The 70,861-nt window shown below is 35.1% G+C and overlaps 5 protein-coding genes and 1 non-coding gene across 17 annotated transcripts; 3 read left to right on the top strand and 3 right to left on the bottom strand.

Moving 5' to 3' along the window:
- Positions 1–10,174: 10,174 nt before the first annotated feature.
- On the top strand, positions 10,175–12,680 carry DELTA-TIP (delta tonoplast integral protein). The gene is made up of 3 exons (XM_028220182.2): positions 10,175–10,477; positions 11,131–11,381; positions 12,115–12,680. The coding sequence occupies exons 1-3, from the start codon at positions 10,351–10,353 to the stop codon at positions 12,481–12,483; spliced, it is 747 nt and encodes a 248-aa protein (XP_028075983.2). The 5' UTR covers positions 10,175–10,350; the 3' UTR covers positions 12,484–12,680.
- Positions 12,681–24,275: 11,595 nt separating this feature from the next.
- Positions 24,276–26,097, bottom strand: LOC114296996 (photosynthetic NDH subunit of subcomplex B 3, chloroplastic). Of its 2 annotated transcripts, XM_028241328.2 has the most exons (6): positions 25,691–26,097; positions 25,453–25,563; positions 25,126–25,182; positions 24,859–24,921; positions 24,635–24,697; positions 24,276–24,465 (listed from the first exon to the last, which is right to left on the bottom strand). In XM_028241328.2, the coding sequence occupies exons 1-6, from the start codon at positions 25,898–25,900 to the stop codon at positions 24,385–24,387; spliced, it is 585 nt and encodes a 194-aa protein (XP_028097129.2). In that variant the 5' UTR covers positions 25,901–26,097; the 3' UTR covers positions 24,276–24,384. The 2 variants fall into 2 exon arrangements, with proteins under 2 accessions (XP_028097129.2, XP_082763928.1); XM_082907802.1 differs by lacking the exon at positions 24,635–24,697.
- Positions 26,098–26,181: 84 nt separating this feature from the next.
- On the bottom strand, positions 26,182–26,255 carry TRNAN-GUU (transfer RNA asparagine (anticodon GUU)). Its single transcript has one exon. It is a non-coding gene; the product is annotated as a tRNA-Asn (tRNA).
- A 6,745-nt stretch (positions 26,256–33,000) lies between these two features.
- LOC114296990 (tRNase Z TRZ3, mitochondrial-like) lies at positions 33,001–50,693 on the top strand. Its single transcript, XM_082907801.1, has 14 exons — positions 33,001–33,418; positions 38,810–38,899; positions 39,566–39,610; positions 39,746–39,800; positions 39,987–40,030; positions 40,155–40,450; positions 43,521–43,692; positions 43,759–44,027; positions 44,127–44,274; positions 44,362–44,412; positions 47,867–48,252; positions 48,713–49,043; positions 49,337–49,649; positions 50,327–50,693. Exons 1-14 carry the CDS (start codon positions 33,017–33,019, stop codon positions 50,644–50,646), a joined length of 2,922 nt encoding a protein of 973 aa, XP_082763927.1. The 5' UTR covers positions 33,001–33,016; the 3' UTR covers positions 50,647–50,693.
- Positions 50,694–51,673: 980 nt separating this feature from the next.
- Positions 51,674–59,726, top strand: LOC114296994 (protein MODIFIED TRANSPORT TO THE VACUOLE 1). 4 transcript variants are annotated; one of them, XR_003641376.2, is made up of 7 exons: positions 51,674–52,201; positions 52,779–53,528; positions 53,853–54,008; positions 56,993–57,964; positions 59,060–59,174; positions 59,300–59,374; positions 59,562–59,726. XR_003641376.2 is itself a non-coding variant. In XM_028241326.2 (5 exons), exons 1-5 carry the CDS (start codon positions 51,995–51,997, stop codon positions 59,099–59,101), a joined length of 2,127 nt encoding a protein of 708 aa, XP_028097127.2. In that variant the 5' UTR covers positions 51,674–51,994; the 3' UTR covers positions 59,102–59,478. The 4 variants fall into 4 exon arrangements, 1 of the variants encoding a protein (XP_028097127.2); XR_003641374.2 differs by having other exon boundaries at positions 59,060–59,374; XR_003641375.2 differs by lacking the exon at positions 59,562–59,726 and having other exon boundaries at positions 59,300–59,478.
- A 245-nt stretch (positions 59,727–59,971) lies between these two features.
- Positions 59,972–67,016, bottom strand: LOC114296993 (uncharacterized). Of its 8 annotated transcripts, XM_082907798.1 has the most exons (10): positions 64,236–64,371; positions 63,760–63,915; positions 63,606–63,678; positions 63,303–63,526; positions 63,154–63,210; positions 62,888–63,044; positions 62,352–62,474; positions 62,100–62,270; positions 60,576–60,635; positions 59,972–60,482 (listed from the first exon to the last, which is right to left on the bottom strand). In XM_082907798.1, exons 2-10 carry the CDS (start codon positions 63,801–63,803, stop codon positions 60,459–60,461), a joined length of 933 nt encoding a protein of 310 aa, XP_082763924.1. In that variant the 5' UTR covers positions 63,804–63,915; positions 64,236–64,371; the 3' UTR covers positions 59,972–60,458. The 8 variants fall into 8 exon arrangements, 5 of the variants coding, with proteins under 5 accessions (XP_082763924.1, XP_082763926.1, XP_028097126.2 ...); XM_082907800.1 differs by lacking the exon at positions 63,154–63,210; XM_028241325.2 differs by lacking the exon at positions 64,236–64,371 and having other exon boundaries at positions 63,760–63,938.
- Positions 67,017–70,861: the final 3,845 nt, after the last annotated feature.

Raw genomic sequence — 70,861 nt, 5'->3', positions numbered from 1 at the left:
TTGGAAATTAGTGAATTTGCCACCAGGTTGTAAACCTATTAGATACAAGTGGATTTTCAAAAGAAAAATGAAAGCGGATGAATCAATTGACAAATACAAGGCAAGACTTGTGGTCAAAGGATTTAGACAAAAAGAAGGTCTTGATTACTTTGACACATACTCGCTGATTACTAGAATGACATCCATTAGAATGCTAATTGTCATTGCATCTTTGTACAACCTAGAAATTCATCAAATGGATATGAAAATTGCTTTCTTAAATGGTGAATTAAATGAAGAAATTTACATGGAACAACCATAAGGATTTTCTATTCCGGGAAAAGAAAAGAAAGTGTGTAAATTGGTTAAATCATTATATGGTTTAAAACAAGCGCCAAAGCAATGGCATGAAAAATTTGACAAGGCAATAATGTCAAATGATTTTAAAATTAATGAATGTGACAAATATGTTTATATTAAAAACACAAGCAAGGGTTATGTTATAGTATGTTTTTATGTGAATGATATGCTCATCATAGGTAGTAATAATGACATGATTAAAATTACCAATAAAATGTTGAATAAACATTTTGACATGAAGGACATGGGCATTGCTGATGTAATTCTTGATATGAAAATTACCAAAACATTAGAAGGATATGCTTTGTCACAATCTCATTACATTGAGAAAACACTTAACAAATTCAGCAAAGATGATGATCATCTTGCTAGAATACATGTGGATGTTAATTTGTTTCTTTCTAAGAATGTACAGGAAAGTATTTCTCAATAAGAGTATGCCCAAATTATAAGAAGCTTAATGTACTAGATGGACTGTACTCGCCCAGATATAGCCTATGCAGTAAGTAAATTAAGTAGATATACGAGTAATTTAGGAGTAGAACACTGGAAAGCTACTATAAGGGTTCTTAGATATCTCCGATTTACTCGTAACATTGGGCTAAATTATACTAGATATCCATTAGTACTTGAAGGGTATTTTGATGCAAACTGGATATCGGATACTAGAGACTCAAAATCCACCAGTGGGTATGTCTTTACTCTTGGTAGGGCAGTTGTATCTTGGAAATCTTCCAAACAAACTTGCATTGCTAGGTCTACTATGGAATCAGAATTCATAGCTTTAGATAAAGCCGGGGAAGAAGCAGAATTGATTCGTCACTTCCTTAAAGATATTCCAATGTAGCCAAAACCGGTGTCTTCTATATGCATACATTGTGATAGTCAATCAACAATAGGTAGAGCATAAAGTCATATGTATAATGGTAAGTCACGGCACATTCGTCGTCGACATAACACCGTGAGACAACTACTCTCTAATGGAATTATTTTCATTGAATATGTGAAGTATAAAGACAACATAGCGGATCCACTAACCAAAGGGTTAGCAAGAGAGTTAGTTGATGATTCATCGAGAAAAATGGGACTTAAGCCTATTAAATAAGAGTTACCACAACATTAACCCAACCAAGTTGACTGGAAATCCCAAGATCTAAGTTCAAAGGGACAACCGAGTTGTGTATGACTCATAAGGATCACTGGGGAGTTAAACTCCTATCCATTTCTATGATGAAATAGTGATATCTGTAGCGTTTTAGATTAAGTAATACTTTTAATGATTCTTATATCTAGGTATACTTAGTGGAGTATGGCAGGATACTTTTCATAAGAATCATCTATATGAGTATGAATTGGGCCAATTATATGAGATTTGTGAAGGGTTACAATTCTCTAAAGCACTCATGAAAGACCAAGTTGTTCAGGGCTAAAATGAACACAATAGTGAGAACTAAACTGTGTCTGGTAATATACTGTGTGAGTTCTATTGTCTTGGTTTACACAAATGGCTGAACAGTTCTAGACATCATGTTCACTGGTTGGCTAGTAAATTTGATAGTGTCTCATAAGGGAAGGTTCAAAACCAAAAGCTACTTATCCTTTCAAGAATATTCTCAATTTCAATACTCTCCGCAATTAGATCATATAATTGCATTTTCTCTCCATCAAATTCCATTCATGAGGGAGATTGTTGGAAAATTTGATTTTTTTATAGGCTTATTTTGGGGCCAACTTTGAGCCCGAATTTGAGTGGTCCCAAACGTCTTTTGGAGTGGATCCAAAGAGGTGACTTGTTCCTTGCCGCATGGCAAGTCACATGGTGAAAACAGTTCGTCAAAATCATTTATGAGTGAATAGGAAGTTGACGTTGTTTTTGGGTTCGTGGAATGGATAAATAAGGAATAAGATATGGGTTTCCTTGTAAGGCTTGTCCCATATTGGAAACTTAAGAGAACTTATGTATATAAGTTCTAGATGGTAACACTTTGGTTTGGCCCCAAGGGGCATCTATGGACAAATCGAACTGTCACGACCCAAACCCGCCCCTATGGGTTTAGCACCGTAACCGGCCAGTAATCCGTGGATTACCAAAGGCCTCTGAACAGATTAACAAATAATAAGGGGCTAAGGAAGCAATAATACAAAATAGACAAGGTCCAATGAGCTGTGATAACGTACATGGGACATAACATTTCAAACTTATAAATATATATATAAACATGCCAGTCCAGATACACAGTATTTACAAAATATTTACAGAAGTGAACTTCCCAAGATCTGACTGTATAGTGCTTACACAAAGACTAGCATGAAATACAAAAACAGCCTTGGCGTTAGACTCGATCGGAACCTCCTCGAGAGGCACAGCAGTTGGCTGACAAAAACGAAACAGAAGGCCGTCAACTCTGGCCCTGGTCACATGCCAGCTTACCTACATATATAATATAAACTGTGAGCGAAAGCCCAGTGAATAATATCAGAGTAAAGGGGTTATATGAATGATGTCCAGCACAAGTTAGAATCCATCACTTAAATCAGAGCATAATCAAACTTCAAAACAAAAACAGATTCATATACATTATCATATTCAGATTTTGCATAAGATCATACGTGGTACACCCATTAGCTATCAAATCAGATTGGTCCAGAGACCCACATATATAGTTGGTACCAACGACCATAAAGGTCCATATCTTGCGTACAAGTAGCCATGGTATTGTTACCTCCAAGCAAAGGTCACGTGCAGATTGGCCGCGGTATTGTTACCTCCGGGCGAGGGCCACATGCAGATTGGCCACGGTATTGTTACCCTCGGGCGAGGGCCACGTGAACTAAGGGTGCCACAATTACTTTTCAGAAAATTGGACATTCATTCATAATTCGTAAGATAGTATTTCAGAAAACAGATTATACCATACCAGTCAAAAAATACTTAGGTTAAACATAACTTTACAGAGTTATTACTCACAGTGGGCTTGGAGACAGACAGACAGAGCAGATCGATCAGACAGGACGTGGCACGTGACGTACACGACACATAACAGATACACACTTGAAACACACGTTCTAATTGTACAAAACTTATTTCATTGGCTCTTAGTGTGTTTCTAATTTCTTACCCTCACTATAGAGTCTAAAACATGGCCTAGGAATGCCTAAGATAGAATGAGGATGCAAAGATGCGCTTTAAATCACTTTTCAAAATTTTGCTGAAACAGGGGCCCCGCTCGAGCGTGGTCTTCTACGCTCGAGCGGACATGCAGACAAAAGGAATCCGCTCGAGCGTGGATTACTTCGCTCGAGCGGACTGCAAGCTACAGTAAAAGTACTAGATGCAAGAAATTCATACTCGATGGGCGCTCGATACCCGCTCGAGCGTGAGACACAAGTCCTCGCTCGAGTGTGCATTGCCCCGCTCGAGCGAATTATAAACACAGGCAAAGTACTGGATACACGAAATTCCCGCTCGAGCGTCATTTTACCCGCTCGAGCGTAATGCATGAACCCAGTATGTACGCTCGAGCATGGAGTTCCCCGCTCGAGCGTGAGTCCAAAATCTAGAATTTTCAGATTTGAACCTTAAGCTCAAAGCTCAACTACAATGCATCAAATTCGATCCTTTTGGGCTAATTTTCTGGAAAACACTAGTAAACTCATAATATGACATGTTTCAAAGATCAATTTGCAAAATCAAAGCCCAAAGGTAGTTCAATTGAAGACAATTTTCAAATAGACTTCAAGAACATGAAGAGCAATGCAAATTCAACACATGCATGGGTTCATCGAAACTCCAAAGTTCTAAAACAAGATCAAATGCAAGATTTAACTTCAAAACATGGTGAGTTCATGGACTATAACAAAAATGTGGACATGTATGCAAGAATTCTTATGAAAACAACCTCAAACTTCATGATATACACATGCAGGCAAGAATTCCTACTCAACTCAACATTTAGAACCAAAACTTGACTCTAAACTCTAATTCACCGTGAACCATGCAAGAAGTAACTCAAAATCACAATGGAGAAGATGAATTCTCTACCTTATGTCTTGAATTATAGGTGAGGAAGCTCAATTTTGCAAATCTTCTACCAATTCCTCAAGTCTCTAAGCCAAATCTCAATGGAAGGTAAGTTTTCTCTTCTCTCACTCTTTCCTACGTTTTTGGTCACAAAAATGGCTGAGGAAATGTTATGAAGTGTATGCAATTGAGTTCCAAACAATGGTACCTAAGTGGCCCACTAATGGCAATGTCGTAAATAATTGAACTAATGTAATTTAACGTTATTTCATCTAATTCGATCGCTCCGAACCGAATTTTAATTAAACCTACCATAAAATTCTATAAATCCTAACTAGCACATAAATCAAGTCGATTTCTGATTCGGACGCCGATAAGGCTTTCAATTCGCAATTTAAAGTCAAAGACATGAACAGATCATTTTATCGCAAACAGATAGAAACACATAGATAATGCAGTACACATGCAAATAAATCCCAAATTCTTTCTAAATTACTAGTAAGCATAATAAATCATGAATTAGTATTAATCGGAGGTCAGGGTCATTACACGAACATTGGCTCAAACTATCACACACGCGCGCGCATCGCCGCCGGTCGTACCCGGCGCGGATGTGGATTGTGGGTCGGATTGGGTCAGTTCTAACATTGATTTTTTTGGTAAATTTACTTGAATTTTTTCAAATTCTTGCAAGAAATTATTTGAATTTCAAAATGAAATTAATTCAAATTTTTTATCCAAAAATTGTGCCAACATATTAATTTGTCACCGGACAGATTCAATTCTTTTCATAACAAATTTAAAACTACTAGCAATCTCCAACAGATAGAAACTGCCTAGCAGTTATGTGTTCAAACAGTAATTGTACCTGTTCATTCAAATTCAGATCTGTTCATTTCTTTTGTACCTATTCGGATAGCCATTTTTTTACCTATAAATGCTAGAAGTTTTTCAACATTTGATCAATTCGAAATATTCTTGTCTTCCTACCATTTTGCTCTTTGCATTATCTACTCTTCATATTATTTTTAGGAGAAATATTTGAGAGTATAAGAACACATGTTATGTTCGTCGTACAAATTGTTTGAAGTGCTATTACAATTTGTGAAGATCATTGTATCTTAGGAGATAGATGCCTTTTACCCGTAAGCACCGAAGCGGGGCGAATATGTCTTAAGGACAGAGTGTCACACACTTGACTTGATCTTTTAAATTTTAATTCGGTTCAGTAAATAAGTTTTGTAAGTAATTAATTTTCATTTGTTTGATTTGTTTCAATTTATTTATTGTATATAGAAGATTATTCCAACAGTTAGAGGTGGAGAACCATTACAGGTGTAAAACTGATTTATTAGCTGCTCTAAACTCACTCTAAAGAATACTTGAGATCCAACGTTATTTTTAAGTTATTTTGGTAAATAAATAAATAAATAAAAATTGCCAGGCCTGACCCAAGCTTAGGCCCAAATTTTCCTTGGAATTGAGCTTAGACCTAGGTCGAGGTTTCGGGTGAGTGGCCTGGCCTGACCCAATTTTTAGTAGGAATCCGTAAGGCCCAAAGGTGAGCTTAGTTGAGCCAAAATTACACCCTAGCAACCACTACATTCTTTCTCTTTGCTTTTTGCTGTGGGCCCTTCTGTTGTGAGATTGCAAGTGGTGCCATTTTGTGCTATAAATGATGTGATAATTTTGTTCTTAATTTCAAATGAATTCAATAGTTTGCATTTTTAAAGACTGAGTAATTATCTAGTCTTTTAAAAATTATATAATGATAGTGTCCTCATCCAATAATAATGAGTTATGTATTTACATGATCTAAGAAAATTGAAACAGTACCAGAAATCAAAACAAATTATTGGTCGAAGACATTTTTCAAAGGAGAAGGATTTTCTTCGGTCCAAAATCTAGACAAGACGGATTGTTTCAGTCTGTGGGGCCCATCATGAGATCCATTTTGATGATATAAATCGTTCTTTTTATTGGGTATTTTGTATATTTATTCACAAAAAAATTAAATCGATCCAATAATTGTAATTTATTCAATTTGTCATGTTTTTCATTAAAAAAATAGACGATAATTATATTTTTAAAAAATGAATCATACATTTTTTTTATGACAAAAATAATAAATTGAATGAGTTGTAATTATCAAATAGATCTTCTTTTTTTTTTTTTTAATGAAATACTCAAAATGTCCCAAAAAAAAAAATCATATTATAAAAACGAGTCCTGCAGTGAATGCCTTGGGCAAAAATAACTCCCTCCAAGGGAATCCGCCTCCTCTTTTAATTAGTCGAGAAAAAATAAAAAAAAAATTTCTTAGGTGTCAGCAGGCGAGTGGATCTATGTATGGGGCAACATCCATGCCACAAAGTCACGTAGCTCTGTTTGTCATAAATCCACTTTTTAAATTTGGGTTGGGTGCACTTTTGAAATTAGGGTTGACTTAGTGATAAACAATAGCCAACGGGCGAATAGTGGGTTGCAATATCAGTTCTCTTTGGTGGATCCCAGCCCATACCATTCAACACTCAAAAGTTGGCCTGTGTCCCCCCCATTAATTTTGCCCAAAATTTAAAGTCTAATTTTGGGTCTTAAATTATGGATAAAATTACGGTAATATTATAGATTCAGATATAAAAATTTAGGTGTCGTTTAGTAACACTTACGTTTTCAATTTTCTATTTATATTTATAAAAATTTTAAAAACTCAAATAAAAACTTGTTTGGTAAATTTTTGATTTATAAATCAGTGGTCTCAGTTTATAAATTTTGCCAAAAAAAGTAAACTCAAAAAATGTGTTTCCGTTTTGAGTTTTCAGTTTTTTTTTTTTTTTACTACCCAATACTAACCACCACCCATCACCATTTTCCACCACCGTCTTCCGCCACCACCACCTGCCACTACCACTCACCACCCACTTGCCATCCACCCGCCACCACCCGCCACTACCATCCACCGCCCGCCACCACCACTCACCAGCCACCATCCACCACCCACCACCACCACCCACCTACCACACACCCGCCACTGCAACCACCCACCACCACCACCACCACCACTACCACACCCACCACCCGCCATTCGCCACCACCACTACCACCTACCACCCGCCCACCACCACTACCTACCCCCCGCCACCACCCCCCCCATCCGCCACCCACCTGCCACCACCCGCCACCAACCGCCGCCACCCACTTTCTACCACCCACTACCCGCCACCGTCACCCACTCATCCGCCACCACCCGCTACCCACCAACCACCGTCACCACTTTCCACCACCGTCTTCCGCCGTCACTTGCCACCACTTGTCATTTCTCGCTCTTTTTTATATTTTTAAAATTTTTTAAACATTTTGTCAATTACCAAATGCGTTTGTAGTTTATGTTTTTCTAAAAATAAACAAAAACCAGTTTATAAAATTTTTATAAATATAAACTAAAAACGTAAACGTTACCAAACAGACCCATATAAATTATCTAAAATTTTATATCAATGGCTCAGATTCATTTCATATGTAGATTGCACATTTTATCAATTCAATTTCCACCACGCATACCCATTTCTAAGTAAATTTTGGGTCCCCAAGCTTTTTTGATAAAATTATGAGACTTTAATGAGTCTTAATTTTTTTTTCACTCCCTAATATTAGTCGCTTGTAAATAGATGTGTAAAATGGTATGAAAAGGTATGAAAAGTTATTAAGTAGTCTTAGAATATTAAGTGATATTAATAACATGATACTCTTAATTTAGAGGTGGCTCAATTTTCTTTGAATAATATATAGGATATAAATATAAAATTAATGTGATATGAATCATATTTGGAGTCAATTTTATCCACATTTTAATTATAGGTAAAATTTTGAGTATGTAGCTAAACAATTTGTATACCGCTTTTGGTGTCAAAACCAGCACTTTTTTTTCTTTTTTTTCTTTTTTTTTTTAATAGTAAAATTTTAGATATATAGTTGAATCTGATCTACTTATTTCATTTTTTAATAACTTTTTGATTAATTTTTTCGAACTCTCTAACATTGGTGAAACTTAAAACCTCAGACACCCTGTGTCTCTTTTATGCATTTAGCAAAGCCATAAACCATTTAAATAAACATAACAAAAACACTCCCACACAAACAATTTGAATAAAAATAGACTGATAAAGAAACAAATACAAAAACCCATATGCTTTAATGGGTAAAATTTTAAAATAATTCATCCAACAAGACAAAAAGGTCTAAAGATTCCTCACTATCCATCCCTATCCAGCCAGCTATTATTCCTAAATTAACCCATATATTAAAAAATAAAAATAAAATACCAAACTAATATTTTTAATATTTATATATTTTTTTGATTCAGCAATTAGGGATTTCTAAGTCAATTTATACGCACTTCGACTAATCTCCTTTTAAATCTGGTCAAAAGCACAAAAAATTATTTTCTTACGGCCTGACATCAAGAATTGAACCTTGAGTAATTATCTTGAGAGCACACCCACTAACCACTTCATATTTTATTCTAATGAGTTGATCTAATTCTAGTCACATGAAAAGATGATTAAAAATTAATTTTTAATTTTTATTAATTTCTTTTTAAAAATTATATAAAAAATATAAAAAATAATATAACTTAAAATAAATTAAAAACCGAAAATCGACTACTAACGGATTTTTCAAAAAGCCCACAATAAGAATGGGTGGTAATTGGGAAATGGTCGGTGCACTTTGTGGACCAAAGCAAGTCATGCCCCCATCGTCTTCTCTTGGCTTCATTCTTTTTTCATTATTTCTCTCATAGTCATTTTCCCTTATCAAAACACCTTTGTCTCTGTATTTTTCGGTTCACATGGGGGATGAATCATTGATGAGCTTCGCGACAGTTCTAATAAAGCAAGTCTGTGACAGCCAGGACGGTCGAACATACTCGATTGGACATGCATGGATATATATTGCTTACATGAAAAATTATCCTCCTTTCCCTTTAAGATAATAGTCTTTATAGGGAGTTTAACTTTTTTTTTATAATATAATTATTAAATTTTAAAAATATTAATTTTTTAAAATTACTCTTTAATAGTATATTTTAAAAAAAAAATCAATTATCATAATTATACTTTTTTGTGTTGTTAATTAATTTTAAAAAATGACAAAATAGAAAATTCATATTATTTTAGTCTTTCATTTTTGATAAGAAAATAATATTTTAAGATAATAAAAAATAAAATAAGGAATTAATATGTGATTATTGATATCATATCTTGTTAACTTAATTTTTATATAAATGATCTATTTTGGCCACACTAAAATTTAAATAATTAAGATCGTCATAATGGACCTAAAGTAGGCTTGCAAAGCACTAACCATTCAGTCCACATCCAATGGAAGCCACCTCCTATTAGATACTCATTACAATGTCTACGCAATATTCTTGACGAATGAGAGACAATAACATACATTATGGCTGCGTTTATATCATTAATTTGAGTAGAAATTTAAAATGAGAATAAGAAAATAGAGGTAAAATGTAAATAAAATATAATTACATTTTACTCTTTTTTTTTTTTTTCTTTTTCAGAATCTCTATTAAAATTTATGATCTAAACACAATCTAATAAATTATCATTTATCCCTTAATTGCTTAATAAAAATGAGTCAGAATATTCAATTTTTATTATATAATTGATTTAAAACACCACAAAAATAATGTCAAATGATGATTCGGCACTGCTAAGCTTTTTGTCTTGCAAAAAAAAGTGTACACAATTAGACTCTCGTGAACCGATTAAATTCTATCTTCCTATGTAGCTAAAAATGAATTGATTAATTTAACTGTTCATCATATTCGGATATTCCATGTATATATATGTGTCCTTGAAAGGCTATTTTGCATTATCAGAAAGCACTCTCTCTCTCTCTCTCTCTCTCTCTCTCTCTCTCTCTATCCATCTTCAAGTGTTCTCTTTGAGTTCTTCTTCTTAATTACAAAAATGTCAGCCATTGCTATTGGGAGATTTGATGACTCATTTAGCATGGGGTCTATTAAGTCCTATGTTGCTGAGTTCATATCAACCCTCCTCTTTGTCTTCGCTGGAGTTGGTTCTGCTATAGCTTATGGTAATTCACAGTGTTTCTTAATTATTAAAGGGCTCTATCAATTCACATGTAACATCAAATAATTCCCATGCATTCTACAGGCTTTGATCCTCTGTTCCAATGCACTTATACCCTCCCTCATTTTGTTTCCACCAAAAAAAAAAATTTTTTTGTGTGATTTTTTCAAAAACTAAGTCATACAATACCACTACTGTGTCACTTCCATCTCACTCACCATTGCCATCACTAAATATAATCATTAGCATATTAATTTTATGTCGCAACAAAATATTAAAAATATATATTTTAAAATATTTTTTGTATTGAAAATAATGTTTACTATCAAAATAAACAGAACAATAGCTTTTTAATCATATCTTGAGATTTTCATATTACACATGATCCATTTAGTTAGAAGTTCTTTAATAGCAAAAGAACAAGGGAATGTAGCACTTACCAAGAAAATAAAGATCAATCTTTGTGGCTAAGTGTCTTTTGTTTCTAAATTTCTCCCTTCTCATATCTCAATGCAATTTTAGCATTAGAATAATGTAAAATCACGAGACACAAGAATTTCAAAACATAATCAAATTGCAGTGCATTATATTTTTATGAAAGTCATCCCATGCAGAGATAAAATAAATGTTGTTTTCGATAAATTTTATGTTATGCAGACAAGGTGACATCGGATGCAGCCCTTGATCCATCGGGGCTAGTAGCCGTTGCTATATGCCATGGATTTGCTCTCTTTGTTGCAGTCTCCGTTGGGGCCAACATTTCCGGTGGCCACGTAAATCCAGCTGTCACCTTCGGATTGGCTCTTGGCGGACAAATCACCGTCCTCACCGGCATCTTTTACTGGATTGCACAACTTGTTGGTTCCATTGTGGCATGTTACCTACTCAAATTTGTCACTGGAGGCTTGGTAAGTCTCAAGACTCACTCACAAACCTAAAATTAACGGTTTTTTTCTTCTTTTTTTTTTTCTTGGTCTCCTATGCTATTTTTGAACAAATTGGATACATTTACCAGTGCCTTGCAATTGTCTTCCAATGCCCTATATTAAGAAGGAAAATTATTCAAATAGTATGGAGCAATGTTTACTTGCTTTCCTTTGTCCGTCGTGTCAACATTTATGGTTAAAGCAGCGCTCTAACCATCATGTGACTAATATTTTTGTTGATCCAGTTTTGAAAGAGAAACATTAATAATTGTGACCAATCAAAATTTCCTTTGAGAGTTAATTTTTTTGACTTATTTAGTTCAGTTTATTTTTATTGTTAGTAAATTTTTTTCAAAATTATGTAAATAAAATAAAAAAAAAATTTAAATTCGCCTTGATTAGACAACCTAGAAAATTTAATAAAAATCCAAAGCCAATTTTTATATTAAAAAATAAAAAAAACTTAAACAAGTTGTCCTATTTTCATTTTTATTGATTTTTTTTCAAAATTTTTTAATTTCTTTTAATTTTCAGGATCTAAAAAATATTTAGAAAGTTCATTAAAAACAAAAATGAACTTTTTTTTATTTTTATTTTTTGAGTTTTGTAAACATTAATTGGTGGGCGGGTAAATTAGTGGTCTATATGATCTTATGAACTTTATACATAAGAAAAGCATTTATGTATGTTCATTTTGGGTGACATTTTTTTTCAGGCAATTCCGACCCACAGCGTGGCGGCCGGTGTCGGAGCTGTTCAAGGTGTGGTCATGGAGATGATTATCACCTTTGCTTTGGTATACACAGTGTATGCCACAGCAGCTGACCCCAAGAAGGGTTCACTGGGCACAATTGCACCCATTGCCATTGGTTTCATTGTTGGTGCCAACATCTTGGCTGCTGGCCCGTTCTCCGGTGGGTCGATGAACCCGGCCCGCTCTTTTGGGCCTGCAGTCGTTAGCGGTGACTTCCACGATAACTGGATCTATTGGGTTGGACCCCTCATTGGAGGCGGGTTGGCCGGACTCATCTATCCAAATGTATTCATGCAACATCAACATGCACCTCTTTCTAGTGACTTCTAATTTGGTTGAGAAATTCTCGTGTTTAATTCACTTCCCCTTCATAACAACAACCCCCCCCCCCCAAAAAAAAAAAAAGATTTCCTTTGTTTTTTGTTTTTGTTTTTCTCCCAATTTTAATTTGGGCATGTTGGTGTAAAATTCCATGTTGTGGTGCTTTTCTAAAAGATATGAATGGAGATGGAGTTGGTGGAATGCAACCTCTATTTGTTATTGTTATCTATTTGCTTTTGTCGTGAGATTCTTTTTGTTGTAAGATTGGTTGATGGTCCCATTTTTCTGCCATAAATGCAAATCATGCTCTTTCAACCTAGAAAATAGGATCTTAAGTTCATGGAACATAAAAATAATAAAAATAAATAAAAGTAAATTTGGGCTTCTTTTATGGTGAGATATTAATATAAGAGTACTTGAGGGTCTCATTTTGATAATTTGAACTAGTTTATTTTATAAGGGAATTGGGGAGACTACTGCACACCATGCGCAGCAGATACTATTGCACGGTTAATGGAGCCTTTTTTGACCTTCATTCCAACTATCCAAACAGTTCACTTTTTTCAAAGACATTGAGTAGAATATACCGGTAAAAGTTCAATTTAATCGGAAATCGGTATCCTTTTCATTCAGACATATTTGTATCTAAAAAATTGAATGATAAATTTAATTTTAAGTATAAATATGAATACAAACATGTCATGATGAAAGGGATACCGAAATCCGATTAACTTAAATTTTTGCATGTATATTCTACTCAGTATCTTCTAAAAATTGAACGGTTCGGATCATCGAAATAAAATCCGAAAAAGGCTCCATTAACTACGCAATAGTCACTGTTGCACATGGTGCGCAGCAGCCTCCCCAAACTGTTTTGTAGGGCTTTAAATGTATAATTTTCATAAAAAAATTTGGGTCAATCTAATAATTATAATATTTTCATTTTATAGCATTTGTCTTTAAATAAATGGATGGTCTATTTTAAAAATATGTTTGTTGTCAATTTTTTTGGAGACAAATGCAATAAAACGACAAAGTTATGATTATTAGATCAAACTAATTTTTTGTATGGATATTATACATTGAGGACCCTACAAAATGAACGGTTAAAATTATCGAAACGGGACTCGTGATGGGCCCTATAAACCTCTCAAATTCTCTCATCCCAATATAGGAGAAACCCAACCCTAAAAAAAACCCCAAAAATAATAGCATTTGACTAAAAAATGCTATTAGTTAGAAAAGGATAAAAATTCATCTAAGAAATTATTCAGAATTCAATTGTATGGCGTAAAAAAAATTCTAAAATGGGTTTAGAATTTGAATGTACAATGTATATTTAAATTTAGAGGGTGTTTGGAATGATTTAAATAAGTATATTTTTTAAATTTTTATGAAATGATGTGTAAAAAAATAAAGAAGTGATATGATCCAAAAAAGAAAAAAAGATTAAAAAAAAAATACACTTTTGTACGCTGTGTTTGGTTAAAGGATTTGGGAAAGATTTGAAAAGAAAAAGAGAAAAATGTGTGAAACTAGATGAAATATAAATATATTTTATTCATATTTTATTTACTTTTTTTTTCTCCTCTTTTTTGAAATCTATTCTCAAATCATTTAATCAAACACAGCGATAATGTGGTGCGCACACGCTTTAAAGAATATGCCCTATACATTTCAAAATTTTGACATTTAAAAAAGACTATGAATATATATCATTGCTTTTTCAAACATGTGCACATATTCTAAACTCAAAAAAAAAGAGGGGAAATATTAAAACAGTAAGACGGTGGAGAAAGTTTTTATTATTTTCACGAGATGCAAATTTATCCTGTATTTTGTGCAAGTCATTTCTTGTGTTTTGTTTAAATCTAGGTTTTTTCTCTATATGAGACTTGCCCATAAAAAATTCATGTACCTCATATTTTTTTAAGACTGTTACACTATAAGCAATTGTTACAAGAGTAATACTTGTTAGCTTGAAAACTATTGGCCCGAGTTGGCTCAAATATCCAAAAACGATGTCGTTTTGCGTATTCCTTTTTTTTTTGCCCTTTTTATTTTCTTTGCCTTCCCTCTCTAAAATAGAGAAGAAAAAGAGAAGATGCGAGAAAGAGAAAGGCGGAGAAAAGATGGAGAGAAGGGGGAGGAAGAGAAGAAGAAGATGGTGATGGCGGTGCCGGTTCGCCGGTTGGTGCCTCTCTCTCTCTCTTTCTCTGCTGATGGGTGGCCCTCTCTCTCTCTCTTATATATTTATATATATATATAGATGTGTGTGTGTATATAGATCTGTGCATACACACAGATCTAGTGTTGATGATGATGTATGTGTATAGATCTGGCGGCTCTCTCTCTCATATATATAGATCTGTGTATACACACAGATCTGGTGTTGATGATGATGATGTGTTAATGGGATGAGAATGAGAGAAGATGAAGAAGATGATCTGGTGCTGATGATGATGCTCTCTCGTTTTTTTTTTTTTTTTTGTGATTGGTGGTTGTTGATGTTGATGATGTGTTGTTGTTGATGTTGATGCTCTCTCTCTCTCTCTCTCTCTCTCTCCCTCTCTCTCTCTCTCTCTCTCTCGGTCCCCAACTCCATCTTCTTCTTCATCATCTACTCTGTTTCAGAGAAAAAAAAGAAGAAAAAAAAAAATCCAAAATGATATCGTTTTGAATTCGAGCCATTTCGGACCAAACGTTTTTCGAGCTACGTAGCAGCTTTGTTGTTACAAAAACATAAAAATGGAAATATGGTTAGAGCACAAACTTGTTAGGGATTTATTCTTGATAATCTTGTTTGACAAAACTCCTTTCAGTTGTAATTTTGTTCAACTTTTATTTCAATGAGGCTATGAGTTTTTAGATGCGAATCCAACCCGAATTGTGCCTTACAGAGATGTTTCAGAAGTTAATTCTTTCATGTTTGCCACTTCGCTAACTATGTCAGGGATCGAGCTGCCCGATCAGCTCGTGGGGGTCTAGGAGGCAGCACCCAAGCGGGGTCGAGGGGCAGCACCCCGAAGCAAAAAACAAAAATGCAGTCGAAGTTGCTTGTCTCCTTGAGCGGCAATATGTGCGCTCGAGTGGAGAATGTTTGGTTTCAAAAGTTTAACATGTCTGCAAAAGTACTGGAAGTTGGGATTTTACTCTCGAGCGAACTTTCTTGTGCTCGAGCAAAAATCGCGGATCAATTTTCTATAAATATGTGGTTACATCCGTTTTTAGGGTTACAGCTTCAAGATCTTCTTCTTAGATATTAGGGTTTATATCTGTAGCTTCTTTGCTAGTTTCTTTGATGTTTGTTTGAATTTAACTCATGGTTTGACAAGTATACATCAAAGGATTGTTTGTTTTGTTCAATATAAAGGAGAGTATTGTTCTTCGGTAGATTCCGTAGAATTTGGGCCTGAAGCTTTGGTGGATTTCGAAGTGGCTCGTTGTCGTAATTCGACATCGGCGTTGTGGATTCAATGTTGGGTAAGACAATTCCAAGGTGAAGACGGTAGTGGAAGAGGCATATAGGGGTCGGTTCAATTCGGGCGTGGATTCGCTAGGTAATTGAGAGTACACTTGTGTAATTCCTTTATGTCTTCTTAGTGGATTATTTTGTGACTTTTGCTTATGATTTTTTTTTATCACAATTAAAGGCGCTCTAATTGTGGTTTTTTCACGTTAAATCGTTGTGTTAATTTGTCTTTGATTATTTGATTGGGATTGCTATTTACTCATTAAAATTGATACATAATCACAAATCAATATCTAGAGGATTTCTAGATTTTTTCAATTGGTGTCAAAGCAGGTCACTCTATTTTTTAAAAAACTTTTGGAGCGAGATCTTGTTTGATTTGTGATAATGGATTCGATTTGTGAGGGAAATTCTATGGTTCGACCACCCCTACTTGACGGATCTAATTGTTCTTTTTGGAAAGCTCGGATGAGATCATTTTTAAAATCTATTGATGAAAAAATTTGGCAATCTGTCATATATGGGTGGACTGAACCAACGATTACCGTTGATGGAGTAACTTTCCCCAAACCAATTGATAAATGGGACCCAACTGATTACTAAAATAGTAGCTGGAATAGTAAAGCTATCAATTCTCTCTTTTACGCCATCATACATGAAGAGTTTAGTCGAATTTGCAATTGTGAAGTCACAAAAGAGGCTTGGAATATCTTACAAACTATTCATGGAGGCACTCCTTCTGTTAAATGCTTAAAACTTCAAAGGCTCATGTCGAGTTTCGAAAACCTTTCTGTGAAAAATAGTGAGATCTTTGATGAATTTTATGCAAAGTTGAGTGACATTGTAAATTCCAGCTTAAATTTAGGTGAAAAAATACCAGAATCCAAGGTTGTGGAAAAAATTTTAAGATCCTTGCCCGACCGGTTCCAACCAAAAGTTACGGCTATTGAGGAGACTCAAGATGTTGACAATCACAAGCTGGATCATTTGGTTAGAAATCTCCAAACTTATAAGGTATATAGAAATTTCAAAAAGAAACAAAAAGATGACATTGCTTTTAGTAGTGCTCATACAGTTGGAAAGGATTCTAATGAAGATTGTGAGATTGATTCCAAGATTACAGATGCTTTTGTAAAACAATTTAAAAAATCTTTTCTGAAGAAGAATCCTAATCTTTTGGAATCAACTCATAAATCCAAAGGCAAAGATAAATTCAAAATTAACTTTATAACCTAGAAGAAGAAAGGAAAAATACAAGGGAATTCTAAAAGAGTCCAATGCTATGAATGCCAAGGATTTACCACTTTGCTCAAGAATGCCCTATTCGGTTGAGGAAGAAAAAAGCCTTCGCTATCACTTGGGATAATGAATCCGAGTCTGATAAAAATGAAAGTGATAACAAAGCACAAGGTAAAGAGGGGCATGAACAATTCCTTGCTTTCATGGCAGCTTCCGAAACTGAAGAACAAATAGAGTCTCTGAAGAGGACGGTTGAAAATGTCATTGATGATGAATCCTCAGGGAATGATGATGAAGAGCTTCAGTACACTTACGAAAAGTTGTAGAAGGAATCTCTTAACTTATCCAGATTGAATGACAAACTCACTACGAAACTCAAAGCATGTAAAAGTGAGAATGTCAAACTAAAGGAGAAGATTTCCGAGACTAGGAATGATAGCATCAAGATATCTAATGATCGACAAGCCCTTTGTGTAAAATTCTTGACTTGTGAGACGGAGAGGAATGAGCTACAACAAATCTATGCAACGTATGAAGAAAAGATTAAAACTCTCGAGATGTCTCAAGTTGCCTTGGAAGAACTAATCATCAAGAAAAAGGAAGAGCTCAAGTGTGCTATGGCTACCATTGGTCTTTGAAACAAAGGATCAAAGACTTTGGACAATATCATTGCGTCTCAACAAATGTGTTATGACAAGAGTGGCATTGGTTTTGGTAATAACAAAGAGCAAAAACCGAGTGCATCCACATCTTATGATATAAGAACTCAAGTGCAGAAGGAGCACAGGATTCAACGAGAGGAAAGACTTCTCAATCTTCCTAGAGTTGGTAATGTCACAGCAAATAAGGTACACCCTGTTTTTATTTGTCATCATTGTGGTATGTATGGTCATATTCGGCCTTATTGTTATAAGTTGCATTGGCGAGTGTCTCATAGAGATGGAAGAAATTTCAACATCTCGTGGGGTAGGAGACACTTCATTAGTGGTAATGAGGTTAAAGGTCATATTAGACCTCGATATTTTGATTTGCTTGAGACCAAACATGAACAGAGGTTGTGTTTTCCTAGACCTAGGAATAGGAAGTTGGAAACCATGTCAAGACTGGTTCTCATTGAAGGGAAAGGGAACCATAACGTCAAGATACCACCCAAGAACCGCAATTCTCACAACTTTGTTCATACTAACGCGGTTTGGGTGAGAAAACTTGATTTGTGTTAAGTTGTTTATTCATTTTTTTTTGGGGGTTTTTGTGTGTTTTTTCTTTTTGGGTCATTTAATGTGTGGTATCATTTAATGTGTGCTTGTTCATTTTTCTATCTTGCTTTGTTTAAAAATAAAAAATAAAAAAATCCAAAAAGATTTTCTTAGTATGGTTGTGTAACCTTGAAATTTTTGAGAAGTTTTTGCTGCATATTGGAATTGATGAGAATATCCATTGCATGTTAATATGTGTGTGCTTTATGTGGTCATTACTCATTTCGGAGTGTGTGTTCTTTGATTAGTATGTCTCATTCTGTACACACTCTTGGATTAACAAATATCGGAGTCTTCCGCCTTAGTGATTATTTTTCTCTATGGACTTCTGACATTATATCTTTTGTTTTTCTAGAGGAATTGACCTATACTAGCATATCATGGGTGATGTTGAGTTTCTTAACCACCTTCCATTTTTTTGCATCTCCACGGCTTTCCCTTTAGTTCTTTGCAAAGGCACGAAGAAAAGGCTACCTCAGAGTCACCAACCAAGCTATCCTTATTATATCCATGCTTCTTTGGTTCGATTTCCATACTCTTAAGCGTGTCAGCCGCCAATAAGTGTGCAAAAGAAAGAAAGAAAAAAAAAAAAGATTCATTGATTGAGGAGGAGCCTCCGCTTTTACTCACCAAAAACCCCTTGATTCCTAGTAGTTTAACTTTCCTCAGTTCTGCTAAGATTCTCTTGCCGAAGATCCAGCTATCAGATCACTACTAGGATTTGAATCTAGTGTTTATCAAACTCCAAGAGTCACACACACATTTTTATCATGGGATCTATGCTTTTCACATAATGCATCACTTTCTTTTATAATGAATCTTCTAGAGGCTGTGCACATTGTGTTTTCAAGTAAATGTGTTTCTTGGATAATCTTGTGTGTTTTAAGGTACAAATCTGAAATTCCTTACTTGCTTCACCATTTTTTTTTCTTCTTGTTCCCTGTTTTCAGTGTTTATGGTTGCTTTTAGTGAGAAGGAGTTTGGCTTATCATTACAAGGTGTTTTTTTTAGCATGACCTTAAATTGATTGGTTTGGTAAGGGAAATTGGCATTAGTTGGTTTGTATGTTGCTACCTACTACATATTTATTGTTTCTTCTCATAGGCTATTAATTTTTACATCATTTTCTCCCTGCTTGTGTGGTTTTTTATCTTGTTTTCATTGTTTGAGCTTCCTTTGTCAATTCGTGACACAAAGTGGGAGAAAGTTTGAGGGTACATGTGTCTTAGGATTTTCATCTATTCATGCTACATGGTGCATGTGTCTTGGGATTTTCATCTATTCATGCTACATGTTCTTAGAATCTCCAATTTACATCTATTCATCTTTCCATCTCATGCTTCAAGATAATCTTGTCATATGTCTATTGCTTTTTCATATACTTTTGTGGCACTAATAGTTGTTTTAGAGATTGTGGCACTAATAACTGTTTTGCAGATCATGGCCTTGAGAAGAAGTTTGTTTTTTATTGGTTATAATGGGTTAGGGTGATTAGGATTTATTTGTTAGGTGTGTTTTGTCACAGCATTGCCAAATGGGGAGATTGTTAGGTAATTATTCTTGGCAATCCTGTTTGACAAAACTCATTTCAGTTGTGATTTTGTTCAACTTTTATTTCAATGAGGCTATCAGTTTTTAGATGCGAATCCAACCCCGAATTGTGTTATACAGAGATGTTTCAAAAGTTAATTCTTTCATGTTTGCCACTTCGCTGACTATGTCAGGGATCGAGCTACCCGATCAACTTGCAGGGGTCCAGGGGGTAGTGCCCCTTGGTAGGTCCGAGGCAGCACCCATGCGGGGTCGAGGGGCAACGCCCCGAAGCAAAAGGTAAAATGCAGTCGAAGTTGCTTGTTCGCTCGAGCGGCAATATGTGCACTCAAGCGGAGAATGTTTGATTCCAGAAGTTCTGTAATAACCCAACCTGTAATATACTTAGTTACGCATGCAATTATGTGTTTGATATGAATTTGTATGTTTAATTATGTGATTATGAATTAAATCTATTTACGAGGTATCCAATTTGAATATGAAATTTATTGACAAGGATTTTGGATTTGATTTGAAATTGAGGGCCTTGGTGATTTACGAAACAAAAATTTACGATGATAATAAGCTCAAAAATTTACGATGATAATAAGCTCAATTTAGTGATAAAATTTATAGGCATGAAAACATTTATAAATTTCTTCATGAATGTGTAAATATTTTTTGAAAGCACCATAGACGTGTAATTTCCCCAACTTTTTTTTCTATTAATACTTTTTGAAACAAAGAATTCCCTCATCCTAAATTGTCACTATGATGACTGTATTTATAGTGGGGTTAATTATACCAAGATCATTTCAACTATTAGCAAACATTATATTGTCCTACTCATTAATAAACTCATACTTATTGATCCCTGAACTATAAAAAAATAAACAAATGCTTTCTTTTTAAAACTAATCTAAAGGGATAAAAACGATACATTATTATAATTGAGTGATCAAAATGTTAATAATTGAAATGCCATTTATAGTATTGAACCCCAAAGGTAACAGGTATCAAATTCACAGATCCGTTAAGGCATATCTCTCAAGCTATTGGCCTGGTGGTTAAGCCTTGGAACTTGAGGGTGTGCTCTATCTAAGGTCTCGTATTTGAAAATTTTCTAAGTGCAAAATCTTGAGATCAATCCATAGAGGCCCTTGACTTTAATTGAGATCCCTGCAAGTAGGAGGTAAGATTGGTTCTCCGAATTAGTATTAAAAAAAAAAATCACAATTCTATTCAAAAGAAATCAAATTCACCAAACCAAGTCTTAAGTCCCATCAAATGGGATTAGTTACATGAATCCTTCATATCCATTTGACTCTATCAACGGCCATTGGTTAGTTAAATTAAGGAGATGCATATCTCTATTTATTACACTAGCCCACGTCAATCTAGGTCTTCCCTTTCCCTTAACATTTCCATCTACCGTCACTGTATCACATATTTTCACTACTGCCTTTGTTGTCCTCCGTTGTATATGACCAAACCATCTCAATTTATTCTCTCTCAACTTATTTTTTATCGATGCTACTTCTATCCATTCATGAATATACTTATTCCTAATTCTATCTTTTTTAGTTTTGACAGACATCCATCTTAACATCCTCATTTCAGCAACACTCATCTTATCTACATATTATTTATTAGTTGTCCAATATTTCGTCCCATACAATATCGATGGTCTAATAGCCTTTCTATAGAACTTTCTTTTTAGTCTAATAGGTACTCGTTTATCACACAGTACTCTAGACTCACTTCTCTACTTAAACCACCATGCCTTAATTCTATGAATGACATCCGCTCTAATCTCCCCAACCGTTATGATAATAGATCATAAATAACGAAAATAGTTACTCTTGATTCACAATCTTCACTTGTCCTCTCTTCTATTGTTATTGTTACCAAAAATACACTCCATGTATTCTGTCTTAGTTTTACTTATCCTAAATCTTTTAGATTCAAGTGTTTCTCTTCACGTCTCCAACTTAGTGTTAACTCATTCTCTAGTCTCATCCACTAATATGAATACAATATCGTTTGCAAAAAGCATACACCATGGCACATCATCCTGAATATTCTTCGTCAACTTATCCATAACTAAAGCAAAAAAATAAGGACTTAAGATTGATCCTTGGTGTAACCCCACAATAATTGAAAATTCACTTGTCTTTCTAGCAGGTGATCTAATAGTGGTCACCACACCTTCATACATGTCCCTAATCACATCAATGTACCCTTTTATCACTCATTTCTTATCTAACACCCACCAGATTATATCCCGAGACACTCTATCGTATGCTTTCTCAAGATCGATAAAAATCATATGAATATCTCTTTTCTTTTCTCTATACTTTTCTATCACTCTCCTCAAAAGATAGATCGCTTCCATTGTTGACCTACCCGACATAAATCGAAATTAATTCTTTGACACCTTTGTTATATCTCGTAATCGACGTTCTATCACTCTCTCCAACACTTTCACTATATGACACATCAGCTTGATTCATTTATAGTTGTTGCAATTCAGAACATCTCATTTATTCTTATAGATTGGCACAAAAATACTCTTCCTCTACTCATCTTGCATTTTTCTGTAGTTAACAAAATCTTGCTAAATAACCCAGTCAACCAAATAACCCCATTTTTACCTAAACATTTCCAATTTTCAATAGGAATATCATTGGGTCCTAAAATTTTATTTGATTTCATCTTCTTAAGTGCAATAGCTACTTCAAAGTTATTAACCATACGTTAGAACTTGTTGTCTTGATTTTCCTCATTACTGGCCACTTTTTCCCTTTTTGACCTGCTTCCATATTCCTCACTTAACAACTTCTCAAAATAGTTCTTATACCTCTTCTTAATCTCTTCATCATTCACCAACACCTTAGAGTCCTTGCACTTGATACACTAAACCTGATTAAAATCTCTTATTTTACTCTCTCTCATCTGAGCAAGTTTATATATTCTTTTCTCTTCATCCTTACTATTTAATCTAGTGTATAGGTCATCATAGGTTTTCAACTTAGCATCTCTCACTATTTTTTTGACTTCCTTATTAGCCAATCTGCAACTCTTAAAAAATTTCTCAATTCTATCATTCTATCACTTTTTAAAGCATTCTTTTTTTCATCTTTAGCACCGCTTAAACCTCCTCCCTCCACCACCAAGTTTCCTTAGGGATAAATTACAAGTACACCCCCTGAGATTTACTTAAAGTACAGATTACCCCATGCAGTTTAGAAAATTACAAATACCTCGTTGTTAGTATTTTTTATTTAACAGAATTAACTAAAAAAATAAAATTCATAATTGCTCTCCTATACAATAATAAAATTACCTAAATTATTAATTAAAAACATATTTCTAATAGTATTAAAAACTGTTAATTGACTTGATTATTTATTAAAAAAGGGACGATTTGTTATTAAATTAGAAATCTCATGGGTGAAACGTAATTTTCAAAATGACAGGAGACGATTTGTATTTTAATCAAATCTTAGGTGGTGTATTTGTAATTTACCGCTAAATAATTTTGTGGCTTAAACTATTGATTAAGAATTCAAATTCGGCAGAAATTTGGGAGTATGTTTAATGTAGAAGGTTGTTTTTAAATTTTAAAATGCTATAAACTTCAGTTTAAAATATGTGTGTTGAGCAGTAGTGGCTGTGCCAATAATACCAAATTATTATGTCGTTTGGTATATGAATTCTTTCGGCTAGAAAGACTGTCATCAACTTTAAATTAATTATTTTGATCATAAAACACATTTGTCAATCCTTACTCTTTCCGTCTGGTTGCATTATAAAGGTATCTATTTGACTTTGTATTTAATTATTTGGGACACAGATAGCTGGTATTATGTCTCCCTCCAATCTCTATTATGTATACTTTTTTTATAATTTAATTTATGTGTCCTACCAATCTATATATATATAAAAAAAAAATTATGTGTCCTATCTTAAGTTCATAATAATAATTTGAACCGTCCAATTATCAGATTGTGTAAAAAAATAATTTATATATCATATTAGATAGATATGTGTGCTTGTGTATATGGTATAATAAATTTTATTTCTTTTTTTAGCCTTCTAATGATGAAATTCTGATTCCGTTTCTATATATACATTATCAAAATACCTTAAAATTGATGAGAAATAATGGAATATTGAAGAACTTTGGCAACGAGAGAACTGCCCAAAAAAAGTGATTTTTGTATCTAACATTTAGTTTGTTGGCTTTTAAGCTACCCTAAATATTATTTGCGATGACAGAATAACCGATGCAAAACAAAACAAAGATTTAATTAGTGTGCATTTTCTTTAAAAGGAGGATTTACATAAATTAAGTATATAGTTAGTAAAACAAAAGAAAGTATATTAATTAAATGAATGAATGAATGAATCTTAGGGTTCTGATTCTGAAGGAGGTTCTTTATTATAATTCCATTCATGTCCTTTCCATTCAGGCAGCTGTTGGATTACAACCTGCAGAACAAAAACAATAATTATATTTAAAATAAAATAAAAATAATTATAATAATATCCAGTGAAATTTTGAAAATCATTTTTCCTTAGAAAATAAATAAGATACACTTTAGACTAAAGTTTTAAAATCACATAATTCATTAAAAATGGAAGAGGATGGACTACAAACCAAGCCTCTCGAATTTGGTTTTCCAACTGTAGTCTGACAAGCAAGCCTCCAATTGTTTGGATTCTGCAATTAGTTGTGTACAATTAGCACAAACATTAGACACGTTTTTTGCCGAACCAAGTAAACTAACACAAACATCACAGACTCGTACAATTAAAGGTTTTTTTTTATTTTATATATTTTTAGTGGTATATTTAGATGACTGCAAATGATCTGTTAAATACCCTTTTAAGTTTTTCCTTCTCTTTTTCTGTTCGAGGGTTTAGTAGCTCCTTCCCTTCAACGACCTAACAAAGACAAAAAAGGAAAAAATCTTTAGAATATAAAAAATAAAAAACCATCACAAACACAAGTGATGCAGAAAAATCAATGTGTGTTTCAAATTCATTCTACTTTGCAACACATTTACTTTTTTGTGCTATTTTTTTTTTAAGAATTATGATTAGGACTCTGCTTGGTTGGTAATAATAAATTCGAAATCAATAACTCACCTCTACAATGCATGTCCCACAAGTTCCTCCTCCCCCACAATTTAGCAGAGGTCTGGACTGAAAATTCAAAACACATAAACCATATTTCAGCTATTCATTAGCTCAAATACTGCACTTTCAGTGTATCACTTTGAATAAATTGACAAGCAAAATTGATATAATGAACTACAAAGACAAAATTGACACAAGAGGCAAATTATAGGAACAATGGGTCTAATTAATCATTTTTATTTCACTTATAAAACAAAACAATTGAGCCTTTCTTCACTTTCAATACTTCTTAATGTAGTTGCAGAATGTGAAAAGAGAGAGGGGGGCCTTACTTACATATGGTCCATACAATTCAATATTAGAATCCAACATAATGTCCCTAAGTTTCTGCCCACCACAAGCTACTCGAAAATGAACATCCGGTGTTCCATCAGGAAGCAACACAGACTTCAAAAAACACAAAACTCATTAGCAAACTTCCATTGCACACCTACATAGCACATAAATTAATAGTTCCTCAAAAAAAGAAATTACATGTAGATACTAGAATTAAAAATGCAACATATGAACTTACACTGACAAATGCAAAATTTACAGCAGGTGGTTCCTCAGACGGTGCAGCTTCTGATTCGCTATCTGGGATTGTCCCAACGGCTCTGATTCTTCCTCTGGAGAAGCCGGTGAGGCGTTTAGAGGCTTTGATTGATTTGGGAGTGTTTATGGTGAAGTTGTGAGGGAGTGTGAGAGAGGCTAAGCCATAAGGGTTGAGTTGAAGTATTCCCATTGTCCTCAATGTTTGATATTTTTGAGTAAAAGACGTATTGATTTGCTTGGATATTTAGATGAGTGTGTTTTTGTATTGGATGGTGTGTGGCTCTCATTCATCTTATCTAATGAGGTGTGGAGTGGCAGTGTGTTTTCTATTGTATCTAACTGGTGAAAACATACATATATATACATTTGGATTTGAAACTGTTTTTACTAAAGTTACGATCTCTGATTCACAAAAATGAAAAAAGAAAATTTTTACCTAGTTATGATCTGTGAGAGAATTAAAATTAAAAACGCTAGAAGAAGGGCTTGAACCTTCGACCTTGTGGTTAACAGCCACACGCTCTAGCCAACTGAGCTATTCCAGCACTTTAAAATTAGTTGATCAAAATTAATATTTTTAATGTTTAGTTATCCTAAACGAATTCCACTCTCCGATTTAAAGAAAGTCTTATTGTTATTATTATATATATATATTTTAATTCTTTTGCCTAAGATAGTGCTTAATATGTCAGTAGTTATATTACAACATAAGTCAATATCTCTTTATAAACTTAACTTAAAACTTCACTCACCTTCGCAACTCTCCATGACAATTTAGGCAATTTCTCATTTATCTAATCACAAGAAATATGATTGGAACATAACCAACTGCTTAAGATTGATCTAAATCCTGATTTTTTATTTGTTTTTCATAACGTATGACTTGCTTCAATTTTAAAATACTTTGCACTAATACAAATTGAACAGATTAAAAATATTATATTTAAATACTCTTATATTGAGTATTTAAATATATTTGTAAAAAAAATTATGGAGTGAGGTATTTATAGAACAACTTTCACCATTTTCTTTCATTTATTCTTAATGTGATATTCTACAAATTTTCATAATTTTTTTTGAGTATTTAAATTTCATGTGAATCATTCCTTTTCACCAAACCGACAGATCAAACTATATATAGCATGTAGTTTGTTTTGGTTTCTCAACTAACAAAATTAAAAGATTTAGTTTAGTGCTAAATTTTCCTTCAACCCCAATTAGATAGAACAACTTACACTCTTACTGATGCTTTTAAAAAAATCAGAAAAAATAAATAAATAAATTACATTGATCTTTTATGAGATTTGAAAAAAATATAATAAATTTTACAAGTTTCAAGCTCTTTCAATATTATTGAGCGTAACTCTATTTGTATCAATTATTTGTCAGTCATATAGATAGAAAAATAATATTGATATATCTTTTATACTAGGATAAATTACAAATACACTCTCTGAGATTTGATTAAAATACAAATCGTCCCTTATGGTTTTAAAAATTACATTCCACCCCCTGAGATTTCTAATTTCATAATAAATCATCAAGTCAATTAACAATTTAGGTAAATTACACTAACACCCCCTGAGGTTTCTGTTTAATATAAATCCCTCCACTCATTTGAAAAATTACACATATCCATTTGTCAGATTAAAATGATATATTTGCCACTTAGCCTTTCTACATATAAAATAATAAAATAATGATAATATTTTCATGTCATTTCAAAAGAAATAATAATCATCTTCTTTGATTTAACTCACACAAAAAATTAAATTTCTTTATTTTTTATTTTTTTTTATTTTTACTGAATTTTTTTTAATATTTTAAGCATTTTTTTTTTAGATACACTTAATCTAGATATACTTAAGAAGTATAATATTTTATATATATATTTTTTAGATTCACCAAATACAAAAAAATACAAAAATTCAGTAATATTGTAATAAATGTGAATGACGTTGTTTGCTAACACTGTAATAAATTGAATAGACGAGAAAGAAAAATGATGGTGGAAATAAAAATAAAAATTTTATTCATATATAAAAATTTATACAAAAAATATCATAAAAATATTGTCATAGTGATGTTGTTGTGAATATAATCATGTTTATGAGTATTTTGTTTTAAAGTAAAAGGTCACCATTAAGCTATATCATTGTGTTTGAAAATTTTATATAAAATTTATATTTGTATATCATCACTCAATAAAAATATATTCAGGTAGAATATAATGATAAAAAGTTGTACAATGTAGTCATGATAATAAAGAGAAGAAATGGTAGAAAAAATGACAAAAATAGCCATTTAGCAAATTTTTAAGCATGACATCAGCTATCCAGGGGCCAATTTATAATGATATTACAAATCTCAGTAAAGGGAATATAATTTTTCAAATGTAAGTGTGACAACCACCTCCTTAATTAAGCAAATTAATTATACTCAATATATGCTTATTGTTAATTATGTGCTTATGTGTTATGCAGTGTAATTGATTTGCCATGTGATTAATTGAATTGTGTTATTGTGGACAAATAGGTTAGAGTGAAAATTAAACCTGCCTTATTCGTTAATTTTAACAAGTTAGAATTAAGTAATTGGATAGGAAATAGAGCCTAATTCACATTGGTATAATTTAATTTAGTGTAGTTAAGATTATAAGATGATGAGATTAATTTAATTTGAGTTAATTGAATATAATTATTATTATCTATCTAATAGGAAACAAAATGAAGTAATGGATTTTGGTAAACTTTAAAGAGACCTACCGCCCCGCCGGGAGGGGGGAGGGGGAGAGAGCGAGTTGAGTTCAAAAAGGAAGAAGAAAAGTAGGAGGTTGAGCTACATTTCAACAAATTACCAGATTAAGGTAAATTTCATCTCAAAATTCATGAAATTGAAATGATACACTCCTAATTCCTTAGCATTGAAGTTCAATATGTAGGATATATGAGTAATTAGGAGTTATTGGAGAAGAAACAAAGTTGAGAATCCTTATATGAGCATAAAAGTGGAAAATTGAAAGAGATGGTGTAATATATTCACATGCATGACATAATTTTCTATGGAATCCATGATCATTTACTTGTTTCCTTACTTTTTGTTTGAGTTTTCAAAATCTAGGAGGAAAACTCAAAGAGTTGGAGTTCAATTTGTATGAAATATGATTTTGTTTTTAATTCCAAAAGTTTGAACTCTTTGCATGGTTTTGAAGCTTCAATTTGAAGCCATGAATTTTGTTTGAAACTAGATATGTTAAATTCAAGGTGTTTTTGCCAAGTTTTGGGACTTGAATTGCATGAAAATGAGGTTGAAATTGCAAACCTTGAGCTCCAAACTTGCTCAACATCACTCAGCATCACACGTGTGGCCTAGAGCCCCGCACGTGCGAAAAATAGGGCAGTTTAGAGATACATTTTGAAATAATTGCACGTGTGGGGAGCACATGTGGTGGAGGTTCCGCACGTGCGGCCAGTGCCCCTGCATGTGAGGTTTTAAAGGCAGTTCCTGTTTCGTTTTCGCTTCTCTTTTCTACCTTTTTGGCCTCCGTTTGCATGGTTTTAAAGTGTTTTTTCATGTTCATTTGCATCTCATGAACATGAATGAATTAAAAAACAAAAGTTTAACCAAACGGATAAGCAATGGATAGAAACCGAAAAAGTGAACATCGAATAGAAACTGAATAAGTGAAGAACGAATAGAACCGACTGAATGAATGAATTGTGTATTGAATCGTTGTGCTTGAATTTGTTTGTTTAAGTCGGAGGCCGCATCTTTAGTGCATTTTAACACGTGTTTCAAGGAGCCCACTGTGAGTAACAATGTTGTAGAGCTATGTTCAATTGTAATTATTTTCTGATCAATTAAATGTACTGTCTTCCAAAATGATACTATTTCTTGAATGAATGATTGTCCTATTTTGTAAACTATACTCGTGGCATCCATAGCAACTGTTATTGCTACTGTTACTATTACTGCTACTGTTACTGTTACAGAGATCTTTTTCAGTTCCAATCTTTGGAACTAATGTTACTGTATTGATGGCGATCAACTGACTGTTCGGTCTTTAAGACATATTGTACTGTTTTGCTATGGAATGTACCACATATGACTGCAATGATTTCATATGACACTGAAATATATAAATATTGCTTATTAAACTGATTCATTACTGAAATTAACTGTTTGGAATTGTTATAAGGACATCATTCATAAACCCTTTACACATTTGTTATTCATTGGATTTTAACTCACCGTTTATATCTATATGTATGTAGGTGATCAGGCACTGGATCGGACTTAGCGACACCGACCTGAACCCCCGTTTTGTCAAGCCAACTACAGTGCCCCAGTGCGAGGTTCTGAACCGACATGTGTTAAGGCTTTTGGGTAATCTAAATCTTTTTGAATGTTGTATGAAATCAAGTGAATATTTTATAATTTGTTTTGGATTTGAGATTTAATTCCCTAATATGTCTTTTATTTTGTACTTAGATGTGTTTTGGACTTAAGTGTTTATATATATATAAATTGTTTGTTTATTTAAGTCCTCACAGTTCGATTTATTATAATATTTATTGCTTCCGCTAGCCCCTATTATTAAACTACTGTTAATACTATTAAGTAGGCCTTTGGTAATCACAGATTATTAGCCAGTTATGATACTAAACCCATAAAGACGGGTTTGGATCGTGACAGTAAGTGGATAATCTATACTAAACAAAAATCTCAGGAGGTGTCAGTGTAATTTACCGTAACATTTTTTAATGATGTTAGAAATATGTTTCAATTAATAATTTAAGTAATTTTATTAATGTATAGAAGAACAATTATAAATTTTATTTTTTTAGTTAATTCTGTTATATAAAAAATTCTGACAAGGGAATATTTGTAATTTTTCAAATCACCGGGAATAATCCATACTTTAAACAAATCTCCAATGGTGTATTTGTAATTTATACTTTACACTAAACATATATTTTATCTTATTTATTTTTATGTTTGTATCATTGGCATTATAACCTTAGCACCCGTTTGGCATAGCAAGTTTTGGGGTTAAAACGCTATTTTAGCCACAAAATAATAAAATAAGTCAAAAAGTTAATAAAATAAAATGTCTTATCTAAACCATAATCATTTCATTTTTTCTCTCACAAAAATAAAAAAACTAACACACATTCCAAACGAACTCTTAATAAAAAGAAGATTGACATATTTATAATAAAATTATAAAATTTATTATATTTTTTTCAAACTTATAAAACAGATTAATTAAATAAATTATTGTTTTTGAACGGTATTAAGTAAAGAGAAAATTAGTCTAAGGTCCCTCTCCCATTTTTAATAATAGAAGAGATCCACAATATTATTTTATAATGTCTAAGGTCCTTCAACCCCACACAGAGAAATTTGACTTCTCTCTCTACCAACTGCTCCATTACCGAATCTTGCTCTATCTCCCTCGTCTCTCGAGCAAAACCTCATTGATGAACAAGATCAGAACTTGTGATGCAACTTGAATATTGATTAAGGTCCAACAGTGCAAGGCGGCCGCTCTCGACGACGTCGGCAGCAGCGACGGTGGTGGAGAAGGCGAAGTTGATGACGACGAGGGTTTGCTCATGAAACTGAGGAATTTGTGTACGAAAATGGACGCTTAGGAAGAAGGAATTGGACATTCAGAAAACCAGATTTATGTTTCACCCCCACATTTCCGAAGATCACTTTACGAGATTAGCACGCGCGCGCGCGCACACACACACACGCACACACACAAGTCCACAGCGCTCTTTGGATTCATTGCAATACAATGAATCGCACAGACAAGCAATCCAATATGTGCCCAGAATCCGATCTGGGTCACTGCCGATCCGAGTGAAGGAAGAAGAGAGAATCGAACGGATCATTCGCAACCTTTTGAAGCTTCCAGAGAATCGGAGATGTATCAATTGTAACAATCTAGTATATGACTTTGTCTCTCTTGTTTTTTTCAATTTGTTTTATGGTTATTTATTATTTGAATCTAGAAATGTGGAGTTCCATGTGAATAACTGAGATTCTTGTAATAAGATGATTTGAGAGTTTTATAGAATACATAATTCATCAATTTTATGTATTCAAGAGTTAAAAATGGTTGCTTCTTGTCTGAATTGATGTATTATATGAGTGAAAACTGAATCTGAGTTCTCTACTTACATATCACTCTAGATTTCTTAATGCTGACTTTGGATCGAGACTACGAAAAACAGACAGGATATGTGATTCCTTAACAGTGCATTTTTATACCTAAATTTAAATTTAAAGGTTTATAATTGTTGACATGTACATATCAATGACAGTGTTGACAGTGTTGAATTTCTCTGGACTTGGTCACTTTTCTTTGGATTTGACAATTTTCTCTGGATTTGAAAATTTTCTTTGAATTTGACAATTTTCTCTGGATTATCCTTGAATTTTCTCTAGATTTAGCAATTTTCTCTGGGTTAGAGTGAGATTTTCTCTGAGTTTGAGATTTTCTCTTAATCAACAATACATGTATAGAAGTAATAATAAATCTATATGATTTCCAACATATAATGGGCAAGAGAAAAACTAGAAAATCATATATCAGGAAAAAAAAACCCAGAGATCACACTTTAAAATGTTCCATTGCCTATCATATAGATTTTCTCTGAGTTTGAGATTTTCTCTGAGTTTGCATTTTGGATAAAATCAAAGGCTCTGATTTTAACATTTAAGAATGGGTATTCTGTTATGGAATTTTATGCATTTACTTTGTCATGTCTAATTACAAGATTGATCACCTTCTACAATGTTGATGTGTGTTCATTCAAAGTACAAATGAAGACAAATGGTGTGTTATTTTGAGAGCTGCTGATATTGTGATTTTTTTTTTTTTTTTTTTTTTTTTATGTTAGTCCATAGATCCAGAGAAATTTGAATGTTCAAAGTCTTGAATCCAGATAAATTCTTTGGAAGCCCAGAATTTTTTTGAATAGAATTTCTCTGGCAAAAATTTCTCTGCGCTGAAATTTCTTTGGACTGGAATTTCTCTGGGCTGAAATTTCTCTGGAATGAAATTTCTCTGGTTCAATGTTGATAGACCTTAGACATTATGAAAATATTAAATATCCTTTATACTACAAATTTTTAATATACCCTAAAAAAAAACTCCTTAAATAAATTAATTTGATTTATACAAAACCAAAATTCAATTTTTTTTTTTTTTGGAATTCCAATTATTCAAATTATTTTACCAAGTCCTAAACCCCAAAAACAAAAACATTTCCTACAGGTTGATTAAACAAGAATGCCCCAACTAGCAACTCTTCGTCTCCTACTCTCCTGCGCCAATCACCCCACCTCTCCCTTCATTCTCTCTCCTCTCAGACCCTCGTTCTCTTCCCTCTCTCTCCTCTTCTCCAAAACCTCTCAAACTCTGAAACCCACCTCTCTCTTCACTGCCTTCTCTTCTTCCCACTCCAAGAAACGGCGAGGCCATTCCCGTCCTCCTCTCAATCTCACCCGCAGGAACAACAGTTCTTTGACAGAGACTGGGAAGAGAGAGAAAGGGTTTGAAATGGAAGAGACTGAGTCTGTTTGGTTTAACAAGAAACGGGCTGAGGGCACAGATAACAGTGATAGACCCAGAAAAATTCTCCCCCTGAAGGACCGCAAGCTTAATCCTTCCAATACCATTTGCTACGTTCAGGTATGTCCGTTTCTATGCCTATATATATATATATGTATGTATCTATGTATATACAACTGATTTGCTTTGTGGGTTTTGATTTCCATTTCCTAATCTTAACTGGGTCTATCTTAAAGGGTTTGATTAGTCTGTAAATGAAAAATGTTCCAGAATTTTTGGTGAAATTGTTTATCGGACAGTTGGTTCAATTGGGAGAAAGGTCCTTTTAATGTTGGTGCCATGTATTAATTTTGTTAGATTTTTTGTTTTAGTGTTTTTAAGAACTGGACTTGTGGAATTTGGTTTAGAGCAGAGGGTATATGCAAATGCAATGGCGGAGCCAGAAATCTTGTTAGGAGGGGCCAAATAATATACATATACAATAAAAATTGATTACAAAATTTATTTTATTACATTCTTAATAAAGTTTTAGTGCATATGTTATCCTAAAATATTCACTTTTATAAGCATAAAAATTGAATATTATCATTAAATTCACAAATAAAAATGTTAGTTAATATTGAATAAATATCTACAAAACAAAAAGTATAAAAATAGGATTATAAAGTACTTTTTACACACTTTAAAAAAATTTCGAAAAACGATAACATGTAAGCATATTTGTCAAATCGGGATTCAATCGTTAATCGAAATGGTACTGTATCAAATTGCAAATCGAATTGAATCGTAAAGCTTCGGTGACATTTTTTAAATTACATAGAAAAATATATCTACACACTTAGATATTAAATATATCTAATAAATATAAAATATTTAAACTTGAATCAATGAAAATATTGTTTTAAATGATGAGCATGTGATCTAGGTAAGAAATTTCCCTTTTACATACTATTTCTTATAAACCATTTCTAATAAAGAAAGCAAACAAAGACAAACTGTTAATTTTCACGTAACAATAACTCAAAAACAATTTTTTTTAACTTTTTACAAGGTTAAAAAAACCAAAATCTTCAAGTGTTTTCTAAAATCCCACTTGATACGTTCAAAAAATTTATTTTGTAAATACAAGTACTTAAATAAAATTGAATATGTAAGCCTAGAATATTGTAGAGAGAGTTTATTTTTTTGGGCTAAGGTTTGAGTATTTGAGAGTAAACAGAGAGGGAGAAAGTCAAAAGATGGCATATAGTAATCCTAAAGACCTTAAAAAGTTGTGTGAGCCATTTTCCAACAATAAAATAGCAAAAAAGAAAGCCAAACATTAATTTTAGCAATTCACGATTCAACGATTCACCTACGATTCACAAAACCTGTTCGTATCAATTACCCACTGAAGCGTATCGAATCAAATCGTACGATTCTAATAACAGAGCACATAAGTACTTTTTTTACATAATAGCCATAGTTGGGTCATAACTAACACCAATTTTAGCTATAATATAACCGGTGACCAATTTAGTCATAACCAAAGTCACAACAATGAGTCAGAATCCATACCGCTCTAAGACATAATCGAATATTATTAAGGGATATAACCAATTTTGATTTAACAATTTGCTAGCCTTGCCACCACAATAGCCCATAACCAAACATTACAATGATTCATAACCAACACCAATTTAGACCATTACTTGCATATATTACACAATCATGTGTATTGTAGCATGACCTAGCTAAAGGCTTCAAACAAATTGGAACTTCAAAGGAAATGTTTGTAGAGACCATGGCCACTCCTAGCCACCCCTTGGGTTCACCTTCATGAAGGAAAATGCTAAACATAAATAATTTTTATTTGAAAAAACCCATACATATGTGGCAATCACTTGTTGCAAGTACAAACTATAGTGATGTTTTTTTTTTTTTTTTTTTTTTTGAATGAATATAAATGAGACTCATCATTTTGTATGAATTTTATATATACAAATTTTGTTTGTATAGCATTACCCTTTCATGAATTATGTTTCTCTCAACTGGTTTTTTGGAAACTTTGAGGTTGACAACAGGGAATATGACAAAGTTTGAACATTCATGTCATGTTTGATGGTGTGGTTTCCTAGGATTGTAGATACTGTAAAAAATTAATGTATTATTGATTGATCATAATGTTATATTTATTACAATGATTCATGATTCCTATATATAGAAGAGGGTGAGTGTGTAGTAGGTAAGGAGTAAGTGAAGTGGAGGTGGTAGTGGTGTAGTGGGTTAGGTTTAGTGGAGTAGGTGAGGTGGTAGTGGTGTAGTAGAGTAGGTTTAGTGGAGTAGGTTTAAGTGGGTGAAGTAGGTGATAGGTTTTAACAGCCCCCCGCAAACTCAAGGGGGATAGGAACTAGCCAACTTGAGTTTGGAGAGAGTAACAAAACAAGAAAATAGACGAATACATAAAAGAAAAGAGGATAGGAGACACTGTATGGTCGTGTCAGACCGATGGTGAAGACACTGTATGGTGATGTCATAACGTTGTAGAGGACACTGGATGGTTGTGTCAGACCGATGTAGAACACAGTTTATGGGGTCATGTCGGACCGTTGTAGCAGACAATGTTGTGATAGTTGTTGTGACAGTTTACGGAGTCTTGCTGGACCCTTGTAGAAACTAACCGAAATCAATGTCGGGACAGTTTACAGAGTCTTGTCGGACACATGAAGGAGCTAACCGGAATCAATGTCGGGACAGTTTACAGAGTCTTGTCGGACCCTTGAAGGAGCTAACCGGAATCAATGTCGGGACAGTTTACAGAGTCTTGTCGGACCCCTAAAAAGTCGCACCCTCAAAAGGTGTGCCCAATCTTTCAAAAGGCGTGCCATCAAAAGGCGTGCCCAATCCATAAAAAGGCGTGCCATCAAAAGGCGTGCCTATCAAAAGGAGCGCCCATGTTGTCGGCGAGCGCTGAGAGGCGCATGATGCGCGTGTCTGCCTCGGCTATTTAACCAAGGTTGAGGCGGAGGCTGTGCAAATCAGTCTGAAACCGCCGAAAATCCTTTGAAAAAACTCTTCCGTTTCTGAGAAAGAGATTCTGGAACACTCTGTTGCCATTCTGTAACCAACCCTTCTCTGAAACACTCAGCAACCCATAACATGGCCTCGTCTTCCCGTTCAGCTACCCAGAATATGGCCTCTTCGACCCGTGGTCTGCTCACTCTCTTTCCCGACCTCAACGAGTCAACAAGAGAGATAACTGGTGCGGTGGCCAGTGAACCTCAACCAAGCGCCTCTGGTTTTGCTCCGTTGAACTTTCCGATGCGGTCGGTGGAGCAAAAAATGGCGGTGCAAACTGATATTGAGGCCAATTAGTATACTTTGAAGTCATGTGTGGAGACCATGACGGCGGTCACAAACCTGTCGCACCGACTGCAGAGTAGGACAAATGAGGTGTAGCAGTTAAACGCCCAACTGGCTCTGCTCCAACGCATGTATAAGGATGCGCGAGCAGAAATAAGTGTGCTAAAGGCGGAAAATAAGGAGCTGAAGCGGAAGGCCACCGTGATGTTCCGATTTGGAGGTCCGTCATATGCTGCAGTGGAGGAGCAGGGAGTAGTGATCGTGCCCAGTGGAGTGGGAAACACGGAGGCAACACCGTCAAGGACCGCCCAGGACGGAGGCAAGAAGAAAAGACCGGCGGAATAGGCGAAGAAGTGAGGTCGGTGGGTGGCCGTCGGCAGAAAAGAAAACAAATCTTTGGGTGTTTGTGTTTTGGTTTTTTTTTTTTTTGTGTGTGTGTGTAAAATTGTGATCGGGGTTGATCCCTGAGATGAATAAAATATGGTTTGGTGTGCAAAGCTATATTTTTTTTTTTTTGTGAAAAATGGAACACAAAAAAAAGATAAGATAAATAAATAAAAATTCTATTTTGTGGTGAGGGAGTCGGTGAGGGAGGTGCAAAAGGTGATTAAAAGAAATAAATAAAGAAAGAGTGTGATGATGGATATGGGTATAGATGTAATAAAGGAATGAAAAGAAAGAAATAAATAAAGAAAGAAAAGAAGAAAAGAAAATGGGTTTGTGAATCTGTGCAATATGTTATAATAAACATATATATATATAGATATATATTAAAATAAAAGAAAGTTGAGTGGGTTGATTTAAAAAAAGGATTGTGGGTTTGAAAGTGGAAAATAAAGAAAAGAAAAGAAAAGAAAGGGGATCATGTGGTGAAAGAAAAAGGAGCTGTGGGTTTGAAAAAGTAAAGTGAGAGAGAGGAATTTCGTTGCAAGTTTTCTGACTCTTCTCAAAAACAACACAGCAGTGTTGACATCCTTGGGCACCACATCAAAGATGAGAGAGAGAGATGAGATGAATCTGTTTGGAACAGCCACAACCATGTACTTCCCATGGCGATGGAACAGCCACAGCAGCGTTAAACTCCACAAATGCCTTCTCTGGATCTTGATTCCTCAGAAAATTCTTTCCAGATTTCAAATGGGAAATCAATTCATGCTTCCTTGGATCAACAATGACTTCATTTTCTTGTATTCTACCACTAACAGGAGCATAACTCAGAGTGGGGGCATAAGACTCGATCTTTGCTTGCCTTCTTAGTGCTGCATTGATCTGGCGCAACTGCTCATTCAGCCGTTCCAATTCTCCTCTCCTGTGTCTTGCAAGCAATCCTCCAACTGTGGCCCCTACAAGGGCTACAAATAGCAGTAAGGGCATGTCGAAAGCAGATCTATCAGCCTCACATGTTTCTGCCAGAGCTTCAAAAGGCATACGCAACATCAAGGCATTAGTGACAATAAGTGCCACGGCTGGGGATCTTACAGGAACCATCACCTGAGCAACTAAGTCTTCCAGAGTGGTGTCATAATCTACTTGTGTATGGACAGTATCACAAGTTCCTTCTGATACAGAGGTGTTGACATCATTTACTCCTGTAAGCATAGACCGACTGCCTAGCAGTGGCAAAGACATGGAGTTTGAGAGGAATTTGGCCGGAGGAAGATGAGCGGCGGTGAAATACGGCGGCGGAGTGAGGGCGTGTAGAAAACTTTAGCGGAATTTGGTTGAGGTCCGGCGGACGGCTAAGGTGAGGTTGCCGCCCGCCGGTGAAGCGAAAATATTAGGTTCTAAACCTGCTCTGATACCATGTAAAAAATTAATGTATTATTGATTGATCATAATGTTATATTTATTACAATGATTCATGATTCCTATATATAGAAGAGGGTGAGTGTGTAGTAGGTAAGGAGTAGGTGAAGTGGAGGTGGTAGTGGTGTAGTGGGTTAGGTTTAGTGGAGTAGGTGAGGTGGTAGTGGTGTAGTGGGTTAGGTTTAGTGGAGTAGGTTTAAGTGGGTGAAGTAGGTGATAGGTTTTAACAATGTTTTTTTATTAGCATTGTGGATTCTATTATATAGTTTTTGGACCCTGGGTTGTTTTTTTTTTTGATTTTGCTGCCTTTTTTGCAGTTTTTGAATCAAAAATATTAAATTTTTAGCTGCCTCTATGTTGCAGATTATGGGGACAGGAATGGATACTCAGGATACATCACCATCAGTCTTGCTTTTCTTTGACAAGCAAAGATTTATATTTAATGCTGGAGAAGTAAGGATTGCTTGTTAGTCACCAAGTAGGAATTCCGTCTACTAATTGAATTTCTTTCTTGTATTAGTTACCCATTAGTGTAAAGGAAAATAAATGTCCATGGTTTCGTCTTCCTATTCATTTTAATATTTTTTACATGGTTTATTGGGTGTAATGTTACCCTCAGCTTGTTGTCAATTCCCTTATTGTACAACTTTTTGATTCAGTGACCTCATTTAGGTTTGGTTGAAATTTGATGTGAATTTTTTGCCAACAATGTCAATTTGGCTTCTTTATTACACTTGCTTGTTTACCAGGATGGCTATTGTTTTTCTTGTAATAAGTCTATTTTTTTAATTTTTTTTTTTAAAGAACTCAAATGCTTCAACTTTCCTATTATATTTTCTACAATAGTCTAAGAAACAAAATGAGTTGGAGTAAAACTTTTAGTTATCCATTTTTCCTTTTGAGTACTTTGACTGGCCATGTGTCTGATCCAATATGTGCTAGTTTAAAGGATACAGAAGTAGTTCTTTTATTACCTTTGGATATCTTATAGAACTATGGGATTGAAGATGTTAATTTCTACTCTTTTCTTTCTTTCTTTTTTTCTTGGATTTTATTTTTAAAGAAATGGTTTGGAGCTTCACAACAATCACACTCTTTAGTATGTAATTCTTGTTCCAGGGATTGCAACGCTTCTGTACAGAGCATAAAATTAAGCTGTCAAAGGTATCTTCCAACTTTCTAATTTCTTTTTCTTCTTTTGTGGATGGATGCATATTTTTAGATTCTTCATCTTTAACTAGAATATTGTTCCTTTGTCTGTGGAGTGGATGGACACACTGATACTGTTCCTTTCTTTAGATTGATTACATATTTCTCTCTCGTGTATGCTCAGAAACTGCCAGTGGACTTCCAGGTTTGTATCCTAAAATCATATTTGAAATTTCACTAAAAAAAATTGCCCTTTACCTATAGTGTAAAACAATTATGAATTAAAAATATTAAAAATTATTTTTAAGACATTAATATTCTACTTTATTATTTAAGTGTGGTGATGTTTTGAGAGTCCATGAAACACTTTAGTTTCTACTCTATTTTCCAGGTCTTTTATTGACATTGGCTGGCATGGGAGAAGAAGGAATGTCTGTGAGTATGAATTTGCTTGATCTATCAGTAACTTTTTTCTTTTTTTTTTTCTCCTTTTCCCAGTGAAATGGAATCAGACTATCAGACTGATAAATAATGTCAATGATTGCTATTTTTTTTTAAGGTCAATGTATGGGGACCTTCAGATCTGGAGTACTTAGTTGATGCAATGAGGTCATTTATCCCAAAGGCTTCCATGGTTCACACAAATAGTTTTGGACCATCACTGGGTTCTGAAGGGGTTTCTATTCCTGATCCAAAGAAGTTTACTGAACCTATTATTCTCATTGATGACGAGGTTGTCAAAATATCAGCTTTGCTCCTGCGACCAATCTCCTCAGAAGTGACAGAATTAGATCTAGAGGATAGAAGAAATCAATATTCAGAACCCTGTTTACCACAAAGTCCAAATAATGAAGTGTTAAAATTCAAGTATTATTGATTGATTTATTGATTGATTGATAGTTACAAGATTGATTAATTACAATTCCTATACAATCTATATATAGAAGAAAATGTGGTAGTAGGTGTAGTGGAGGTGATAGTGGGTTAGGTGAAGTGGAGTGTGTGGTGAAGTGGAGGTAGGTGAAGTGGAGTGTGTAGTGGAGTAGGTGAAGGTAAAGATGGGAAATTCTAACAGCCCCCCGCAAACTCAAGGAGGAGAGAAACTAACCAACTTGAGTTTGGAGAGAGTAACAAAACAAGAAAATACATAAAAATAAAAAAGGATAGGAGACACTGTATGGTCGTGTCAGACCGTTGGTGAAGACACTGTATGGGGTGTCTTAACGTTGTAGAGGACACTGTATGGTGGTGTCATAACGGTGTAGAGGACACTGGATGGCGGTGTCAGACCGATGTAGAAGACAGTTTATGGGGTCATGTCGGACCGTTGTAGCAGACAATGTTGTGACAGTTGTTGTGACAGTTTACAGAGTCTTGCTGGACCCTTGTAGAAACTAACCGGAATCAATGTCGGGACAGTTTACAGAGTCTTGTCGGACCCATAAAGGAGCTAACCGGAATTAATGTCGGGACAGTTTACAGAGTCTTGTCGGACCCATAAAGGAGCTAACCGGAATCAATGTCGGGACAGTTTACAGAGTCTTGTCGGACCCATAAAGGAGCTAACCGGAATCAATGTCGGGACAGTTTACAGAGTCTTGTCGGACCCATAAAGGAGCTAACCGGAATCAATGTCGGGACAGTTTACAAAGTCTTGTCGGACCCTTGTAGAAGTTGCACCCTCAAAAGGTGTGCCCAAAGTTGTCAAAAAGTGTGCCATCAAAAGGCGTGTCCATTTTATCAAAAGATGTGCCATGAAAAGGCGTGCCAGTGTGTCGGGCGGCAAGAGGCGCGCGATGCGCGTGGCTGCCTCGGCTATTTAACCATGACAGAGCCTGAGGCCGAGGCAGAAGCAAAAAAACTGCGAAATCCTCTGTAAAACTCTTCGTTGTGCTGAGAGAGAGAGGCTGTAACACTGTTGTGCTGAGAGAGAAACTCTGTAATACGCTGTAACACTCTGTTGCCCAGAAAAATGGCCTCGTCCTCGTCTTCCCGTGGACTGCTCACCCTCTTTCCCGACCTCAACGAGTCAACGAGAGAGAGAACTGGTGCGGTGGCACTGGAACCTCAACCAAACACCGCTGGGTATACTCCGTTGAACTTTCCGATGCGGTCGGTGGAGCAAAGAATGGCAGTGCTGTCGGATGTGGAGGCCAATCAGTATACTTTGAAGGTATGTGTGGAAAGCATGACGGCGGTCACAAACCTGTCGAACCGGCTGCAGAGTAGGACAAATGAGGTGCAGCAGTTAAACTCCCAACTGGCTCTGCTCCAACGCATGTATAAGGATGCGCGAGCAGAGATAAGTGTGCTGAAGGCGGAAAATAAGGAACTGAAGCGGAAGGCCACCGTGATGTTCCGATTTGGAGGACCGCCAGATGCTGCAGTGGAGGAGCAGACTGGAGGCAAAAAGAAGAGGCCGGCGGCAGAGTAGAGAAGAAAAATCCCACTGTGGGTGTGGATGTTTTGTGTTTTGTGTTTTTTTTTTTTTTTTTTTTTTTTTTTTTTTTTTTTTGTTGTAAAATGATGATCGGGATGAGCCCCAACATGAATAAAATGAGTGTGGTAGCAGTTCGTCTTCTTCCTTGGTTTTTTGTTTTTTTGTTTTTTTTTTTGTTTTTTTTTTTAATAAAATAATAATAATAATAATAATAAAAAATAAAATGAAGTGGAGGCATGGTCTGAATGATGTCTTTGTGAAGTTGGGGGCATGGTCTGACAACGAGTGGGGTGGCATGTAAAGAAAAAATAAAAAAATAAAAGAAGAAAAGTAAAATAAAATAATAATAATAATAATAATAAATAAATAAAAGGAAGTGGAGGCATGTGGTGATGAATAAAATAAAGGAGTGGGGTGAGAGAGGCGAAGTAATGGTGTCCAGAGCCTCAGTGGAGTGACAGGGCTGACAGCAATTTCACTACTAATAATACTCAGCTTGGATGGAGAGCTCTAGGGAACCATCTGTCGGGGTTTCCAAACCAGAGCAGGGAGACATCCTCATTGATATTAATGACCGATTCCCTCGTGATTTCCTTTCGGATACATTCTCTAAGGCAATATTGTCTGAGGTTTCATCCGGGTTGAGTCCGCTACAGAAAGACGGAGCTGGTTTGAGCTTCAACATAGAAAATCAGGATCCTAAACACTGGTCAGTTTTCCAGAAATTGGCAGAAGATGAGATCGGCTGAGATCTGCCTCTCGGCTGGAGACAGAAGTCGGAGTCGAAGCCTGGCGGGAGTGCGGTGCCAACGACGGCCTTAGCTACAGCTTCGAGCTCGTCCAGGACGGCGCCGACAGGGAGCCCCAAGGGAAGTGGGGACTTCGGGTACGGGCTGTGGCCGTACTGCATGTATAGAGGGTTCGTGATGGGAGGGAAGCAAGTGCAGTAAACCCACGGTAGAAGTTAGTGTGCAGTACGTGAACTGCACAGAAGATGCGGCCGCATTCGTGGCATTGTCAGCGGCCGTTGATCTTAGCACGGACGCTGATCTTAACTTGAGGAGGTTCCAATTCAGGGAACTTCAAGCTGCAACAGACAATTTCAGCAGCAAGAACATACTAGGGAAAGGTGGTTCACGGCAGCAAGAAATATGGCAGCGGAGTGAAGGTATGTGTAGAGGTCCGGCGGGCGGCCAAGGCGAGGCTGCCGCCCGCCGGTGAAGCAGAATTATTAGCTTCTCAACCTTGCTCTGATACCATGTTAAAATTCAAGTATTATTGATTGATTTATTGATTGATTGATAGTTACAAGATTGATTAATTACAATTCCTATACAATCTATATATAGAAGAAAATGTGGTAGTAGGTGTAGTGGAGGTGATAGTGGGTTAGGTGAAGTGGAGTGTGTGGTGAAGTGGAGGTAGGTGAAGTGGAGTGTGTAGTGGAGTAGGTGAAGGTAAAGATGGGAAATTCTAACATGAAGTTAAGCTTGTGTTAAAGCCTGGTGATATATCTGTGATATATGTCTGTGAATTGCCTGAAATTAAGGGGAAATTCGATCCAAAAAAAGCTGTTGCTCTTGGATTGAAACCTGGGCCGAAGTATCGTGAACTGCAATTGGGGAATTCAGTGAAATCAGATCATCAAAATATCATGGTGGGTTTCAAAATCCCTTTCATATATGCTTTTGATTGTATGTCTCTTACTTACTTTATTATGTAGGTTCATCCTAGCGACGTGTTGGGTCCTTCTATTCCAGGTCCTATCGTACTCATTGTCGACTGCCCAACATCATGTCATTTGCAAGAGTTGTTGTCTTTGCAGTCTCTTAGCAGTTATTATGGAGATATGTCGAGCAACCCAGTAGAGACTTCGAAATCTGTGAATTGCATCGTTCACCTATGTCCTGCATCCGTCATAAACACCAATGCTTATCAGAAGTGGATGACAAGATTTAGGGGTGCCCAACATGTCATGGCAGGACATGAAAGGTGAGTTTAGTCTTCTCCGAATGCATATGAAGAAGTTGTTCTGTGTTGTTTTGTCATTCATTCTCAAGGGAGCATGCAGTTATTTTATCGTTTGTGCAGGAAGAACGTTGAGGTTCCTATTTTAAAATCAAGTGCAAGGATTGCAGCACGACTTAATTACCTGTGTCCTCAGTTGTTTCCAGCTCCTGGTTTTTGGTCTCTTCAACATCCCAATGGCTCAGTGCCTGGCTCTAGGGCATTGATTGAGGTTTGTTTGTTGCATGAGTTTTGGTGACTGTTAAATTTTAGTATGTTTTCTGGTTATCGAGCACTTGACTTGGTTTCTTGCTCACAGGTTCCTGTTTCAAAGCTTTGTGAAAGCATCTCTGCTGAAAATCTCCTAAAGGTACAAAGTACAAACAGTTTACTGATCAGGCTGAAATTGGCCATTGATGAAATGACTGTTTAAATCCTTCCCATTCTTTACATGCTTCAGGGCTGTTTTCATCTTTTCTTCTGTGAAACTTTTTAATCCTGTCTATGATCAGGTTTCGAATCTTATGATTCTACTGGGTCATTGAATTCAGTTTGTGTTCATATCTGCCAAATAATACTCATCAGATTGAAATATATGATGGCTGTTAAAATCCACCCACTACACCACTACCACCTCACCTACTCCACTAAACCTAACCCACTACACCACTACCACCTCACCTACTCCACTAAACCTAACCCACTACACCACTACCACCTCCACTTCACCTACTCTTTACCTACTACACACTCACCCTCTTCTATATATAGGAATCATGAATCATTGTAATTTAGATCAATACAACAATCAATAATACAATCATTTCTCTTTATACATTAAATTTCTACATGGTATCAGAGCAAGGTTAAGAAGCTAGTAATTCTGCTTCACCGGCGGGCGGCAGCCTCGCCTTGGCCGCCCGCCGGACCTCCACACATTCCTTCACTCCGCTGCCACAAATTCCACATCTCTCTCTCAATTTCTTTTACACTCTCCTGGCATCAAACCAAGGAGACCCACGGCTCTCTCTCCCTCTCTCTAGATTTAGTATATACAGAGAGCTATGGAGTCTAAGCCAAGCTTACTGAGGAACATTCTGGTTCGACTCTGTCTTCGGTGTTCTCATCATCGCCGTCCGATTCGCCTACGTCGTCACCATCAGAGGCGAATCCTGCGATCTCGGAAGCTTCTGCTTCTTTTCCTCGCCGGAAAATCTCAACCTCGTGATCGGCGTCCAAAATCGCAGGTCATCGGCGATCATTTCAAACGACGCCGCCCTGATTGCATCATCAGCGACATGTTCCATCCCTGGACTGCCGACCTTGGTGCTCGCCTCGGCATTCCCAGGTTCTTGTTCTATGTTACAGAGACATTTGCTTTGCCGGGTCTCCCCGATGATAACATCATATTTTCCAAGAGAAAAATCCCATACTGGTTTAAGGAGAAAGGAACTAGTTATGGACAAATAATTGACGAGGTCATGTTACTTTCCAACCCATGTGCACTTTTGTTTTTATTCTACTTTTTGACATACCAACTCATGTGCACCTTTTTTTTTTTTTTTTTTTTCTCTTTTATTCTACTTTTTGACCCATCATTCCACCACCTTCCTCTTTTTTTCTAAATCATATTTTTATCACCGCCCACTCCATGATACCTATTTTTTATTATTATTATTATTATTCTTATTAAAAAAAAAAAAACACCAAACACCATTGCAAACCATTTACAAATTTGCACAACCAATCATATTTTATTTATCTCAGGGAACAACCCCGATCACACTTTTACACACACACACACACACACAAAAAAAAAAAAAAAAAAAAAAAAAAAAAAAAACCAAACAAACAAAACAACCACATCCACCGGCGGGATTTTTTTTTTTTTCTTCTCTACTCTACCGCTGGTCTCTTTTTCTTGCCTCCGTCCTGGGCGGCTCTTGACGGTGCTCCCTCTGTACTTCCTAGACCACCAAGCAAGTTGCCTACTCCCTGCTCCTCCACTGCAGCATATGGCGGCCCTCCAAATCGGAACATCACGGTGGCCTTCCGCTTCAGCTCCTTATTTTCCGCCTTTAGCACACTTAACTCTGCTCGCGCATCCTTATACATGCGTTGGAGCAGAGCCAGTTGGGCGTTTAACTGCTGCACCTCATTTGTCCTACTTTGCAGCCGGTTCGACAAATTTGTAACCGCAGTCATGGTTTCCACACATGACTTCAATGTATACTGATTGGCCTCCACATCCGACTGCACTGCCATTCTTTGCTCCACCGACCGCATCGGAAAGTTCAACGGAGCAAAACCAGAGGTGTTTGGTTGAGGTTCACGGGCCTCCGCACCAGTTATCTCTCTTGTTGACTCGTTGAGGTCGGGAAAGAGAGTGAGTAGACCACGGGATGAAGAGGCCATATTCTGGGTAGCTGAACGGGAAGAAGAGGCCATGTTTTTTGGGTTGCTGAATGTTTCAGCGAAATAGCAATTTCAGACTGATAATGTTCGGAAGGGGAGTGTTTCAAGATTTGCAGCTCTTAGAGGCAATCTCTCAGAAAAACAAATCTCTCTCTCAGAAAATGAAGAGTTTTTCAGAAGTTTTTTTCTCAGGTTTTTTTGTCTTCGCTTCTGCCTCAAGCACAGCCTCCGCATTGGTTTATATCGACACTGACGACGCGGCCGACATGCCACTCTGTCGCTCACGTGCCTCGCCGCGTCTCCGGCTCACCTTTTGATGGCTCGACGCTTTCTGTCGGGCACGACTTTTTATGGATTGGGCACGCATTTTGATGGCACGTCTTTTTATGGATTGGGCACGCCTTTTGATGGCACGCCTTTTGAAAGATTGGGCACACCTTTTGAGGGTGCGACTTTTTAGGGGTCCGACAAGACTCTGTAAACTGTCCCGACATTGATTCCGGTTAGCTCCTTCATGGGTCCGACAAGACTCTGTAAACTGTCTCGACATTGATTCCGGTTAGCTCCTTTATGGGTCCGACAAGACTCTGTAAACTGTCCCGACATTAATTCCGGTTAGCTCCTTTATGGGTCCGACAAGACTCTGTAAACTGTCCCGACATTGATTCCGGTTAGCTCTTTTATGGGTCCGACAAGACTCTGTAAACTGTCCCGACATTGATTCCGGTTAGTTTCTACAAGGGTCCAGCAAGACTCTGTAAACTGTCACAACAACTGTCACAACATTGTCTGCTACAACGGTCCGACATGACCCCGTAAACTGTCTTCTACATCGGTCTGACACCGCCATCCAGTGTCCTCTACACCGTTATGACACCACCATACAGTGTCCTGTACATGGTTATGACACCCCCATACAGTGTCCTCTACAATGTTATGACACCACCATCCAGTGTCTTCACCAATGGTCTGACACGACCATACAGTGTCTCCTATCCTTTTTTATTTTTATGTATTTTCTTGTTTTGTTACTCTCTCCAAACTCAAGTTGGTTAGTTCCTATCCCCCTTGAGTTTGCGGGGGCTGTTAAAATCCACCCACTACACCACTACCACCTCACCTACTCCACTAAACCTAACCCACTACACCACTACCACCTCACCTACTCCACTAAACCTAACCCACTACACCACTACCACCTCCACTTCACCTACTCTTTACCTACTACACACTCACCCTCTTCTATATATAGGAATCATGAATCATTGTAATTTAGATCAATACAACAATCAATAATACAATCATTTCTCTTTATACATTAAATTTCTACAATGGCCTATAATTGTCTTTGATACATAGGTTTTAGGGTTTGATACAAAGTATTCCAATGTTTGTTATGTTTCAAACAGTTCCATTTGCGTCCTTATGCTCAGCTTGGATTAGATAGATCCGGTGTTCCAAGTTCAATTTCTGCTTCAGAAGTCATTGATGAGTTACTTTTGGACATTCCTGAGATTGTAGATGCTGCCCAACAAGTTACCCGGTTCTGGCATGGGGACAAACAGACAAGAGAGGATACGACTGTCATGATCGAAGATCCATGGTTGAATGACAATACTCTTCCTAGTTGCTTGGAAGATATTTCAAGAGAAGACATGGAGATTGTTCTTTTGGGGACTGGTTCGTCCCAACCTTCTAAGTACCGAAATGTTAGTTCTATCTTCATCAATCTTTTCTCGAAAGGAAGCATCCTCCTAGATTGTGGAGAAGGAACCCTCGGTCAGCTGAAAAGAAGGTTGGTAGCAGGAAACTCCTACTTGGGTGATGTTTCTTACTCGGAAATGCTATTCTGCGTTCCCAAGTAAGATACCTGTAAGGAACTCAACTCGCTCTCGACCAAGATAGAACCTTTCAAACATATAAATCACAAAGAACTATATAAAAAAAAAATGCAACTCAACTCATTCTAGTACTTTTTTTGATATTTAACAAACAATTTGTAGTTGACATCAATTTTCAAGTATAATTCATATTTGAACACATATTACAACTAAGCCAAAAAAAAAAAAAAAAAAAATGTTAAATATATACACAATCCCATAGGCGCTTCCAAACTTAGAGATTTGTATATGCTCTCGCTCCCTCGCCCCATTCCTGTCCCCTAGTGTCCATGTCCATTACATTTCAACATTGTTATAGCTTTTCCATATCTTTTATAACACCTGGGTTTTTTTGTTTTTGTTTTTCGAGAACAGATTTGGTGTTGAGGGTGCTGATGATGCTGTGAGAGGTTTAAAATGTATTTGGATTTCTCATATTCATGCAGATCACCATACAGGTCTATCAAGAATACTTGCTCTACGACGAGATCTGTTGAAGGGATTGCCACATGAACCTTTGCTGGTTATTGGCCCTAGGCAGCTTAAGCGATTTCTAGATGCATACCAAGTACTTGAAGATCTAGATATGCAGTTCCTCGATTGCAGGCACACCACAGAAGCTTCATTGGAAGCTTTTGAATCAAACAACAATCTCTTCCCTCCGGGAAGCCATATAAGCACTGTTGGGACAACAAATGAAGACATTGGGCTTGTTTGGTTTGATTTTGGGAGATGAGTTTGGGAGATAAAAAGTACGAAAAGTTGTTTGGTTTGGTTTTTTTGGAAAGATGTTTTGGAAAATTATTTTGAGAGAGAGTTTTGGAAAAAGTGATTGATTTGATGTGTATGAGAGAGAGATTTGTTTGGAAAACTTGTTTGGTTTACAAGTTTTGGGAAATTTTTTTGAGAAAATTTGTTTGGTTTGAGTTTTTCTGAAAACTCATTTGTAGAGAAATTTTCCCAAAAATTTTTGGGAAATTCAAACCAAACGAACCCATTAATTCTACTTTGTTTGCTAAAGGAACTTGTATGCAGAACTGTTGGAGGAAACCAGATAGTCCTGTTAACAATGCTGTGGTTTTTCCCATTTTGAAGAACTTGAAAGAAGTGCTCAGAGAAGTGGGTTTAGATGCTTTGATAAGTTTTCCTGTGGTGCACTGTCCACAGGCATATGGTGCTGCCTTGAAGGCAACTGATTGGATCAATGGTGCTGGAAAAGTGGTACCTGGGTGGAAGATTGTGTACTCTGGTGACAGTAGGCCCTGCCCAGAACTAATTAAGGCATCTCATGAAGCAACAGTTCTTATACACGAGGAAAGTTTTCTCATGGCATTGTGCTTTTTTGCTGTTTTTTAGCTTGTTACTTCATTCAGATAACCCTTATTCGTCCCTAAAACAGTTCTGTAGGATCTTTGGTTCGGCATGACACAGATGGATGTACAACTCTGTACTTGAATAAAGTTGACAGTAGAAAAACGAAACTATTTTTTTTTTTAAAAAAAAAAAAACCCGGATACATCGTTCTCAAAAAAAAAAAAAAAACAAATACAAAATCTCTGGGGGAGTGAGATGGAGGTTGCTTCTTGTGTGGTAGAAACTTACCAAAACTAGACCAATTACCTATGAGCCTGGTCAGAACTCTGAAGAGTGACTCTCAGATCAGATTAGTAGCATTTAAAATAAGGTACTGGAAATCTAAATCTCTAAATATGTTCCAAGTAGATGGAGTCACTATTGTTCTTTGTGCATCCACATCGATCACTTAGCTTTGAATCTTCGTTCAAAGTAGGTCGAGGAATGCACTTACATTGTCCAATGTTTGCTCATACTTGCTTTGTTGGCATAGGGAAACAGTTTTATTTTATCTTTATTGATTCAGTTCTTGTGGTAATTCTGAATAGCAATTCTATCATCCGGATTTCTGATTGTTTTAGATGCTGTAAACAGAGGAAAGGAGATTAAACCTTTTTTGTTTACACTGTTACTTGCAGGCAACATTTGAGGATGCAATGGTAGACGAGGCTATAGCAAGAAACCACAGCACAACAAAGGAAGCCATTGAAGTTGGAAATTCAGCTGGAGCATACCGCATCATTCTCACCCACTTCAGCCAAAGATACCCAAAAATCCCGGTTTTTGATGAAACTCACATGCATAAAACATGTATCGCTTTCGATTTGATGAGTGTTAACTTAGCAGACCTACCTGTACTTCCCAAAGTTCTTCCATTTCTCAAAATTCTTTTTAGAGATGAGATGATTGTTGATGAATCTGATGATATTGTAAATGTTGCAAGTGTGGCTAGTTGAATACAAATGTAGCTTACACATGGTTAAGAGTTATAATTTTTACCCAATTGGGTTTCAAATGTCATAATGGTGAATTTTAGGCTATATTGCTTGACAAACAGGAATTGTTGGACTATTCGGGTGACTAAGAGCCGTGATTCGGACCCCCAGTACGGAAGCACCCCCAGCACCCCTACCTCCATTACCTCCATGTGGGGGGCTGCCAATGAAAGTTTTGGACCAATGAAAATAGACCCCCAGCACCCCCACTGGGGGTCTTAAGCTTTATTCGGTAAGTAAATAGGATTTTGTTAACTTGTGCTTTTAAGGATAAGTTAAGAAACTTAAATTTTTTGTTATGTTTTGATCGAATTAATTTTTTTTATAAATAATATACACAAAAAATTTAACAAAATGAATGATTAAATTATCGAAACAAGATTGTATAGATGAGTGTTTGATAAACTTTTTCAAATAAAATTTTCAAGCAATTTTTTTGACAAAATTATGTTAAAAAAAATCTTGGGTTTTGAGTCTTGTAACAAAATAAATTTTGCGTTTTTAATTTTGTTAATTTAAATTCTAATGTTTTGATTTATTTTCAATCTAAACTATCTATTTATTTTTGTTAAGTAAAATTATTAGAAAAATACATTTTAATGAAAGTGAGTACTTTAAACCTACACTGATTTAAATGATTCAAATATATATTTTTCATAAATTTAACTTTATGAAAATAAATCCCAATTTTATTTTATTTTTTAGTAATTTTCTCAAGTTATTTATTTTAATTTTTTTTTTTGTCTTTTTGAGAATTTGAAAATGAAACAACACCAAACTAAAATCTTTGGAAATAAATGAAAGATTGTATGAATTTGGGCCAAGTACAAAAGTCCTAACAGACTTTGGCCCAAGAGCATGGAACACTTTTACATGTACCGACAAAGCAATAGGCCCAATGTCAGAGCCGTTAATCGTCGGCGTAGGTGGCGGCTTCAGTGGAAGCCTCATGTGTGCTATTATGCGCGGTGGGTTCCACGTCACTCTTAACGTAAACCACATATATGGTGTTTGGCTGTGTACCCAAAACCGTCCCTACTCCAGAACAATAACAAGAAGAAGAAGAACCTTCGTTCTCTTTCTTCCCCAATTAAGAACCCTAATCATCACCCACTGAAATTCTTCAATTTCGTCCATAAAACGATACAATTCAATCTTCGAATCTTCAAATTTCAGTTAGTAATCCTCTAAAGATCAATCCAATATTGAAAACATTGCATTTGGTTTGGTTTTGAATTGATTCGAGTTTTGGTGGACCTGTGAAACAGAGTGAGTAGATTGGAGGTTAGAGAGAGAGAGAGAGAGAGATATGGATTCGAGTAGGAGAGCTGTTGAATCGTACTGGCGATCGAAGATGATCGATGGAGCGACATCGGATGAAGATAAAGTTACGCCTGTTTACAAATTGGAGGAAATTTGCGAGCTTCTTCGATCTGCGCATGTCAGTATTGTTAAAGAAGTCTCTGAATTTATATTCAAACGACTTGATCATAAGAGCCCAATTGTTAAACAAAAGGTATTGTGTTTCTTGGATTGTTAATAACTTCTTAATTAGCAGATCAATTAGCTGGAATTGTTTGCAATCTGTGTTCCTAATTGCATGTTAGAAAATTGGGGTTGGGTTGTTATTTCTTGTGTTCTTATCATTTCTTTTCTTTTGATTGAGTTTATGTAATTTTCTGTATCTGCTCAAAACTGGGTTTGGGTTGTTGATTGCATGCTGGAAAATGGGCATCTATGTTTTGCTTCTTGTAACCTTTTGGCGTAGTTTGATTTTTCATATAACAAGTTCTGGCTGGTTGATCCACCGGAAATGTTCTATGTAACTTGGATTTCTGAGAAAGATGTTCAGATTTGCGAAGCTCCACAGTACAGCCTCTTGGAAAGGTTTTACGTGAAAACCCATATAACAATGTTCAATTTAATATTATGCATGTTAATTTAGTTGGAGCTATTACTTGATAATAGAGATTTGTTGTACTGGACAGATGAAAAAAAAAATTCGGATTACTAGGGAAAATAATGAGATAGTTTTGACTTGGCAATATAAATTTTTATACTTTTTGGTGCTATTTCTTTTGGGATTCTTGTAGGCTCTGAGGCTGATCAAGTATGCAGTGGTAAAATCTGGGGTGGAGTTCAGGAGGGAAATGCAAAGAAATTCGGCAGCTGTGCGCCAGTTATTTCACTACAAGGGCCAGTTGCATCCTCTGAAGGGGGATTCTCTAAATAAGGCTGTGCGGGACACAGCCCATGAAACTATATCTGCAATTTTTTCTGCGGATGACAATAAGCCGGCATCTGCAGAGGATCTTAATAAACGAATACATGGTTTTGGGAATACGAACTACGAAATGCCATCAGAAGATAAGAAATCTTTTCTAAGTGAGGTAGTTGGTATCGGAAGTGCTACAATAAAGCAGGGATTGAGTAGTTTAACACATGCCCCATCAATGAAGAAGAATGACACTGGAAGTTACAAGAGTCCTAATCTTCGGAGGTCATTGAATACAGAAATGGACTACCCAGATAGATATGATCGAGCTGAACATCACAGTGAAGCACAGAGCTCTTCACGGTTCTCAAAGAATGTCAATTCTGGACCTTGGGGCCAGGATTTGAGGATTAACCAGACAGAAACAACTAATGGGGATGCCAGTTCAAGTTATGCTGAGAATAAGACTCGCGAAGAGAGGTTATTGGAGACTATTGTAACATCTGGTGGTGTCCGTCTACAACCTACAAGAGATGCACTGCAGGTTTTCCTTGTGGAGGCCTCAAAGTTGGATGCATTGGCTTTAAGTCATGCCCTTGAATCAAAACTCCTCTCTCCTTTGTGGCAGGCATGTTTTCTTTAGGTTGATGTACTGGTTTCATGATATATTAAAATATGACAACATATGCATAGATATGGAGTTTCATTCATCGAAAGCATGCTCATTTTTAAGAATATATAGATTACATGACTCAAAAATTTACGACTGCATACTTGCTCTTTCTTGCGCCCGACACATGTGCTCATACACACACAAATGACTTGAAGTGAAATTATCTTTAGGCAAGGCTATTTCTAATTCTGCTACTGATATGCTTATCAATAGCCTCACTGAACTTCTTCATCTTTTCTTTTTTTTTTTTTTTTTGGGGTGTATATTATAACTTTTCAGGTCCGTGTGAAGGCTACCTGTGTTCTTGAGGCAATTTTGAGGAAAAAAGATGTTGAGCAGTTCTTTATTGTGTCATCTTATTTTAGTGATAATAAAGATGCTATCACAAGATGTTCTGAGTCTCCCCAAGCTTCTTTGAGGGAAAAGTCAAACAAGGTGAGATTCTTTCTTATTGATGTGGTTGATATTCTCTCTTCGATGTGTTCCATTCGTGTTTCGAATGAGGAAATGAAGGGGAATAAATGGCCTCAGGGAACCACCCATTACAACCCTGAACATTGGACAACAACTTTGCAGAGCCATGTTATGATGAATAGAAAGAGTATATCTGTTTAGTCTCCTTTGTAGGTGGATTAATGAATGATGACCTATGAAGCATGGGTACTTCGACAAACATGATGTACCTGTACCAGGTACTTATCGGCATATGGTGCTTCATATGGTACTTTTGCATATGTACCGGTACACGAAACACGTACAAAAAAATTTTCTTCTTAATTTTTGGCATACCTAAATGTACCTAGTATATACTCGAACCGTACCGTACCTCACCTTCGTCGAAATAATATTTTTTTCTACTACAAAAATAAAATTCATTTCACTAGACTTTTTTTTTATTTTTAGTTTTATACTTAGCATAATTTTAAAATTAAGGTATGGTTTGTAAGTTATTTAATATAATGACATTTAATTTTAGTTTATACCTTTACTCTTGGCATTAAATGTTAATTGTAGGTTGGATCTTAACAAATTAAATCATTTAATTAATTTTTACATTACTAAAAATTAAAAATAAATATTTTTTTACAAGCGTACCAAGTCAAAGTCGTAGCCGTATTCTACTTTTTTTGAAATTTACCGTATCGATGTACCCGTATCATACTGTACCCATACCTGTGCTTCACAGATGATGACTTCATTGGCATTAATCAGCTTGCAAACAACGGACATCAAAAGAGAGAGCAATCAATATCTTCTTGCTTAACAGCCTCAGTCTCTAGGGGTTCAGGACCTGGATTGCTACAGACAAAAACTTTGTAGGAAATTCTAAGGCTGTGTTTGGAAGGGTTTTGGAACTTTAGTTCCACCCTTTAGTTTGCATATGACGTTTGTTTGCAGCTTTCAAAAATTAATTCCACGCTTACTTTTAAAAACTCGATCAAAGGCGGGAAAATTTGGGCTAACCAAATGTCTCACTGATCGTCCGGCCGGTTGACTGGAACAGTGCAATTTTTTTTTTTTGCAATTGACACATGTTATTTTTTATATATTCAACAAAAAATATTTTTCGAATTTTTAAAAAAAATTTATGTGTTGTAATAGAATTTTGAGTTGTATGTTTAGTTATGAGTTGTAAGTTTTTGTATCAAATATCATATATCACATCAAAAATTTTCCACTCAATTCAAAATTCTTTTCAAAACTTATTCATCAAACAAATTTTCTACACTCAGATCATAATTCCAAAACTCACAAATACAAAATACAACTCCTATTCTCAGATCATATTTAGAAAGTCCTACCAAATGCTACCTAATTTTTTGAACTTTTAGAGGAGCTCGCTTCACGATTACATGTTCGGAATCCATGTATGCATCAGATAACACCTCAAAGATACTAGATGATCAATTTTCTGTGGAGCCAATACATGCTCCTGCATTAGCTTAAATCTATATTGGAGAATGGTGAGCCTACTTTTAAGATCTATGATACTGAATCTTCCCTTTAATCTGTTGAAATTGATTTGATGAATGTCCTTGGAGGTGTTTTGTGTTGCACATTTTGTTTATCTATCTTAGGAAAGGCGGGCCCTCCTAGCCATAGAGAACTTTGAACAATTAGCTTCAGTCATGAGTTAAATAAGTCATTGTGAAGGTCCACTGTTTTGGGTTTGGCGATGCCTTCTTAACATTATCTTGAAAGGAGCTTTCACCAATGGTGGATAGATTCTGAATGCAGTTTAAGCACAAAGGAGTTTTATTTAGTGAATAGGTCTTAAGATATGGTGATTAGTTGACCTCGAGACTGATGGATTATGGATTCAAGTACCCACAGCTTTTATTAATTAGCGCTTCATTGGGCAAGGGAGATTTAAGAGGTTGGTTCTATGCATTTAGAGGGATCAGCATGGGAGATGGGCTATTATTTTTTCTTTATACCTTAAATGGACTTATTACTGATAGACAATTAAGAACTTGACTAAAGGCTTGAACACTGAAACTCAGATGTAAGGTGATACTGAATTTTGATGGTTTGCAAATGGTACCTTCTTGTCTACCTTGCATATTCTGACAGTGTGTAAACTCAAGTTTATCCTTCAATTCTTTGGGCACATTTTAGGACTAAAAATCAATTTAATAGCACCATTACTGTCAATCAAGGGAGTTGGGGCTTTAGGAAGTGGCAGACCAGCAATTCGTGACTGGCCTGATAATTATTTTGGCCTTCCCTGTCGGAAAAATTCTACAGCTAGTGAATTTTACTGTAGAAAATTTGTCTCTTTGGTTGGAAATTTTAGTAATTTTGGTCAACTAAATGAATTTAGCTATGATTCTAAATTGCTGCTATGTATAAAAAATTGAAAAGTTGTCAACCTTTTATGGTGAATAAACAACCTTTTGCCTCTCTCTCTCTCTCTCTCTGGCTATAATGAAAAATCGGCGGTATATTTAGCGATAACTTTTATTGCAGTTGGTTTCATGAATATTTTTATTGGCTTCTTAAAGCAAAACAAGATAGACTGAACACCCAAATTTTCTTTTCTATTTTTGAATAAATGCCATTCAAGTCTTGTTGACTAACTTTTCCACTCTGAAAAGAATTTAACGTATACTATGCTTTAGTTCTAAAAAAAATATCCCTTTAGCTGCGACTTGCTGAGCATGTGGTTCTTTCTATGCCTAGCTGTGCCATTAATGTGTATCATATTTTTTGCATGGTTTTTCATTTTTTTTTTACTTGATAGATTTTTTCGAGTATATTGTACCTTGGCAATATGATACAATTATTCATTTTCTTGTGGAGATGTCCAATGCCAATCTGTACCTTGTCAGAGACTTCTTTCTTGCATGATCCCATGGATTAATTCTATTTGTGTAGTAATTTGTAGCCTATATAAATATGTGGTCTTTGATGTGTAGGTGTTAATCCTTCTGGGGGGAGAACAGACCGACAACGGAATGAATCATCCAGAAAAGCCAATAAAGCCTGAGGCAACTACCGTTCAGCTGCCTGACTTAATAGACACTGGTGGTGCTGATGATGACAATAGTACAGAAGATTTTATTAAAATGCAGAGTGACCAACACATTGTGAATCCAAAGACATCAACTGCCCCTATATTTGATGATTTATTTGGGGCTAGTTTGGGCACTGGTGTAAGTGCCAGTGAACATAAAAAGGATGATGACCCATTTGCTGATGTCTCATTTCACACCAACGACAACAAAGAGCACATGGCTGATATTTTTTCAGGAATGAATGTTGATAAACCAGTATTAAATGAGGTCCATAAGACCGCAAATGGAAATGGAACCGAACCGTTCAATATCTTTGGGTCCAATTCTGAAATTCTGCCGCAGGAGGAAAATCATAAAAAAGATGTTCACGATCTAATGGCTGGTTTGTCAATAAATGAAAATGCCTCAATGACACAGCAGAAAGGGACCTACCCCGGGTCACTCTCTGAAAACATGTTCTTTGAGTCTGCTGTGAATCCCAATCACCAGGCTTCGAACAATGTTTTGAATGGAATACTTGGTTCTCAAGCAACGGGGGTGAATGCGAATTCTATGTTTCCTTTGGGTCCTATGGCATATAATATGCCATCTGGCTTAATGTTCAACCCCGCTTTTCCTTCCCAGCCAGTGAGTTATGCCTCCATGGGGAGTTTCTTAGCCCAGCAGCAGTTCTTAGCAGCAGTGTCCAACTTCCAACATTTGGGGAACCTGCAATCTCAAAATGCCGATGTTAGTCATGCTGCTGGAACTATAGGAGGGGTATATTCTGCAGCTCTGCCTGATATTTTCAATCCGAATATTCCGACTCAAACTCCCAGTCCAGTGATGAACAGTTCAAAGAAAGAGGAGACCAAAGCATTTGATTTTATCTCGGTAAGTTTGAGAGCCAACATTTCACTAAAGATTGCCATATTGAAAATCACTTCATCATCTTACGGCTTTCAAGCTGTAACTTTAGAACAGTAGGGCTTAGAATAGGGCCATTCATTATTATTAGTAGTATAGGCTTCTTGAGTGCATTTTCTCCCTTCATCATCTTATATAGTTGCTTTGAAAGTTAGCTGGAGTTCTCCTAATTGACCATGTTGCTTTTGAATTTTATTTATTTATTTATTTTTTATAGATTTTGGATTGTGGCACATGTATGCAGGCGGTCAATATTTAGATATCTGTTTGGCAGCCTACTTCTAAATTTATTCAGAGAGTTCTATCCTTGTTGCTGTCACCATTATAGTTGGGTTTTTCTGCGTCTTCTTGTTTATCATAATATTGGGATTTCTTTAGTGGCTAATTTATGAGGTTTGAACTTTGAAGGGTTATGTGTTGTGTCTATTAGTAGAAAGCTGGGTTAGGTGTTTTTCGGTTGGTCTCTGAACTTTGTTGTCAGGCTAAAGTCCCCTTGTTTTCTTGTCTACTGGGAAAAAAAGAACCGTGCACATGATCTGTCAAGATCAATTGCCATCCAAGGTAGTCATGATTCACCATGGGAGCCTTACTTGTGGCTAGAAAAAGAGGAATTGTTTTTATAGAACGTCCAATGGTTTATGTGGAGAGTCTAGGCAGTATGCTTGTATATTTATATGCATATCATTGCATAATAAGCTTTTGTATTGGTAAAAATGGATTTTTAATTTTTGTTAATTTTGGAACTATAAGCTATGCTCGTGGATTCAGTGGTTGATTGTACTTGTACAAGAAGGTGAGATTGACGAGGTTTGTTTACCTTGTGGTCTTTTTATAGTGTTTGCATATGACACATAAAAAGCCAACCCATGATGTTGAAATGGTTCTTTAAATGCTCTCCTTTGCATAGAATTTGATTTTTATGTCACGTAGTTTTGGTTATTTCTAAAATTTTGGATCATATTATTTGGTATCTTTTAGTTTTGTCCATAGACTAATTAGCATCATTCCCAAACCACATCATTTTTTATGTCATACTCAATGGAATTTCTGTTGGTCTTGCAGGATCATTTGGCAGCTGCTCGTGATCCTAAAAGGGTGGTCTGAGTCTTGGTATCAATGCTCGACTGCAGAGGACCTCCTTCCGACTTCAATAGGGGCTTATATATGTTTGAAGCAGGTTTTCTTTCTTTCTTTCTTTTTCGATGATGAAGGTTTTTATATTCTTTTGTAATAATGTTCCAGCACAGATCTTAAAGAATGAAGGTTCCCTTCAAAACTGAGTTATAGTTGATAAATTTGAAGGACTATTCCCATACTGGAAGTGGAGAGTGAAAAAAGTTTCATGGACGTCCTTGTGTACCCAAGAGGCATAGAAAAGTGAGAATCTGGTTCTGCTGTTAGTTTATTTTTTGGATATTGTAATCAGGCATTGATGAATTTCGAATTACTCTCCCCTTGTAATGAATTTGTAGAGTTGAATATTTTGTTTTGTTCTTTCTTTTTATTTTTTTGGGTTAATTTAAATTTGCAACTCTTTTTTAATGCTGTCCATGTGTATTTTCAGCTGTGTAGCTGGGGGACAGTTCCTTCTCAGTGAGTGCTTTCAAGGAAATCAGATGTTCTTGTGCCCTAGATTTTGTGCCATCACAACTATCTGCAAAGTTTTTGTATTTGTTTTTGGGTCATTGTCAACAAAAAGTAAATAAAGCCAAACAAATTCAACTTTCAATACGCTTTATATAATTCTTGAATATTTTTACAAAATTCAATTTAATTTTTTTTTTAACATATATTTACACACTTTATACATATATTAAGATTAATGATAGCCCTTACGTTGTCTTTAGCATTATGGAGGAAGTAGCTTTGGAAAGGGGTGTCTGCGTTGTCTTGCCTAGCACAAGACTTGAATAGTTGACTTTCAAACACAACAGGTGTTCAAAAAAAAAATCTTAAAAAAAATTATGGGGTGACAAATAACAATCCAATCAGTATAACGTGTTCAAAAATAAAATTTTAAAGTGATAAATGACAACAAAATGACAAATTAAAACATCAATATGTTACATGTATATACACAAGAAAAGAAAAAGGAAAAAAAAAAATCAGGGTGTATGTTGTGCCACATTGGGTAGTGATGATCCAAGAACCTCATGTGCCACCAAGCTTACCTCTACATGCTTCATCAAAAAGAGAAATGGGAAATAAAACTATACATTAAAATAACAGATTACATTGCACTTCAATGTATATATGTACATGTGCATCAACCTATATTTCCATAGCAGAGTTTCGGGTCATTGCAAGGAAGTGCAGTCACTTTGCAATAATACCAACTAGAAATATCGATTATCTTGGAAAAAATACTCAGAAAAGTTTAGAGGAAGCATCGTCAGTGTTGATCTGCAACTGAATTTTCATCTTCTTAGTTCTCTCTAGTTGTTTCACAATATCCAGCCGTTCAGGTGAATATGGAGTTTGGGATCTAGTTCCAAGTACAAATAAAGGAAAGATAAGCAGAGAGAAATATGATCATGGTTAAGGCAGATATATCAGCATGGGGTTGACAAGATTTTACCAAGCGTGGCATGTACTTCTGGATTGCTGCTAACATGGCTGCATGCCCAACAGCAGATACCTGGTCGCCAATGATGAAGTGGTATTATTGTCAGCTTCATTTGATTATGAGCAAAGATAAATGTGGATGTTTTGCTAACAGTACCAAATTATTAGGATTGAATCATCTTTCTAGAGAGACAATGGAGTAAAAGAAATTCATGCCACTATCAGTCACTCTTCACAAAAATATTGCAACTGGAAATTCAATTTGGATTTCTTACACCAGGCAAAAAGTTGAGCATGGTACATTTTCATAGACTGTTCTGATTAGTTGAATTAGCCATTAATCATTTACTCCAAATTTGAAATAAATATGACAAACTAGAAGGCGGTGATTACAACTTGATTCATACAGGTCAGACTATGCAGATAGGATAGAAAAAAAAATCCATAAAGATGGCAGGTTTGGTAACTTCCTGTGCTCAGTGGTTGTACATAACCTAAAGCTACCTTGGTTGATGATCAATGGATGCCCATAGTAATCTGTACCACATGACCAACGCAATTGATCCCCAGGCAGTTGGCAAAAGCAATATCAAGGGAGAAGCCTAAATTTTGTATATACTGGGGAACATAAAACAGTAATAATGTGTCATTACTAATCAAATTTCTTATGATTTCATCAAAAATGTAAATGAGCCTTTCTCAGCCTCCTCTGTCTGGTTCATATTGCCTTCTAGCTTCTACAAAGGTGGTTAAAATCTGTTAAATTGTTAACCATCAACTCATCTAAAAGCTCAAGCTATTAGCGAGACAGGTTCTCAAACCCCCAAACCCCCCCCCCCCCCCCCCCCAACATTTGGTGAGATTCGAACACATAATCTATCGCTAGCTCTATTACTATGTTGAATTTGTTAATCAACCCATCCAAAAAGCTTAAGCTGTTAGAAAGAAGGGAAACTTTATTATTAACTGGATACCACCACTATCAGTAGAATAACATTTGGTGAGATTCGAACACATGATCTATCGCTAGCTCTAATACTATGTTGAATTTGTTAATCAACCCATCCAAAAAGCTTAAGCTGTTAGAAGGAAGGGAAACTTTATTATTAACTGGATACCACCACTATCAGTAGAAAGGTATCAGGTGTGAATCAACATATCAATCTATCCATTTTTCTTAGACAAGTTTTCCTTTCTAGGTGACCTAATCAATCTCGCTCAACACGCCCCCTCAAGTGTGGCCAAAGACTTCCATGCGCAGGCCAAATATGTGCAAAGATTTTAATTATCGGATAAGTGGTGATATTAGAGCACAAAATCTATTGTCTACTCAGAAACCATGTTAAATTATTGACCACCGACTCATCTAAAAGCTTAAGCTATTGGAGAGATGGGTTCTCAACAAAACCTACTGATGATCTTAAATTACAATGTAGATGCTATTGACTAGTGACCGGTGAAGAATTGACAAGTTTCAAGAAACAATTGAAGTTTTGTATGGGAACACTTGAAAATAAAAAGTCAGATAGGTTCTTACAGGAAGCAGCATTAAGATTGTAATTGGGATGAGTGAAGCAATGTCAGCAAGTGTTCTTTCTATCTTCGTCCTCTCCCTTTTTGTAACCTTGTTGCCACGCAATTTCTTCATAAGAAGCCCCATGGTATCCAAGATGTCTATAAAAAGTAACTGACTACCCATCCACATATCCTATAAGACAGTTCAGTTTGCAATATCAGCACCTGCACTTAATATTTTAACCCAAATACTATATGGAACCTTAAGCCTTACAGCACTGGCAGATATCAGCTTGTAGGTGGATTTCCTAAGCAAACTCTTGTGTAGGGGCTCTGATTCAGCAACATACACCATCTCTGCTACGGTTATAGGGTCCAACCCAACTGGGTCGGCAGTCTGCCATTATAAGCAAGTACTGTTAACATTTATGAATTTGTGTGAAAAGATAAATTAAAAGAAAAACAAGGCTTCAGACAACATATAAATCAACATACGAATATACTTACAACTACATAACAGAGTGACAGTTAGGAAGGCTGGTAGAAAACCATTTTTTTGTTTTATCATTTCACAAAATATTATCATAATCATTTGAGAAATTATGTAGAAATTATTTAGAAAGACAGTACCCTGTTGTTTTAAAGAGTTCGTCAAAAATAAAAAGGAAAAGAAAAATAGTAATAATAGCCCATTGTATTTGTGAAAATTGCTTATAGAGGTCATTAATTTTTTAGCAGAATATTATTGTAGGACACAATATTATAGTTAACCGACATGACGGCATCACAATAATCCTTAGTAGATCATACGTTACTCAGTCGAGATCCATGTTGGTGATCACCACTTTTCATTAAGTCGATTGGCTTTGGATTTGCTTCCAATATTACAGATGAATTTGCTCTGCCTTTCATTTGTGAAGACGGTGATGAGTCAGAGGCACCTCTTTCTGCAAATTTTGGCAGCTCACTGCTTGAGAAAATCAACAAGCAGCATTGTTTCATTCTCCTTAAGGTAATTGGTTATCCAATTGCAGTTAATAATAAGAAAAAAACATAATCCAGTAAAGCCAGCATACCCTGATCTATCATAAGCAGCCCAGTAGTCCTCCAGACAAATAGATAGCAGGCTCTGACTAGAAAATTATATAGCTCATTTATTTAAACGCCAACTAACATAAGCAAAAATAGTACACCATATGTATATGTAGCTTGGAAAATGTTCTACCTCTGGAGTAAAAATGCAAGCAGATTTGCATCCAACGGTTGTTGAGTTGAACTGGTGAAGTGAGCAAACCCAGAGAAAACATCATAGCAAACAGTAAAAACAGTATTTAGAATAATTTCCTTCTCTGCTTGGATTGCACGTTGTTTGGACCTTCTTCTCTCTTGATTGAATATGCTAGGAAATGAAGAATAAAAGTCAAGCCATCCGATTTCATCAGTTACTACCTGCAAGTTTGCAACAGAAAAGTCAACATATCAGGATAATTCCAATTTGTAAATCCTATAACAGTCTAATCAAACTAACCTCCATGAAGAGCTGATACTCAGATGGGGAAGAAAATTCAGGGTAAATAAAGAGGCTGCCGCATTCCAAGTAACTGCAGGAATGGCATTAGAACCTCTTTAAATATCTGTATATCAATGTCAAAGTTGAAACACCTACATATGGAAGAATCTACCTGAGGAAGTCCTTAACCTGCTCATCTAGATCCTTTATACCCATTCTTAACAAGAATAATCTCGTCTCTCTTCCCAAAAATGCAAAAAGTCCAAGAGTGGCCAAACTATTCTCTTGTACCAGCCAAAAGTGTACCACCAAGAACTACTTGAAGATGCTGAATTGGTATATATTGTCAAAATATATTAATTTGAGTACGAATTTCAAATACAAAAGAAATTTGATAAGATTGATCACTGAGGGAGATTTCTAAAGTTCAAGTATACGAGAAAGACTTCTCTTATTTCAATATATACATCTAGCCATGGAGAATTGGGATGTAAAATGATTGTCAAGTGGTACATGCACTGAGTTTGATATTCACTTTAAAAAAAAAAAATTATTAATTAAAAGCTAAGAAGCTTACATTACTACTACTCCAATAAGCATTTTTTGCAAGAGATGACAGGAGAGTATTTAATGAATCACAGAACTGACCTTGTCACTGAAAATTTGCTTGCCTGAAATGACACTTTCCCTGTGGAATGCTGTCGAAAGTTTTTTCTGAACCAAACCAATCCAAAATTCTACTGCTTCAATGTTCTTACTGGGCAGAACCTTTTTACAAAAATGCAAAAGGAAGTCTTCTTCAAATCCTGCCTCAGTTGCTAAGGAATGTAACTTATCCACTGAAACTAGATCGTGTGAGAAATTCATGAGCTCTATCAATGCATCCTCAATAGATAATGAGAATAAAGTACAAGATACACGCCCTGAACCCAACTTCCTCACAGCAGCACAGCAACTTATCGCCAGAATGATTCCTGCAACACCACTGGATAAATTTGTATGTAAATTATGTGTGCCAGGTGCTTCAGAATAGAAAGATTATGCACTCATTCTAATGGAATAAAACAAATTGGAAAGTCATAATAAAATGCCAAGAGTTATTTCAAGATAACATAAAGGATTCTATGAGCAAACCTTCCTGCATATTCCATAGACCACTTCTTGAATAAGGGAATGAATAGTCCTGCTATACGTGGTACTTCCACCATTCTAAACCACTGTACCAACTTTGGGTGCCTAACATTCAACTGACTTTCAATACATTCCCCCAGAAAGATTGTCTTTGGGGTTAAGCTGAAGCATAAAATGAAAAAAAACATCAGTCCTAACTCCAAAATCAACATTCTTACCATTCGCATTATAACTGGAGAAAAGAACAATAAGACCTAGCAACTACTGAAGCAGAATCTTGTGACAAGATTCAAAATTTTGGGGTTTCATCAAGCTCCCAAAAATTGGGATTAAATGCATAGATCTTCAAACCAAAATAGCCAGTAAAGAAATTGAAAGAGTTAAACCTATCATTTTTGGTTTCAGGTGACTAAGATGGATCATATTCTGTAATTGATTCCATAGCCAACAAGTTATGATAGGAAACAAAACTTTTCTGTGCAGAGCAGTTATTGAGTTTCATGAAAAACTACAAATCTACAAGACTTCCCAAATTCAATCGCATCCAGTGGATTTCCCAGAGACGTTCTCTAGTACTTACATCACATGAACAGCAGAAGGATTGTTGCTACGTTTATGAGAAAGAAATAATTCCACTTCAATTGCCGCTTTTAACAAAGCATACACTGCCACCTGTACAACCATAATAGGAAATGATGCCTTTTTCAGTTCACGCATTCCGATGACTCAACAAAGATTTTCTATTTTAACTTATCCAACATGTCATCATTCCAAATCTTACCTAAAATTTGGAAGAAAAAAAGGTCTAATGCAATATAAATGATATTGGTAAATAAGAAATGAAACCACAGATATTTGTTTCATGGTCTGGTGAGGAAAATGTCAAACTACCTATGCTTTCATGTGGTTTACCTGATATGCAATTTGTTTATGCCATGCATGGACATCGACCCCAATCCATGCCATTGAAAGCTCTGGGCCAGTTCTAGCCAATTCAAGTGTCTGAATTGCAAGGGAAAAACTCCTAGCAGATTCATGCAATACCCATACAAGACAATTGACCCGATTAAATTCCATTGCAGGATAATGAGCTGGAGCAACAGGAGGCTCGTTCCCACTATCGGTTTGATCAGATTTGGCAGAAGAAACTGTTGATGATAAGGCTCTTGAAATAAAACATCTTGATAGAGTAATTTGATATGAAGACGCATAACAAGTAGGCAGAGATACAAATGGAAGCCTACTCCTTGAAATGCCATAATTCTCCTGATCATTCTCAATGAGCCTTGATGTATACAATACAGCAGCTCTCAGCTTTCCTCTACCCTCTAATTCAAAAGATCCTCTGCATGCAGCACAAAGTGATAATGGTAGTAAGGAACTTCTCTCCAATTTTTATTTTTTATTTTTTTTTAATGTAATTTTAGGAATTTTCTTTTGAACATATGATGTACAATCTTATACCTCAATTTTCTTTGCCAAATATAGAACTGTAAGCATAACTTAAGGGGTTTTTTTTTGTAATTATTATTTTTCTTTTCTTTTCTGGCCCCATGAAATGGGCTTTGAACTTGGAAACAGAAACAGGTACATGACACAGACACTAATCAGTTTGGAGTTATTAATGATTAATTAGAGAATCTGAGCTTAACATATGCTTCACTGATTATGAAGAATTAATCAACATCTTGTTACTTTGATTTGATTTGTGATTGTGGCTAATGTGGCTTCACTATTGTTTTCGTTATTATCAATAAGAACACACAAATTCAAGCAAAACAGATTAAGGACAATTTACAACCAATCAACCCTATAGAACCATAATTTTGTAATCAATTAGGTACAAAATCAACCAGGAACCAAAATTAAATCAGAGATTTGTCTAATTATCAAAATCAAAATTGCAAGTACACTACAAGTACAAACTATCTATACATCAAACTATATATATATAGATAGAGAGAGAGAGAGAGAGAGAGAGAGAGAGAGAGGGCTTACGAGAGGTAGAATTGGGGGAGATGGAGATAGGAAAAGGAGGCCATGAAAGAAGAGGGAGAGAGAAAAGAGAAGAAAATCGCATACAAGGAAAGCTATATAGGGACGTCTCGAGCGAACCCATCGAGGTTTTAGAGAGAGAGAGAGAGAGAGAGAGCATCGAAGGACTGAGCATTACTAAATATTATACGAATGAAATAAATTTAACAAAAAAAAAAAAAAAATGAAAATTTGTTTGTTAGGATATAACCAACTCCTTGGGATTCATCTCCCGCCAGCCCATCCATTTTTAATTTCTTCCTTACGGGATGTTTGTGTGTGGCCTTAATACTTATCACTTCCTTTTTTAATTTTTAAAAATACTTTAATTTTTTTTTTAATTCATAATTTTAGTTTTTTTTTTGTATTTTAATCATTTTTTTAGTTTTTAAATTTTCTTAATCTAAATATATTTGAATAGTATAAATTTTTTGATTTTTTAAAATAAAAATTAAAAAAAATTCAATATATTTTTATTTTTTTATATTTATTGATTTTTTTTTTAAAATTTCTTTGTAAATAGGGTGAAATATCAATAAATTTCAAAATATGATATTACGAACTATTTAGTCTTTTCTTTTTTCTTATGAATTTAAAGATCCCATTAAAATGAAAATTACATAAAAAGGTAGCCACTTATATGTTTGGGTTTAATTTTTTAAGAATAAAAGTAAACTTCTCCAAATGTAAAATTACACATTTGAGCAATCAACACTATAGAAGTTTTGAATTTTCCCTCATTCTAGAACAAATCCCACATTACGAACAAAAATATAACTCTCTAATGTAACACTCTAATAACGTAACACTTCAATGTAACATACTAAAAAACTTCTTAATATATTTTTTCTAAATGTAACAACGTAGCATTCAAAAAAACTTCTTAATGTATTTTTTTCCAAACATAACATTTCAATATAACAAAAAAAAAAAACTCCTCAGTGTATCTTTCCTAAATATAATACTCTAATCAATGTAATCACAAACGTAACACTATAATGTAACGTACTCCAACGTAATACATACAAAACCACTTTCCAAACGTAACACACCATAATTTCAAATTATACATTTACTCAAAACTTACTAAGAAACTTTTGTACTTCTTTTGGAATGGTTTGAAGAATCCCAGATTCTTTTCTTAAAGTATTACATTGGAGTGTTACGTTTGAAAAAAATACACTAAAAAGTTTTTTATAGTGTTATATTAGAGTGTTATGTTTAGGAAAAGTACACTACGAAATTTTTGTGTGTTACATTAGAGTATTACACTAAGGAGTTTTTTTAGAGTGTTATATTGGAGTGTTACGTTTGAAAAAAATACACTGAGAGTGTGTTTGATTGGACAAACTGAATAAAGGGGGATTAGAATCCATTGAACTTGAATCCTAGGACTGTGAATCCCCTGGACTATTTGATTGGGTTGGATGTGTATCCCGTGTTTGTTTTATCATGTGATTAGATATCTAGAGATGACTATTTTTAGTGAATCCAATGTTTGATTGGACAGACTGGATAAGATAAATGAGTAAAAGACTATTTTACCATTTTTCATATGTTTACTAAGTAATAGCAATATTAAACATATCTTTAATATTTTAATTATTTTTAGCTAGATTAAATAAAAATTTATTTTATTTTATTTTTTGCACAATTAAATAAATTTATTTTTTAAAAATTAAATAAATAAAATATCAATAAAAATATATGTTATTTTTTCAATTAAAATTTTAAATAAATTTATTTTAAATAATAATAATAATTAAATAATTAAATTAAATAAAATATAAACAAAATTTTAAAATAAAACATCAATAAAAAGTTAAATAAAATTATTTTATTTTTAAATTGAGACATTTAAATTTTATTGAATTTTACTAAATATAATACATAATTAAATAGTAGAGGGTCAAAATGGTCATTTTACCACCAACAGTAAATAGTCCGATGAAAATTGTTCCACACCCCCCTGGGTAGTATAATCCTACATGGGGGATAAGGAGTCCGGCCGAATTCTATGTCCGATGGACTAAAAAAAACAAACGTCGGATAAAAAGCTTCCCCCGGATTATAATTCCAACAGTGAATAGTCCCTTCCTAATCAGGCGAATTAAAACGCACCTTGAGATTTTTTCGGAGTGTTACATTTAAAAAAATATATATACCACGCAACTTTTTTTGTATGTTATATTAGAATGTTACATTAAGAAGTTTTTTTTTTTATGTATTAGATTAGAGTATTACACTAATAAGTTTTTTTGGAGTGTTACGTTTGAAAAAAATACACTAAGAAATTTTTTTTGTGTGTTACATTAGAGTGTTACACTAAGGGAGTTTTTTTGAGTGTCATGTTTGAAAGAAATACACTAAGGATTTTTTTTTTTTGAGTGTTACGTTGGAATGTTACGTTCAAATATTATATCGGAGTATTACAGTTTGAAATTATACATCTGTCCAAAACTTACGAAGGATATTTTATACTCCTTTTGAAATGTTTGAAAAATTTCATATCCTTTTAGAATGTTAGAAGAATCCTATATTTCAAATCATTCTTGTACTTCTTTTGAAATGTTTTCAAATAAAAAAGATTATCATACAAAAATTCATCACAAATTTGATTATCATAAATTGTGTACGTTATGTTTCTAGCACAAAAGAAAAAAAAGAGAAGAAAACATAATAGAAATAAAAGTATAATCGTAAATCTAATTTTCAAATAATATAGTAAATCTACCTTTCCAAAATCAATAAGGCTAATTGGTTTACAAGAAAATCTTTGGAACTAAATGGATCAACATTTCTCAAAATAAGATTTATAACTAAATTTTTCTTATAAATATTTTATTTTTTAAATACATTTAGATTACATGAATCTTAAAAAAATATATAAATAAAAAATTTACTAAAGTAGGGGGAAAAAATTAGAATAAATTGGTCTAAGGTCCATACCCAACTTTTTATATGAGAAGAGATCCACAATATTATTTTTTGATGCCTGAGGTCATTCAATGTTATTTTAGTTTATGAAATACCTATTTTACTCTTCTTTATAATATGCGGTTTTCAAGTTTTGAAACTGAAGATTACGTTGCTATTTTTGTAGGAGATTACTTGGGGATGAACTTGGTGACAGAGATTTTGATGATGCAGATATTTGTGGAGATTTTTTAAGGTTTTTGTAGTCGTGTAGAAGTTGATTTTCGTTGATCATGTAGAAGTTGTTTTTCGTTGCTTGTGTAGAAGTTGAAGTCGTGTTGAAGCTTGGAATTCCAATGGAGTTGAATCAGGTAAGTTTAATAATCACTGTAAGTTTTTGATTTTTCATTTGATTTGTATGTAAGGACTCTGATTTCAGAGAAGTTTTTGTAGTGTATTTTGAATTAGGTTTTTGTTTTCAGTTTTAATCAATGTGAGATAAAAGCTAGCTTAGTGTAGTTTTGTTTGGTTTTTAAGTTGATTTTTCAAGTTAATTTTTCATTCTTTTTTATTTGACAATGGAGTTGATTTTGATTTTTAGAGTTGATTTTTCGTTCTCTCTTACATGTTTATCAATGATAAGTTTTGTTTGTGTTTGGAGACCAGCTCTATTTTTTTGCTATTTCCTAAGTTTTGTGCTCTTTTTTTTTTTTGTGGCACTTTTCATTTATTCTACAGTTTTTTTTTCCTTTTTCTGCACTTTTGTTTATATTTCAAAAAAAATTGTGTGTTTGTTATTATAATCCAACGAAAATCACGGATAAAAATGTAAGCTTCTAGTCCAGTGAAAATCACAGAGAAGATTATAATTTTATAACAGATCTTCTATGTATTTTTGTCAGTGATTGTGTTTAATAGTTAGTATTAATTTTGTTTGTAATTTTCTCTAGACTCATTAATTTTCTCTGTGATTTTTCTCTATGATTTTCTGTGGACTCATTAATTTTCTTTGTGATTTTGTTTTTGTTATCTTGAAGGTAAATATAAGTTGGTAACTTTCTCTGGATTTTGATTTGAGTGCAATACTGCACAATCACACAAAGAAAATTGTAAGCTTGTAGTCCAGTGAAAATCATAGAGAAGCTTATAATTTCATAATAGATCTTCTGTGTGATTTTTGTCTATAATTGCGT

This window comes from Camellia sinensis, chromosome 15 (assembly GCF_055761805.1).
Source record: "Camellia sinensis isolate YWXY chromosome 15, ASM5576180v1, whole genome shotgun sequence".
NCBI lineage: Eukaryota > Viridiplantae > Streptophyta > Magnoliopsida > Ericales > Theaceae > Camellia > Camellia sinensis.
This window is presented reverse-complemented; position numbering and strand designations above follow the sequence as displayed.

What these genes read in the sequence shown, in the direction of transcription:
- LOC114296996 (XM_028241328.2), bottom strand. Translation starts at nt 25,900, where the DNA reads ATGGGAATACTTCAACTCAACCCTTATGGCTTAGCCTCTCTCACACTC. An exon ending in TAAATTTTGCATTTGTCAGT is followed by an intron (nt 25,564 to 25,690) that starts GTAAGTTCATAT and finishes TGTTTTTTGAAG; the next exon opens with TCTGTGTTGCTTCCTGATGG. An exon ending in AACCAAATTCGAGAGGCTTG is followed by an intron (nt 24,466 to 24,634) that starts GTTTGTAGTCCA and finishes TTTGTTCTGCAG; the next exon opens with GTTGTAATCCAACAGCTGCC.
- LOC114296994 (XM_028241326.2), top strand. Translation starts at nt 51,995, where the DNA reads ATGGATTCGAGTAGGAGAGCTGTTGAATCGTACTGGCGATCGAAGATG. An exon ending in GCCCAATTGTTAAACAAAAG is followed by an intron (nt 52,202 to 52,778) that starts GTATTGTGTTTC and finishes GGATTCTTGTAG; the next exon opens with GCTCTGAGGCTGATCAAGTA. An exon ending in TCCTCTCTCCTTTGTGGCAG is followed by an intron (nt 53,529 to 53,852) that starts GCATGTTTTCTT and finishes ATAACTTTTCAG; the next exon opens with GTCCGTGTGAAGGCTACCTG.
- LOC114296993 (XM_082907797.1), bottom strand. Translation starts at nt 66,760, where the DNA reads ATGGCCTCCTTTTCCTATCTCCATCTCCCCCAATTCTACCTCTC. An exon ending in CTCCCCCAATTCTACCTCTC is followed by an intron (nt 66,064 to 66,716) that starts GTAAGCCCTCTC and finishes TGCTGCATGCAG; the next exon opens with AGGATCTTTTGAATTAGAGG. An exon ending in CCTTCTGCTGTTCATGTGAT is followed by an intron (nt 64,881 to 65,298) that starts GTAAGTACTAGA and finishes TTTATGCTTCAG; the next exon opens with CTTAACCCCAAAGACAATCT.
- DELTA-TIP (XM_028220182.2), top strand. Translation starts at nt 10,351, where the DNA reads ATGTCAGCCATTGCTATTGGGAGATTTGATGACTCATTTAGCATGGGG. An exon ending in TGGTTCTGCTATAGCTTATG is followed by an intron (nt 10,478 to 11,130) that starts GTAATTCACAGT and finishes TATGTTATGCAG; the next exon opens with ACAAGGTGACATCGGATGCA. An exon ending in AATTTGTCACTGGAGGCTTG is followed by an intron (nt 11,382 to 12,114) that starts GTAAGTCTCAAG and finishes ATTTTTTTTCAG; the next exon opens with GCAATTCCGACCCACAGCGT.
- LOC114296990 (XM_082907801.1), top strand. Translation starts at nt 33,017, where the DNA reads ATGCCCCAACTAGCAACTCTTCGTCTCCTACTCTCCTGCGCCAATCAC. An exon ending in TGGGAGAAGAAGGAATGTCT is followed by an intron (nt 40,031 to 40,154) that starts GTGAGTATGAAT and finishes TTTTTTTTTAAG; the next exon opens with GTCAATGTATGGGGACCTTC. An exon ending in GTCATGGCAGGACATGAAAG is followed by an intron (nt 44,028 to 44,126) that starts GTGAGTTTAGTC and finishes TCGTTTGTGCAG; the next exon opens with GAAGAACGTTGAGGTTCCTA.